General features: G+C 40.1%; 1 protein-coding gene across 1 annotated transcript; it reads right to left on the minus strand.

The window, feature by feature from the left end:
* Positions 1-3,963: 3,963 nt before the first annotated feature.
* Positions 3,964-57,184, minus strand: PTCHD1 (patched domain containing 1). The gene is made up of 3 exons (XM_041002035.1): positions 56,818-57,184; positions 18,382-19,042; positions 3,964-6,650 (listed from the first exon to the last, which is right to left on the minus strand). The coding sequence occupies exons 1-3, from the start codon at positions 57,166-57,168 to the stop codon at positions 4,996-4,998; spliced, it is 2,667 nt and encodes an 888-aa protein (XP_040857969.1). The 5' UTR covers positions 57,169-57,184; the 3' UTR covers positions 3,964-4,995.
* Between the last annotated feature and the right edge of the window lie 14,905 nt (positions 57,185-72,089).

Here is a 72,089-nt window from a genome sequence, read left to right on the forward strand (position 1 = left end):
AATTGTAGTGCTCTGTCTGCTTCTAACTAGCTCTGTGAATATAATCTCACTCTCCAGGTTTCAGTTTTCTCATGTGAAAAGTGAGAGGGTAGGCTTCTTTCCAAATACTCATCTGGTGTCAACATTCTGGAGGGAAAAGAAGCTGGCACATTCCACAGGACTGTCACTCCTTCCAGCAAGGCTCCTCTGTGGGTGGCCTCCTCAGTATACACTGTTTTCTTGGTACTTTTTTTTAAGACCTTTTTTTTTTTTACCATCAGGTAGGCTTCTTCAAATCCCTGTGGTACTACTTTCAATCTAACTAGAAAAGTCTACACAGAGGGAATAACTCTCTGGCTTCCTGACTTCTTCGTCACATGGGACCCTCATAGATAGCCAAGAGAATTTCAAACAGATCACCTGGGCAGAAGGGGGGCGGAGGAGAGGCAGGCTGTGGAGGATATCCTGACACTGTTTAATTAGGTGAACAGTTTCCAGCTCATTCACTATCCTCTTTGCATTCCCCTGAATTGGCACGAAATGGAAATAGACAGTTGTAACCACCACAGGGAGGAATGCTGCAATGTGCTAGCTGTATCCAATCTCAGTTCTTTGCCAACTAATCCAGTATAGCAATAATTTAATATTTTCCTTTGCACTGCAGGTTTACCACACTTAAAAACATAGGAATTTTATGTCTTAAATATGTGGTGCCTTTTATGTAGCCTAAACTTCAAAGATCAAATTATGCAAAGGAAATGTTCAAATGTCTTCAGACACACTGGGCATAATTATTAAATAATAAATGATGTCTTCTCCTCAACCTCAACACTCAAGGATCACAGTCCAACTTTAACCTCCAGGGCATATACCCCTTCAAGTTGTCCCACTAAGTGGTGATACGGCCCAATTTTTAATGTCCCAAGATGATAGGCTATTATCCTAAATTAATTATTTTCTGTGGCAACTCATTACATCTTTATATAGCCTAAATGTTCAGCCTCAATTCACTTCTTTGTAGCTTTATGTCCTGAGATCTAGTGCTACTATGCGCCTTTGACAACGATGATTTGAGTTCCTTCTCTTTGTCATGGCTTTTGATGAGATCCTTCTAAATGTCACCTCACTTTATCCTCATGGCAAATCGGAAGCATTGAACATGTGCTATAAGTAGGCAGATATTTAAAAAAATCATATTAGTCACTGCTGAATCCCCTGTTTCTAGACCAGTATCTGAGCAATATTCATGGATTATTTGCTGAATATAAATATATTTCCTATTATTAATTCCATATTACAAATGTTGAAAGAGATTCACAGAGGTCCAGCATTACCACCAGCTACAGAGGTACTTGAGCAGGCTCCAAAGAAGTAAAGCCATAATGAGGGTGACACTATTTGTATCCGCAATGCTCTGCTTACACCACACTCTCAAGGTGTGTTCCAAGCCTGTCCCACCTGGTCTTATGATGGACACAGTCAATCTCTGTCACTGGGGCTGGAGAAGAATAGTGTTATGGTCTTAGAATGCCACTTGCAGTGGGATGGTGGCTAGTTACTAAGGGCCTTGTTTTAAGTGATATATTTCATCAATAACTGTGGCCATAGACAGTGGCATCTGATGATCTGACTTCTGACTGAAAATGCAAAAGCTTAAAGTTGTTCAGAAAGGCAGAAGCAAAACAAATACAAAGAAATAAACAAATATACCAAACCAACCCAAACAACAAAAAAGCAACAACAGCAAACAAACAAACAAAAACCAACACAACCCAGCCCCCAAAAGCCAAAACAAGAATTATGAGCTGGAACACTGGAGAGGAATTTTCACGAGCATTTTTCTTATTTTTTCTCTGGAACAAGCTCTACTTATTTTTGCCCAAGGAGCCCTGATGTGACTTGTAACATTACTGTAGGACTAAACTGTGATGCCTTACTTTAAAGTATCATTTTCTTTCTTGCAAACTGCTAAGTTCCTTTTGAATTTATATCTTCTGCTGAATATAATTTCCCTTCCCTTGACTTTTCTTATGAATGGGCTAAAAAGCCCAGGTATCACAGTTTTTGAATTGAGCAGGAGAAATGATTTTATAAATGGGACATTTTCTTTGGTAAACAAATTGCAAACACCAATTCACAGTTAACTAAATATGTTTCTTTGGTAGAGTGGACATTAATGTCTAGGTTGGGATGAGTTGAAAGAAAAAAACACTTCTTCAAACATTTTCTGGAATCATTTCTTTCTCTTTTTGTAGCAATTCAAAAAGTAAAACATCAGGAAGTGAAGATGTAACTTTTTATGAGAATGTGATTCTGAGTTACTTCTAAAGTGTCATCTCCAGGGTAGGGATAGATCATTGTAGTCAGAGCAATAATCGATAATAAATATTAACAAATAAATAATAATTATCTAACAATAAATAATAAGTCTTTGCATGCATAGTTCCCCAATAGAAAAATTCATTTCACAGTCAGAATTCCATAAGCCTTGATTTCAAGTGCTGAAAAGAGAAGTTGACAAGTTTGAAAATGCCCTTCATTTAAAAACACAATATCCCAGGGTATACAGAAACTCAATCAAATTGGAAAACTACTATCTGTCATAAAACAAAGTTCCACAGTAAGTTATTCTGATTGACCACATCAAATGATTAAATTTTCAACAAAATCCATTTAATTGGTGTTCGTGTTATACCAGATATGTGGAGTCACTTTAAGCTGAGGTGCTCCACGTGGCTGACACTAAATCAATGGGTGATTTAGAACACACTGTTCAGAAAATGATTTATCAACATATGATTTAAGAATAAAACCAATCCTCTCTTCAGTTGTGTTTTATAAATAATAGCCTAGTTGCAGGCCCCTAGGAGAGAGAATTGATCAAAGATCTATTATGCAAACTTGCCCTTTGCGAGGACTGTACTTGTCCTCAGGTTAAAGCTCATTATCTTCCTGCTGAGTGCATAACATGTTGGTATGATCTCTTAGTGAGTCTGCAGGGAAAATTAAGCAAGTGTGTAATGTACTAGGTATGATCTCCTGCACATGTATTTAATACTGTGTGGACAACAGTACATGAAATAGAAAGCACAAGTTTGTTCTTGGTGTGATTACATCTGAATCACATGGGCTTTTCCGCTGCTTGGAAAGACAATGGCCAACCCAAATTCCAAACATTTGAATTCTAGACATTAAAAAAGTCTTCCTCCAGACACAAATGTGTTCCTTCCTTAGAAATGTATTTTAAGGGGAGCAATAACTGTCTTATGAGAAAACGTAAAATTGGCCTTCCTTGTATCAGGCATGCTAAAACGATAGAAATCCTCTAGTTGGTATGACCTGGGTGAGTAATGTCATTCTCTTATGTGTTAGTTTCCACTTCTGAGAAGGATGGGGAAATTGCACAGTACATTTGCTAAGGTCCAGAAAGGTAAGATGCTTTAGGGAAATGCTTACCACTATCAGTGTCTAAAGAGGCTACATCTCTAAAAGGGAAAAATACTGCAGACATTTACTTCAAATGGAACCAGGTTTCAGCTTCATTGTATAGATCTAAAGAAATGTATAGATCTAAAGAAATGCTGGAATCTGGGGCAGGTACATAGCCTCTTCAGAGCAATTCACTTCTGTTTAAAATTCATGAACTGTTTCCTCTGTGGATATTGCAAGTCAACAGTGCAAACATCTAGGCTTGCTAGGGTGCAGAAGGGCATTGCCATAAAGTAGAGCTATACTTGAAAAGGTGAATGGGAAGACAGGGAAAGTGAGGTACAACCAGATTAAAAGGAAAGTTTGACTATCACCATTGATATATTTGTATTGGTTAGTATTTTTCCCAAGTCATTGCCAGCTGTCTTCTTTTCAGGCCTTTGTCTACCCTACTCTCACAGTTTCTAGTATCAGGATATAGACTTACCAAAGATCTTTTCTCCCTGCCCTATGTGTCACAGCAAAGACAGGCTGGCCTTTACAAGTTGCAGGCTATGGCAAATAATCATTTCAGGGTTCATTGGCTTCATCAGCTGTGTGTGGGCAGATGTTGTTTCTGGGCATCCATGCAAAATGCATTTAGGGCCAAACCACAAACAGCTGTACCAGCTGGGTTTTTTTTTCTGTTAAAATGGAGATACTGTCTCTGTATTCAAGTAAATACCTACTTTTTCTTCATCATGCCAGGCATTTGGGTTTGGCTCTGTAGTTTTGGGTCTCAGTGCCTGCTGCCAAAAGTTGGATTACTTAAACATACCTATTCGGAAACAAGTGACAAGATATTTCAAAATAGAGTTGCCCTGATTTCTACAGTGCTAGAGCTGTCATTGGTTTCCAAGTGTATTAACCAAACTACATGAATGTTAAAAGAATATCAGTGGAGGAATAGGATAAATTCATTCTAAACAACAAAACTGCCTCACCCAGGTAAAGTTAGGGATAACTCAACCTCAGTCCATGGGTGATGGTCACTTTGTATGATGTCTCCTTCTGACCTGATTTTGTTGGTCAGAACTTTCAGAAGCATCTCCTAGGGTTTTGTGGAACTAGATGAGATGGCTAAGATCTCAAACCACAGACCTGGTTGGAGTTACTGCTCTGCAGAATATCTGGAACCCTTATTGTTTCAACAACACTTAGAGCTATTTCTGCCTTGGCAGCTGACATTTCAGTCAATAGGTTTGTCACAATACCAGCAACATCTACAATGTGGATAAAATAAGATCCTGCTTATAAATAAGCTTTCTCCTTTTTGATGTTGCTTTGAAAGACTGTGAATCTTTGTGTGTGTGTGTGTGTGTGTGTGTGTGTGTGTGTGTGTAGGTATATGAATTCTTTCTCATAACCCTTTTGTTTTGAAGACTGAAAATATATCATGCTCATTTCCACCCTTTTGTCTTTTACCTTGTTTTTCAATGCCTGTTTCTTATCCTTAAACAAGGAATACTTTCAAATGTAATTGTTTCATTAACATAATCTCTTTGCTGTAGATAAGACCTAGGGTGAAAATATACCAAACAGACACTATCACACGGTAGTAATTTGGTCAACCACTCGGGTGCTATCCATATCCACCATTTCTACACACTCAATTTCTTCCCGATTTTCGGGATTTTTCTTCTCTTTCCTTTTTTTCTTAGAGGGTGGTAGGAAAGTCAGTATCACAGGTAAAATGGCAAAGCAGTGAAAGAAGGTGACAAATGCTATTAAAAACAAGCACCTGAACAGTGTACAGGTCAGATTTGAAGGCACAGCTGCGAGAGGAATCAGACCAACAATGTAACAGAGGTAACTCTGTAAAATAGCTACCCCATGCACTTCCAGGGCATTTTTTACCCATTTAGTTCTTGTGAAATCCTTGCCCAGAACAAATGTAGATAACAGTGGAGCACAGTTATCAATTGTGTAGTTAATTCCATAAATTAAGCACAGCACAGAAATGCAATCCAGCTCTACTTTCCACAGTGTCATGAAACCTATCACTCCAAATTCCACGGACACAACTGTTAGCGTGATCCAGACGTTAATCAGAGAATCTGCCACCAGGAATGCCGAGAAGAAGAGCAGGAATAAAGCACTGATGCAGGAGTTGTGCAGGGGGGCTCCCAGAGAGGAGGCATAGCGATCCATGTACACAAAGGATGGATTGAAGACGATGAATTTCACCTTGGAGGTGACAGAAAGTCTCCTCAGCGTCTCCAAGAGATCATAAAGTTCTTCTCTGTTTGTTTCCATGGTCTTGGCCACCAAAAACATTCTGGAGGCCACTACATCAACCTCATCATTGTACTTTTTAGAGAAGATGATGTCCTCTTGAAAATGTGAAAATTGGGGGGCTTTCAAGAAGGAATTCCTCAATATGTCTGTGAAATTTTTCTTAGGTAAGCCAGTGGATATATTGAGTTTCCGAAGATAATTTAAATAACTCTCAAACCAGGATATCCGCACAAACCCCTTGGTATATTCTAGGACATCTTCTTGGACACTAGTGTTCCAGTATTCTATGGACTCATAGATGTAAAACCCAATCACAGGACTGTAGTTGCTAAAGTACTTTTGCTGGGCAGTAGTATACTCAATGGTTTGCGTCGCAGTTGCTACGATATTACTAAGGTCTGACCCTTCACTGACCTGCAGATAGCCCATTAAGGCAAAGGAAATATAAATAAGGTAAAAGAGAACTACAAAAGGCTTGACATAGGTGTTGGTTATCCAGTCACAGTAATAGCGTTTGAGGAAACATACCAATAGGTGACTCTCGTATGTGTTCGCTTCTTCTCCTTCAGTTGTGTCCTCACTGAATCTGGCTGTTAGGAGAAACCTGTACCATGCTGGCTTTTCCTGCAATACCTCAGGCTTTGGGACTTTTCTACAGAAGATACTATGCTGGTAATTGTTTTCTATGTAGCCAGTGAACACCAGACTGGAACCATAAAACGAGAGTACATAGAGGTAGTTGAAGAAGATTGCAATGCAGGAATTGCAGCAGAAAATCCTGGCTGCCTCAATGTTCGTGAAAGGGCTGGCCCCTATGCCAAAGGTGACCAGGTACATGGCAGTGGTGAGAGAAAAGGAGAGCATGGAGTCTGCATAGACTGCTGCAGTTCTCTCTTTAACATGTTGGTCTTCTCTAGTTTTCCTCCAGGAGGACAGCATTTCAAAAGTCCCATATAATCCATGACCTGAGGGGACAGAAGAGAAGATCAGAGCCAAAATTTAAAGAATTAATCACTTTAAAATTAAAAGAGGGAACCAAATTTATCATGGGGGCTAGCGAGTTAAGGGGGACATAACCAGCCCTAGTGGTGACAGGTTTGCACATGCCAATGATTTCTAGTATGTAGAGATAAGCTTATATTTTGGTGAATCATGAAATAGCAGCAAAGATCTTCATGTTCCCTTCTGGCTTAAGAAAGGTGGTTGAACTTATACCAATAGAAAGCTGAGTAGATTTGTGCTGGGATCTCTTGAGCATTCTCTACAGTAGTTGCTTAGGGTTGTTGGTGCAGTATGGTGGAACATTCCAGAAAGCCTGCCTGGACACCCATCATTTTGCTTTCCATGCTTTCAGATCTAGCTGGGTGTCATCAGAAGAAGACAGTGAACAGAGGGTTCTGAGTTAACATCCTATCATTGCATTTAAAATTGGCCAGGTAGATGTCTTTGGTGGGAAAGAAGCACTATATTTAATTTGAGCCTTGACAAGAAACTAAATCATAGCCTCTTTGTTTTTTTTTTCTTCTCCAAATATTAGGGCAGGAAGCAATAAATCTGAGAAACAAAGGGAAACAAAATAAGGAGGAAGATTTAAGGAAAGGGGAAAGATGATAAAAGTGAAGAAGGATCAAGATTCACATGAATTTTCCATGCTGTGGATAAAAATTAGAATTGGGTTGAAGGATTATGACTTGCATTTTCTCTTTAGGAATCTTTATGCTCTATTTTGTTTATTCATAGAAGACATATAATACAGGCAGGGACTCTGCCGGCTTCTTTACACTATTTGGCAATGGCCTGTGAGGGAGGGAGCCAGATCAGTAACCTGGCTTAACCGCAAATTTTTATTTAACTGCATATTGCTTTTGCCTGGCTCGTTAGTATTCTGACAGTACTGAAATAACAGACAGTAAGTGCCCATGTTTTGACTCCACTCTGCTGCCTGAAAAAACTAACATGACTTCTGCCACCCCTCTTTGTTGGAGCCAGATACTTCTGCATTCCCTGGGTTTCCAGGCCAAGGCAACACTGGGATGTCCACCAAAGTGACCCATCACAGCTTTTATAACCCCTGTGTGGCACTGGGACCAGCAGATCTCATTTTCTGCTTCCACACCTTGGCATATTCAATCCCATTATTGAGGATAATAAAATCTTTACCCTGTGGTAAAATGGTCTTGTTTTTAAAAAGGAATTTAAAATCTCCAGCCAAGCATAATGCTGAGTGAAGTGAGTCACTGTTATCCTGTGTGTACAGTAACTGAGCACATAGCTTCCCATGTGCCCAGGCCAGTATCCTTACTGTAAAGGCTGGGCCTCAAACCTAAATGCCCACTTCATGGTGATGATCAAGGCCTGTTTCCACAGAGGGACTTGGCATTTATCTCAGTTTATTAGGCATCACTTTAAAGCTGCTTTTAGAGATCAGATCAAGACTGTCAATTTGATAACTAAAACCTTAGTCCCTATTAAATTGAAGGCACCTAAACTCCCTGGACATGAAGTAAAAAGCGCACTCATTGGCTGGCATCCTGTTGTTAATTATGCTTTAGAAAGTCAGCCATCTAATCACTGGAGGAGAAACTAGTTTTTTTAAAAAAAAGATTTATTTACTTTTATTGGAAAGGTAAATTTACAGAGAAAAGGAGACAAAGAGAAATATCTCCTATCTTCTGGTTTATTCCCCCAAATGGCCACAGTAACCACACCTGAACCTATCTGAAGCCAGGAGCCAGGAGCTTCCTCAGAGTTCCCCACATATGTGCAGGATCCCTACTGGATGGGAAGTAGAGCACCCGGGACAAGAACCAACACCCACATGAGATCTTGGCACCTCCAAAGTGGAGGATTAGCCAATCCAACTATTGTGCCAGGCCTGGGACACTATTTTAAAAATCTATTTCCACCATGTTCTCAGGATGCAGCAAACAGCCTTTGATTAAAGTTATCTTGGCCTTTGACAAAGAAGGCAAAAATAAATAAATAAATAAATGCCTTTGAGGCATGAGTACCCTGCAGAAACAATGCTGACTCCTTGGTCCAGCTCTGGCCATTGCAGCCATTTGTTGAGTGAACCAGCAGATGTAAGATTTCTTATTCTCTGTATCTCTCCATCATTCTCTGTAATTCTGCCTCTCAAATAAGTGAATATATCTTTTAAAAACTAAACCAAAACAGGGCCCAGTGGCGTGGCCTAGCGGCTTAAGTCCTCTCCTTGAACGCACTGGAATCCCATATGGGCACCAGTTCTAATCCCAGCAGCTCCACTTCCCATCCAGCTCCCTGCATGTGGCCTGGGAAAGCAGTTGAGGACGGCCCAAAGCCTTGGGACCCTGCACCCATGTGGGAGACCCGGAAGAAGTTCCTGGATGCTGGCTTCGGATCAGCATAGCACCGGCCATTGAGCTCACTTGGGGAGTGAATCATCGGATGGAAGATCTTCCTCTCTGTCTCTCCTCCTCTCTGTATATCTGACTTTCCAATAAATAAATAAATCTTAAAAAAAAAAAAACTAAAGCAAAACAAAACCCTCACAAAAAAACCAGGGCTCTGTTAGGGAGTTATAAAGTATGGTATGAAATGTAGGTGCATACAGCAAAACCAGAATTATTCATAAGTAGAATTTAAATTAAATTTGTTTTGCAGTCCTTTTAAACACAGTGCATTGTCTTGTAATAATCTTGTAATTATAATAATAATAATATAATAATCTTGTAATTATCAGACTTGGACTCTTGTTGGAATATACAATATGAATCCATTTCTTACCTTGCTCTTGAATAATCATAGAAGTTAATTGAGAAAAGAAATTTGAATTAATAGAGCTATTAGGTGACTAATTGTGAGTGAGGCTTCAGTGACTAGAATGAAAAAAAAATCCAAATTAAGGAAAGATTGAAGTAGGCTATAAGCTTGTCCAATGAGTTCTATTGCTGTATTTTCAATGCCTGCCCTTGTATAATTTGACCTTTCCTATTGCATGAAAGTTGGGTTTTTTTAAAATCATATTTAGGTTTTTGGCTCTAGGAGCAGTTCCAAAGAGAATTTTAATTTCATTTATATGGGCCATGGGAAATTATGCCTATCATTTATCTCTTATTATGTGTGTGAATGCGCATGTGGGTGCATGCACATGTATGCATATGTATGCAGACACCCAGTGAGGCCACAAGAGGTCCTAAAAAAATCTGTTCTATTTGATCACTTAACATTGGTTGCCAGTGCTTATTAGCTATGCCTCTGAAGACTTCCATTCCCATTCCTGACAAGTCAGGCTCTTGTTTCTCCAGCCACACTTCTCCAGCACATGCCTTCAGCCTAAACCCCAAACTGGAGTTCTGCAGTGTCTTTGTAAAAGAGCACTTGGATTTCTGGGACAATTGCTCGTGCCACTAGACCTCCTTCCTGAAGCTCAGTCAAGGGAAAGATGAGTGCCAACATGGCTGCAGTCAGCTTTCAGTGATTAACAGCCTGGAGTGGCTTGTTGGCACTAGCCTTGCCCCACAGCTGGGTATTTATGCAGGAGAAATAGGAAAGCCTCACTGTGGTGACCCTGTTTTGTCATCTGGACATGAGGGAGATACATTTCAATCCTAGGACCTGAGAAAGACCATACGTCTCTTCCCTCACCCCAAACACTTGCTCTTTCCATAATCATAGATAATTTCCCTTTGTTCTGGCCTCCATTGGTGTCCTTGTAAATAGAGACTGCTCTGGGCTAGTAGCCTATTAAAGCAGCTTCCTTTAGTTTGTAGAATGAAACAGAAAATGGGAATGCAGAAGGACTGAGGAGGAAATAGCAGGCAGCAATATAAAGTTGTTTTCTCAGGGTTTTTTTTTTTCTGTAGTAACTCCTGGCCTTTTTATTTCTTACTACCACACCAGAAACTGGACCAATCAGAGTCAAGGCAAGGCAGAGAAGAAAGAGTGTGGTAGGGTTGTTGGACTCTCTCAATAGATGGCTTCCTTGTTTATCCATCACCCATCCATGCATCCATCCATCTTCCTCTGAAGAACTAGAACTCAGCATGCAAGATGTGAGGAAGCACACACTGCATATAGCTAGAAATCATTTTACAGAAGCTGAACTACTGTTTGTTCCATTTTACAAAGGAACTTGAAAAACAAAGGCATTGCTATTGGCACTCTTAAAAAATCCTTATAACGGAAGACACTTTCTAAATGTGTCTATGAAGTGTGACCAAGGGACCTACATAACTGGCACAAAATAGCAGTTAGGCAAGGAAAAATTTCCCGTTTCCGGTGTCCCAAGTCAGTCCTGGAGGGCTCTGTAGTAGCAGGAGCTCCCAGCAAGGCTGGAGGGTGGTGTTGCATAGCTTCCCAAATCCAAAGTTTCCAACAGATTTCGACCTTGTTAGGCAGGGGTCCTGTAGTAGTAGAGTGATGGCTCGTTATCAGCCTAAGTCTTGGGAGTAAAGGGATTATAATAGGGGTGACAGGAACTGACCAACCACTTGGGGCATTCCTTCTTGTACAATCATGTGTAAAGCCAAAAAACTGCCAACACATATTGAATGTATCAAATTCTAAAGCGAAATAAGCCTTTAAAGCATTTGTTTAAAAACACATTCAAGATGTTTGTTTCTGTTTTTGGCCAATTGCACATCTGTGTCATTACATGCATATATACTCATGCATGTCACCACACACACACATATGCACACATCACAGTTCCAAATCATGAGTGTGTGCTTTGAGGTGACATAGTCAGCCTTGGGTAAAGGTCAGTAGCAGAACTCTTCACTACTGTCTAGAAACAGTGATACCTAGAGTGTGCTTTGTAAAAGGAAACTGCTTTTGTTAATTCCGTTAATAGTAGACTGGGACTGGCATTGGGGAAAATAGAATACTAAAGGATTTAGGCTAATAATTCCTCTTCTTCTCCAAAGAATACTCTATTTCTTCATGCAGTTGGCTTTCAGGCTTTGGAGACAATGAAGAGAAAAAGCAACACAAATGATAAGTAACATTAATGGTGGAAAAACTCAAGCAGCTAATCCTAAATTTACTAAGGGTAACTCTTAGGCATACTCATAGATTAAGTCCCACTCTCACACAGACTCTTTTCTGGGTCCTGGCCAAGGCCTTCAGGGTTGTTTATAATCCACTAAGGCAGGAATCCATTAACAAATAGTTGAAAGTTAACCTAACTTTATCCAGTAGAGATGCTTCTGGAGAGTTGATTGTAAAATGAATCATATTTTTAATTTATTTAATGGTTTTGCTGTCAGAGTTCTCTGGGAGACTTTTTCCTTATCAATGAATATTCATGAGTAAATTGATCTGCCTTACACATCTGGGTTTACTACATCTGTTTTTTTTCTTCTTCTACCTTCCCCAGTTCACATGGACAAGTACACAGTCTAACTAATGCCCATGGGTGCCCCTTACATTTTAATCTTTTCCACACTAGCAGGATTTCCTCAGCCTGATTTCCTCAAAATGAGGAATGACTGAGAAGATGAGGATGTGAAATGGGATGGCTTGCTGATGGATGATCTTTCCGTTTCAGTCTCAAAATATTTAACATCATGAGACAGCGAAGCCATGTATACCATGTCTGGGCAGTGCCAAGTTTCAGGTACAGAAATAAAAAGACTACATTCTTCTTGAAAACCCATAATATAATGCATGAGAAAAATCTTCTTAAAACATACTTTGTTCTTAGATAAGATTTCCTAAGTTTATGTTTATATAATGCTTTTATTTTGAGGACATCCACATACATTTATGATTTTTGTTTCTTCCAGGTAAAATTAAAAGTATATATGTGTCTACATTGAATAACACCTATTTTCAGAGAGAAGTTCATTAATTGGGTTACATTTACACTTTGCCAGTTATAAACATTTACTTTATAAGCTGAATTGTTTGCTTTACCACAGCCTGTTTTGTCTCATGGTTAAGAGTAAGAGTAAAGGTGTACTCTGCTTAAGTAAAAACAGATACCCACATCAGGGAGAATAAACACATCTTATTCTTTGTACTAGAGACTTGTCACATTTTGATAATTGTAATCACAGCACTGCATTTTAGTCTGAGAAATGATTTCCTTCACTACTTAGATGCATATGAGAGTTCAAGATGTGAATTTTCTAATAGATCTTGCTTGTTTAAAAATGAGATATTTAGATACCATATGTGTATGTACTGTAGAAATAAGACCATTGTTTATATACAGAGCCCATAATATATGTTATGGTCATTGTGCAATATATTTTTATATAGTAGGCATGCATTATGTGTATATATATATATATATATATGGTAATATGCTACTTAAGCATAGTTCATATATTTTACATATAAAATGTTTGAATGCATACTATATAACATATAGAAAAATATAACACTTATATTTAAATAGTCAAACAATATATCCTATGTAAGAATTGAACATGATTATCTATATAAATATATAATGAGCTAATATGATATACATGGTATGCATAATAAATACGGCAAATAAGATATATGTTATATACATAGATAATATACACCTGCGTGCACACACACACACACACACACACACACACACACACAAGATAAATAGAAGTCTGATGGGAAATTTATTTTCTTGATGAAGCAGAGAGAGGTCATACTCCTATACCAATCAGTGTAAAGGATCTTTTCTCAGGATCTGTCTGTCTATATTTTTTCTCTTGTTTGCAAAAATAGTGATGGACAGGGTTTCCCTGATAATGAATATGAATACTTTGGGTTCTGAGTTCCTACAGATCCATCTGATCGAGGTGGCCTAGCTATGATTTTCTGACATTCTAGTTTTAATTTACATACTAGGAGTTTCTCCTTAGGATCTGTTTAAAATAGGCCAGTGTTCTGATGTTGCCTCAGGCTACCCAGCCGTCATGACAGGCATGGAGTCTGCTGTTCCCCCATTTTTTGAACAAGACTGGGTATATGATGTTTTGTTGGTGACTTGGGGATAAAGACATAGATCCCTTGCATTATTATACCTAAGTTCTGCCTCCATGGACTGGTGTTTCAGGTCCTGTTATTGTGATATTTTGTGATGAAGAATAGGACAGTAAAACTGGGTTTGTTCCATGTTACCAAACCTATCATATGGTTAGTGTAAGGACTAACTAGAAAACAGGGATATACAGTCTCCTGGTGAATTAGTCCTTTAATGGTCATAGGGCACTACAGAATAGATATTCAGGAGACAAACTTTCTAGAAAGTTCTGGATGTATTAATGATTTATAGTATATTTCCACAGCATGCTAATATGCTTCTATTCTACCTGGAAATTGTCACTGTGTTGCAGATAATGAATTTATATGGTAAGATACCAGGGGTACTAAAAATTCATGTAGTGTGTATATTATTTAAAAATTATGCATGTAAAACAATATTTTGCATCAAAATTAACTTATATTCTGATTTTATTTTTCTGTTAATTTTTTTCTTTTTAAATTTCAAAGGCAGAGCTACATGGTATGGCAGAGAGAGAGAGATTTTTCATCTGGTCAGCCCCCTAAATGGCCACACAAGGTATGGGTCAGGCTGAAGCCAAGAGCTCAAATTCTGCTATTATTCTCTGTCTAGCAATTAATCCATATCTTTCCTTTTTTGCCATATCTTTCAGTATGAGTTTTCTCAGAGCATAGTTCACAAGGAAGAGAGCAACCTGTATCTGATACTTGGCTTTCTCAAAACCTGAAACACTTGAAATGTAACTTGATGAGTATTTTTTTTACCTCATCTAATCTCTTTGGTTCCTTTATAAATTAGCATGCACATACAAATAACCAAATTATTGTCACTATACCTTCAGTTCTTCCTTTTTAGTTGTATAGAATATATACAATGCAGCATTTTTTCCTGATTCATGGAAGAGAAAAATTTTCTGTTCCTTTTTATATTTTGCAACATTCCATTCCTTTCCTGATTTGTGTCTGATCAGCAAAGCTTATATTACTATTAAACCTGCAAGGAGAGTTTATGCATACAAAACCAATGCCAATGTTTAAAATCATACCCAGCTGGTGAACAATGATGTGCAAACCTTCGTCCCTTAAAGGATACTCATAGCAGATTAAAATGATGAATATCCTATTTATAAATGGACATTTAAATACCTCAGTACCTGATATCTATATATTTGGGAAAGAAGGGCTATTATTTTTTATGCAGGACAGGGGTATAGACCAAACAAAATCTTCTCTAAATTATAGTAACTTAAAATTACAATGAGCATATATAATGCTGTAGAGCTTTTAGGATTTCAGCTCTAAATATACTAGTCTGACTCATCTGGACAGGGGTTTTGGCAGAAGTGGAATTATCTAATACATGATGCTGATTAAAAACATTCTAAATCATGAGGTAGCTGTGCTTACATCATTTCTAAAATGATTCATCTGTGCAGGATATATTCTTATTGCCAGAGATGTCACACATCATCTTGGCTAGAAACACAGAATCACATCCCGGTATGGCAAACTCAGAGTTTATTCAGATTCTTTCCTCTGCTGGAATTTTGTCAGGTTAATGCTGCTTGACACATGTGGTCTTAAAAGTTTCCAATCTAAATCTGCTGCCATTTTGGCATTTGGCTGTATCTGGCCTTATGTTCCTGACATTGCACTGAAAATGTTTAGTTTGTTGAATTTAAAAAATATGTTTATCACATTAGGCACCAATTGATGGCCAAGGATATGTCTGGCAAATTTAAGCACTGGACAAACAATTGACTAGTAGTGCAAAACCCTTAACACAGCATTTCTTCTTGGTGTTTTGAAATATTTATTAGCATGTTAAAACTGAATAAAAAATGCCAGAATTAAACAATGGCCGTGAATTCAGATGTTACAAATCGTATATTTCATTTTAGATAAAACTTAACAATGAAAAGTTTATCTGAGAAATACAGAAGAGCAACCCTCCTGGATCTGGGCGCTGTTAGCTTAACAGCATATTAATCACCCATTACATGGTGCCAAATATTTATTGCAAATGGGCTTAAGCAACTCAAATGTGTAGCTTCCTTTCCTGTTGTGACTAAGTAACTTGAGAACTGGTTGGGCTGAAAGTGCACAGAAACAGTATACACTGATTATCAGCAGGGAAAACTGCCATCAAATCAATGCACGTAGCATTCCTTCCAAATTGCAAACAAGAAAGTATTGGACACCTACAGTGCTTGGTCTCTTTCATAGCTAATGCTAGGTTTTTCTGAATTGATCTCTGTTTAAAGGTCAGTGATACTTGGTCTCTGTAGAGCTGTGGCACCATTTCTGACTTGATTTTTAAAGATACTCCTATGTCAATAGCACCTTTCTATCCTACCAGTTCTTTTAAAAAAAGATTTGTTTTATTTTTAATTTATTTATTGGAAAGGCAGATATACAGAGAGAAGGAGAGACATAGACAAAGATCTTCCAGCTGCTGGTTCATTCCCCAAGTGGCCATAATGGCCAGAGCTGAGCCGATTTGAAGCCAGGAGCCAAGAGCCTCCTCTGGGTCTCCCACGTGGGTGCAGGGTGCCAAGGCTTTTGGCCATCCTTGACTGCTTTCCCAGGCCACAGGCAGGGAGCTGGATGGGAAGTGGGGCAGCTAGGACATGAACTGGCATCCATATGGTATGCTGGGGCTTGTTAGGTGAGGATTAGCCACTAGGCTATCCCACCCTACAAGTTCGTATTGTTGTTCTTTGTGTCAAATACTTGTATTGTGTAGCATGTTGTTTCCTTTGTTGATTTTTACTTGATGCTTTTTTATAAATGCACAAAGATAAGGCTTAAGGGGGTACTAGTGTCATTTATTTAATGAAATTAATTTTTAGAAGTTTTGAAAAGCTTAAGTTCATTTGGAAGACTTAAATGTTGTAACATGCTTTGAACTCACTAGTATCATCCTGAAGTACTGTAAAATCAGCACCAGTAGTCCTTTTACTAGCTCTGACATCTTTCTCCTATCATCCTAAGAATCTATCTTACCATCTTCTTTCAGTTTCCAACTCTTATTTTTGTTTCTTGTCTACATACAAAAGCTTCAACAAGAATGCACTGTGTTTTAAAAATGAAAAGCTAATAAAAAAAAACCCCAAACACCCAAGTATGTGACTAAACATGAACGAAACATCTTAATTTAGATTTTTACTCAAATTTTCATGGAAGACACTCCTACTCAGTCCTACTCACTCTTCAAGGAACTACCCTGTATTTCTCAATTGACCCACATGATCCTGGGGTTGCTTTAAAAGAGGCAAGTTAAGCTGTCTTCGTAAATTTAAGAGGAAGGAGAGCAGCCTCCTTCTCTGTTGTTGTAGACAGTGATAAGCAAACAAATCTAGGAAATTCTAAGGCTGCTCAGTCTCTCCACAGTGCCCTACTTTTCACAAAATCTACTAGTACATGTTTATTGACTGGGTCTCAATTTTCCTTGAAGGAAGAATGTAATTTTGTGGCATTTCAACCTCACTAGCCTTGCTCATAATTTAACAGTGAGATTTCCTGAGGAAATTTTTCTCTTTTCTACTACTTCAAAATAGGGCATAAGGCATACTAAGGGAACTCAATCATGGCTATTTCTCTGCCAACAACAACAACAACAAATACTACTTCATTTGTCATGTTAGTATCTGATTCCAGGTGACAATTTTGCTGAAGCAAAGATGGAAAGCTAATTTCTTGACTTCTTGGCTTTCAGAAACCCAGCCTTCATACTTGCTAGGTATGGTATCTTTCATACTGGAGGGTCAGAACAACTGATGTCATGCCCACAATAACTTTTTACTATTACCTATATCAGGGAAATTCCTGTAGCTCCCCCGCCGTACCCCCTGCCAACCCCATTCCTGAATGAATGAATACACTGGGAACACATCATTGTTCGTTTCAAATGTTCTCCTGGGTTTGTAGCAAGAAAGGTCCCTTCATATCTGGTATCTCACATTTTTTCAAAGTTCTTCTATATTTACTAGGTCTTTGTATGTGATGCTTGCATTCACACTCTCTAGAAGGTGGCAGATATGAGTGCCCCGCTCTCTTGCCCTCCCCTTCACCTTAAGCTCACTAGAGCCTGCCAGAGGCTGCCAGAGTGTGCTCATTCTTCCTAAGGAGTGTTGAGGAGTTAACTACACTGGGAGAACAACCCTCATGAATTACACAGTGCCTTGGGATGAGTTGCCCAGCTCTCTGACTGCTCATGGAAGACCTCCCTAAGGTATGACCTACGTGGGTGTCTCATAGGGCCCCAGAACAGTGCAGTCACAGGCACAGGCAACCATAGCAATAATATTTCTGTCTTATTTCCTTACTCCCATACCGGTGCTTCCTGGGCTTACCTCCCCAATACACTACTTGTATCTGAATCCTTGTGTCATAGCCTGCTTCTTGGAAAGTCCAAGCTAAGACAGTAGGACACAGAGAAGATTGATTGCTGTTAAATACCACATAGGTTCTTAATGGAGAACCACAGCTGGAACCCAGGACTACTTCGGATGTCAGATTTATAGCACATTTAGGTTAGGCTGCTGCTTACTGATGACAGGCAATTTAAAGCATCAGTCCCAGGACTTCTGGGCAAAATGAAGATACTACAAATGTGAAAGAAAAAAGTTGTTAGATACTTACTCCTGGCCTTTTAGGAACCCAGTCACCACCACAAGCAGAAAAACAGAAACAGAAAAAATGAAGGGCAGTAATTACCTAGCATGACGAAAGGGACTCCCAGGAAGGTGGAATTGTATTTTCCACCAGTGAGATTGATGATCCCGGCTGCAGTAAGAGTGGCCAGGCTTATGGTCACCAAGCCAAGCAGGCCTAGCCAGGGTTTGCTGCGAACACAATCCTGCATGGAGCAACAGAGGATGGCCATGGTGACGACCAGGATCAGGCTGGTGACCAGATAACGCTCTGACACACGGCTGGTCTTCTGGAAATCTTCCCTCAATGATGAGGAAGTGTAAGGGTACATTTTGACTTTGCTGTTATATTTCTGGAACGTTTTGACAGTGTCACAGAAGCTGGACTCCCACCTCTCGGCCACCATGTCATTGAGACTGTTGATTGATTGCAGGTAGTAGGTGAGCTGGATTGCCTCTGCGGATTTCACCCGGTCCTTGCTGTGCACTGTGACACCCCCAAGCTGGTGCCCGTTGTACACGGCCCGTCCATCCTTTAAGTGCGTAATCGGGTATGTGATAGCAAAATTGGTCCGATTGGTGGCCCGAGCATTCTTTAGCTCTTCTAGGACGTGCACTATGTCATCCACGATGCAAGTCTTATCATTATTCAGGATACATATGTGAGCAAATGTGTAATTAAAACCAGGCCTTGGAACCTGGATCTTGGTCACAGCAGCATGCAACTAAGGGGGAAAAATGACATTAGACATTAGTAAGTGACACTAGATTTGTAAGATCAAATGTTTCTTTGCATGGGGGAATTACTCATTTAATCTCTACGCTAAAGAGAAAATAAAAAGGTTATTACCAACAACAAGAAATAGGTAGTTGAAGTACAAAACACACTGGACCAGTGGCTCTCACAGTGTGGCCTCTGGGCAATAGAACCAGTGCAGTCTGGAAGCCTGACAGGAGTGAAAACTCACACTCTCCAACCACCCCCTCCTCCTGCCAAGACCTGCTGAATCAGAATTTCTGGCTTTCAGCCTAAGAATTTGGGTTTTCGCAAGCTCACCAGGGGGTTCTGATGCAACTCAAACTTGAGAAGTACTGCATTAAAACATCAGCAAATTTCCACGCATTTTTCATTTGTAACTCCATTGATCCCTAATGTTTGATAATCCTATATAGGTCCTTTGTTCCATTTTTTAAATCTTAAAAACATAGTGTAAGAAGTATACTAAAGTATACTTCAAATGCAGCTAAATTATTTCATCCAGTACACTCACTGTACCATAAAAGACAAGAGCTATACCTGGGGGCCCTTTTATTATCTAACTTTCTTAATCTGCTTATATGGGAAGGGAGCTGTAACTGTTAAAGAGTCTTACTGGGATACACGGGAATCACACTAAAGAAATACAGTGGATTTCACACTATACACTTTGCCTAATGTAGAGTTTTACTGTGTTCAGGTTTTGTATGACTTCTACTAAAGTGTACATGAGAATACAAGCACTAATTTAACAGCCTCTATTACATGTCAGGCACAGTTATAGGCCATTTACACTGAGTAACTCATTTAGTCAAAGTATTAAATAGGTGTAAGTATTAGCCTCATTTTATAGATGAGGACATTGAGACAGAGAAGCCAAGACAATTGTCCAAGGTCACATGCGTAGTATGTAGCAGAGTTGTGCTATACTATATATATCGATCTAGCTTGGCAATGTCAATGACTAATTCTTGAATTTGTGCTTTTACTTCCCTGCACCTAAAGATCACAAGTGCTCAAGTTCAGGTATAGTTGAACTAACAGGTTCTTTTTGCATAGTATCATGCTAGTTGTTAAAGCTATAGCTACACTGGTCTCTAACTCAGCTCTTTCAAGTGGCCAACAATTTCTCCTTATGACAGTGGCAGATATGTAGTTTGCACATAGGTAAATGAGTGTATTTAGGACCATACCTAGCACTGAGTGGGCTCTCCCCAAAATGTCTCCAGAACTCTCATGCATTTTAAGTCTGTTTTTGATAGATTATTCAGGAAGACATTTTGCTGTTTCTGTGCCTAGGTATTTGCTTTGTTGAAACTGTCTGAGGGGTACTAGCTATCAGAGTCCTTTCACTGGCATAGCACATGAATTGTTCATCCTAATTTTCCATGCCCCTTTCTCACATCCCTTTATGTCTACCAACACTTAGGTTAAGCAAACACTTTGTTGTATTATGTTTACCATGTGCACACACAGACACACGTGTGCGTGTATACACACACACACTTTCCAGAGATACCTAGGAAGCTGTTTTTCAGAACCCCAACCATATGCTGAGTTTTCATTTTGGTGCTTTGGGATGAATGGTGAGCAAAATGTGTTTTAGTGATTTTAAGCTGTGAGAGCGTGTTGTTCACATCTACTCTTTCCCAAGCAGGGTTTAGCAAATTTTGATTAAAAGAATTCCTAAGAATTCCAAACTAAGTGTAAGAGATTATTTTGGAGGAAGGAAGATCCAGAAGGAATTTAAAGATGAAAATTTTGATACGAGTAAAAGACTTTGGGGGAAAGACTGAGACGAGGCTAGAAAAGGAGTGGTATTGAAAGCATGCATATGTGTAATATTTAGTGCATTGTTTGTTACCATGAGCAGTGTAATAAATCTCCCTTAGAGTGATTACTAAATATGTCAAGAGAAAAAGATTGCCAAATAAGATGGTGTTAAGCCACAGGGCTGTACCAATTATAGCAATGGGGATATTTTCCATCCATTCTCTAAGGCGACCATGCCCTGTTGGGTGGGGAGTTGTCAACTATTTAGTAATCTGCCAAGTTTGGAGATCTACTGTTCTGATCACTGGACCATAGAGTACTGCACTGCTATAATTCAGTGGGAGGGGGGGAACCTGGAAAATGGAAACTTAACTGAAATTTGAGAGAGAAACTTTCTCAATTTTCAGCACCAGACTTGGTGTGAGATGTAACTGCCTTGAATTTCTAGTGAAGTGGTGGGTAGAGCATGTGTCACTCTTGCTTCTGAAGTGGCAGGGTGATGCAGAGTGACAAAGCAGCCAGAGAGGGGGTGTTGGCTGAGGCCACCCACATAGTAGGCAGAGGCTGTGGGATTCTATTGTGAGATAAGAGGTGAAAGGATAATAAGATGCATGCAAAAGGAGAGTTGAAATATTCTGTTATGTATGAGTTCTGAAATGGCTCAGTTCTGATCTTTGATTCTAATGACTACACATCAGTATGCACACATCAACTCTGAAAGGTCTGTATAGTCTGAGGAAGAATCACTGCATGTGTTACTGGGGCAAATATCTGTACATGATTTTAGACTGCCCTGATTGAATATTCTGAAGGAGCCCCACTGAGGGCAGTAAGCACACATATTCAGGAAAAAGAAAGCCAGAAATGAAAGCTGTGTTTTAGCTAATCCACAACGATTTTATAATCACAATCACACAAACTTATTATCAAACCGAGAGACCTCCTTCTCAGACAAGTTTCACAAAATAGTCTTGACCTTGAATACAGTCTGAATCTGGCATACAGATCAACATATAATCAATGTTTAAATATGTAGATTCTAGGTTATTCCCTAAACAGACATTCCAAAAGCACTTGTCAAGTCCAGTGTGTTGTCAATAATAGGAACATCTTCCCTGAATTTACTGTGCTTATACTTACTCACGGAAAATCTTATGACATACAATATCCAAACAATGGGAAGATCATAAGAGTAAACACCCCAAGCAGTTTGTATTAGTAAAGCCCAATTAATCCAATGTTAATTCTGATCATGAAATGTTGGATTATTATTTTGCTTATTGCCAAAGAGGCCAGAACTGAATGTTAAATTGAGATTGATTCGAAGGCTCTGAGCGTGCTGTTTAAATTGTTAATATATTTGTTCTTATCACCTTTCAGGTTAAGAATGATGGTAATATTAAGTAGTCTGTTAAATATTTTCTGTGCAGTTTCCAAACTATATTCAAATCCAACTCCATGAATGTGGTTTAATTATTATCCTTCTTTTCCAGCTGTAGCAACTAATGCCTGAAGAATTTCAGAGCAGGCATTCTGTCAAACAGCTTAGAAGCCCATGTCCACCATGCATATGCCTGGGTTTGATTCCTGGCTCTGGCTCCTGCTTCTGTCTTCCTTCCAATGCAGACCCTGGGTTGTAGCATGTGACAGCTGAAGTAACTAGATTTCTGCCTCTGATGGAGGAGACCTCAATTGTATTTCTAGTTGCTAGTCTTGGCCCAGCTCAGGCCCAGTCATTTTATGTATTTGAGTAGCAAAATAGTAGATGAAAACTTTCCTTCTCCCACTCTGTCTCTTTTGCCTTTCAAATAAATAACAAAAATGCTTATAAAATTTCAGCAACTCACCTAAGGAAAAGGCTTCTAAAGTTGGGCTTTACTTTACATGAGTATACCTAACCCTAGACCAGTACAAATTCAACATTAGGAAGAAGAGAAGTGGGGGGAATAATGAGGACTTTTCAGCTTACCTGGTTCAATTGACCAATACTGAATATGAATGGGTTATGGGATTGCCACACTTGGAGATCTGCGATCCCGTAAGGGAGACCAAAAATAATCCAAAGAGCAAAACCTCATTTTCAGACAGCAATATGACATGTCAATATTAACTGCTAAGAAGGGATTGGGTTTTCAGTTTACTGACTTTTTGTCTTCCTTATCAAGTCTGTGAAGTTGGCAAGTAAAACTTTTCAAAGCCAAGTGCTCTAAGAAAGAAAAGACTATGGAACATAATGGAATCTAGAAGCTCCTACTATAGCTTCTACTGCTTAGCTTCTGGATGTCAGGAGCCCTTCTGAGACTTCATGTCTTAGACTGATAAGTAACAAGGGGCTTCATTTGGCTCATCTTCAAGGGCAAAGCCTTCTATTTTTGCTGCTACAGAATTCTATGATGAATGACATCCCAAACTACACAGATACTTGGTGAGAGTTAGCTTACTAAAAACCAGTTTGAGATGTATTACAGGTGCTTGAGGTATGCTTGTGCAACATATTCAAGTTCTTTTTAGCACAATGATAGATCCAGTAGTAGATGAAACCCAGAAAGAAAAGACAATAAAAAATAGGTTTACTGGAAAAAAATAAAGATTCCCTTCTTTGAATGATTTCTCATTTTGGGGAGGCACTGACTCTTATCCTCTTCTGCCAGAGCCTGGGACAAAGTTAGTGTGGGCCACTGGTCCCAACAGGCCATAGTCTCATTTCTTCTCTGTCTCTTCTTGGCACACTCAAATCTTCCTTAGAAGATAGCAGAACACCTTGTAAAGGAGAATACAGAAGGCATCTTGGAGGAAGAAAGTTACTATTTGTTAGTGGAGAGTAACATAGGAAAAATACCTGTGGGCTCACAGGATTTTATACCATATCTTTTGGCTCTTTAAAACTTAATTTCTTGGGGCACCATTGTGGCACAGAGAGTAAAGCTGCTGCCTGCATTGCTGGCATCCCCTATGGGTTCTAGTGCTGGTTTACATCCTAGCTGCTGCACCTATGATCCAGCTCCATGCTAATTACTTGGGAAAGCAACAGATGATGGCCCAAATACTTTGGTCCCTGCTAGCCACTTGGGTGACACAAAGGAAGCTCCTGGATCCTCAACCTGGCCCAGCACTGACTGTTGTGGCCATCTGGGGACTAAACCTATGTATGGAAAATCTGTCTCTCCCTCTCTTGCTCTGTAACTGACTTTAAAATGCACAAATAAGTCTTCAAAAACAAAAGAGATTGGCTTATTGAAGAGGGAGGGTAGGAAGACCAGTCTGCTCAAGCAGGGCAATTACCTGCTCATGCTATGGGTTAGGCCTCAGACAACCCCCAGCAAAGCTACATGAGAGGGAGGAGTTGGAGGATTGAGGTTCCCCAGGTCAGCAGTGGGATGTGGCCCAGTCACTGAGAGTAGGGGTTAGCTTGATGATGTCCCATGTAAAGGCTACTTTCCACTCCTTTTTTTTTTTTTACATTCTTCGTCTCTTTTTGCTACTCCCAAAGATTGCTGCATGTGTTTTTTTTAAAGGCAAAAAGACTTGTGAACCTCCAAGTATTATTTCCAAGTGATACCAGATAAAAATCCCTTTAAAATGCTTTCAAGGAATACCTAGTTTCACTCCTAAATGAAATGTGTTCTCATTGAATCCCTTCAGATTCCAGGTCTTGATCCAGGTCTATATTTTAAAAGTGTAAATGTGTAGGTACTAAGTGGCAAAGTATCTTCGCCCTGAAAACATCTTAAAGTAAAGGGATCTGGTCTCTGCAGTTCATATATTACGCTAGCTCTCTTGGTGCTCTTGGTGTTATGTTCTGTCTTTGCATGATCTCACTCTCACCCACTCTCTTTCCTCTTCTTTTAATAGAAATGCATTACATCAGAACACCAGAAGTTGCAAGTTGGGGATTGTTACCGTGATTCATTTGTAGTGCAGCCAAAAGCAAGTTAGTCATCTCCTTAATAAGTGAACAGAAATATCATTCTGTCTTTGAAACATTACATTTTCAGAAACTCTAGAATTGAGGCTGTGGATATGGCCAAAGAAGTGGCTATCCACATGCTTCCTCTGCACACATGTGCCTGCCATCATGCTGACATTCTTCAGTGACAGAGGCAACATTTACTTCTGTCGTTATTGCAATACCAGCACAGCTTTGAGGGTAATGGGATTCCTCTGTTTTGCTCTTCATTTGACAAAGGGCTTAACATTCTTATTGTGGGTATTGACAATAACAAGCAGCCAAAACAGCCCAACATTGTAATTTGCCAAATAGAGCAGCTTTAGATTTGAAGCAAATAATCTGAAATGTTAGAAGTAAAAAATATTAGCGGTGAAAGAAGAAAAGTTGCAATATCTCGTTGAAACTTTTGTCCAATTTTGTGATGACCTGGATGAGAAATACAATATTGTGCATGAGAGGTTAAATAATCTTATTTTCTTAGGTTGCAAAAAAATTTCCTTGGTCCTTATTCTACCCTTTTATCAAGGACCAAAAAATCGTTGATATCTTGAAGATTACTAGAAACCTGTAAAGTCAAACATTTTGATTATAGTAGTTATTCTTTTTTACTATTATTGTTGAACTGAATTTTTCTCTTTCTAATTTTTGAAATTTGGTTAATTTCTTTTCAAAACTTATTTGAAACGCAGAGAGAAAGGCACAGAGACAATTCATTTGCTGGTTAGTTTCCCACAGCATCCACAACATCCCAGGCTACACCAGGCAATAGCCAGGAACTTTGGAGTTCAATCCAGATTTCTGACATGGATGGGAGGGAGCCATGCCTCCGTGGTGTATTAGCAAGAAGCTGAGATTGGCAGCAGGTTGGAATGCAGAGATCCCAAGTGCCATCTTAAAATGCTGCCCCAAACATCTATTCCTAGAGTGACTTTTTAAAAATTTCTCTGAGTCCCCACTTGAGTTTCACTGTCAAGCTTAAACTCCAATCGAAAACTTTGTGGGTAGTAAGTTTTACTGGATAGCATTAAGAGGACAGGATATTCATAAGCTGATTGACAAAAGGGCAGAGGGAAGTTCAAATAAGCCAAATGCATGGGGAGTATGAAATAGTTGCTTTAAGATTTGGTGAGACCATATACCACCATGCAAGTGATAGGAAAAACAAGATGCTGTGGACATTCATGTCTGATAAATGATCATGTGTCTGAATGGGGGTATTGAATGAAGAGTCAGAAAACTTCTGTGTTAGTCCTGGATCTGGGTCTCACTGACACCTGGCTTGGTGAGACACAAAACTTGAACCTATGAAAACGTACCACTCTCCTGCTATAAATCCTCCAATGGCTCCTGTCACACCCAGACCTAAAACCCAAATGTTGACTGTGGCTGGTGATATGGGACATTGCCCACATTATGCTGTTATTATGCAGCAAGAGGCATGGACAATTTTTCCTCTGGTTAGTAACCTGACAGCTGTCCAGCTATAACCTAGAGTTGATTGATCCAGAGCTCCAGATCTTTCCTTATTCAACATATTTTTGTACTTTTTATGTGAGGGGTAAATTTATTTGAGAGATGGAGAGCACATGTCTGTCTGCACTCCCTAAATGTGTTCAGTGGCCTGGTAAAAACTGAGGTGAAGCTAAACTCAGTAGCTGAGAACACAATCCAGATGCCTCCATGTGTGAGAGAACCCATTGCTGCCTCCCAGGATTTACATTAGTGTGAAGTTTGGGTCAGGAGCCAGAACCAATACACCAAAACCACACTCAATTACTCTGATGTAGAATGTAGGCATTTTAACTTCTTGGCTAAACTGCTACTCTCTCTCCCTCTCTCCCTCTTCCTCCCTCTCTGATGGGGTTTTGAGGTCAGAAAAGTGGAAGTTCAACTTCCATTTCTGTTAATACTAAAGGAAGCATTGCAGTGGACACACTAGGCCCTTACTTGTTCCACCCTTTTCACTCAAGTGCACACCAAATATTCCTCTAGCCTAATGTGGAAATGCTGTAGGCTTAATAAACTATTTTAATCCCAATCATCTTTCATCTGTGACTAAAGAAAATCTGTAAATAAATACCCCCATCTCACTTGGGCCCAAGATGAATAACACTGTGGCATGTGTTCTTCATTGTTTCTCACCATTCCCCTGAAAAAATTAGGTTCCAACTGTCTTTAGGGGAACTGCTTTGATAATGTCCTCATAGCAGAATCTTTCCCTCCCATGTCCCCCATTACCAATCTCTTTCCAGTGCTTCATGGAATTGTTTTCAACATAAATCTGTAACCAAAATCCATCAAACTATTAGAGGAAGACATAGGAAGCACTCTACAATATACAGGAATTGAGGAAGACTTCTTAGAAGTCACTAAAAGCACAGGCAACCAAAGCCAAAATAAACAAATGGACTCTGTCAAACTAAGAAGCTTCTTTACAGTAAAGAAAATGATCAACAAAATGAAGAAGCAACGAAGAAAATGGGAGAAAATCTTTGCACACTACACAACAGATAGGGGACTAATATTGAGGATTTACCAAAGCTTCAGAAACTCAATGACAGCAAAACAAACAACCCTGTGAAGAAATGGATTAAGGAAATGAGCAGGTATTTTTCAAAAGAACACATTCAAGTGCTAACGGACATATGAAAATATTCTCAGGCTCCCTATGTATCAGGGAAATACAAATAAAAATCACATCGAAATTCCACCTAACCCCAATGAGACTGGCCTACATTTGGAAATCTAACAACACCTGCTGGCATGGATAAGTGTAACAACTATGGAAGTCAGTATGGAGTGTGCTCAGATCTACTGTTTGATCCAGCTATCCCACTCCCAGGAATGTATCCCACTCCCAGAATGTAAGTGAAGTAAAATCTGCATATGAGAAAGTGACCTGTGAACCAATATTTACAGCAGCATAATCTATAATTGCAAAGATATGGAAACAACCCAAATGCCTGTTGAAAGAAGAATGGATAAAAAATTGGCATATTTACTCTATGGAATACTATTTAGCCATTAAAAGGATGAAATTGTATGATTTGCAACAAGATAGTCCCAAGTAGAGAACATTATGCTCAGTGAAATAAACCAATTCCAAAGGAGAAATTTCATGTGTTTTCTCTGAAATAAGGTAACCTCCATACAAAATGTAAGATCAAAAGATATATAGGTGGGCCCAGTGGCATGGCCTAGTGGCTTAAGTCCTCGCCTTGAATGTGCCGGGATCTCATATGGGCGCCAGTTCTAATCCTGGCAGCTCCACTTCCCATCCAGCTCCCTGCTTGTAGCCTGGGAAAGCAGTGGAGGACGGCCCAAAGCCTTGGGACCCTGCACCCATATGAGAGACCCCGAAGAAGTTCCTGGCTCCTGGCTTTGGATCAGCATAGCATTGGCCATTGCGCTCACTTGGGGAGTGAATCATCGGATGGAAGATCTTTCTCTCTGTTTCTCCTCCTCTCTGTATATCTGACTTTCCAATAAATAAATACATCTTTAAAAAAAGATATATAGGTAAACATGCAGATACATATATTCTCACAGATGAAAGGTTTAATGTAGACTAGCATTCCAGAAAATATGTGTCACAGTATACACCTCTACTCCTGAATAAAAGGTGGACTCCCAATGAAACTGTTGAATATATCTTGACGATGGGATGCTGGCTTATCTATTCCTACCATGACATGATACACTTAAATAGCAGAATAATGGTCTTGTGAATATTGCTAAAGGACTAAACTCTTGTAATAATATGGGGAAAACAGTGGGGAGACAGGCGAATTGAAAGGGTAGATGGAGAAATCCATGAGCCTATGGAACCCTATCATGAAAAATGAAAAATTTAAAACAAGACAAAAAACTAACCAACCAAAAAAATGTATTATTATACATGGAGTCCTTGTCTTCATGTCAGTTTCTATCAGAACTCAAACTAAGACAAAAACTTCAGCATTCAATTCAGTTTCTTTATCTGTAAAATGGGGATAGTTGTTACTTTATAGAATTATTATGGTCACATATCAATATAAGAGTAAAACGTATCTGGGCTGGCCTTTAATATTAAGTTAAACTGAATGAAATTGCCCCTTTCTAAAGGCTAAAAAGTGGTTCAGTGGTGGCAGCGTTTTGTGATTCACCTAACTGACCTCCAGTGAGTTTTCTGCTTCATGTCCTTTCCTCCTCTCTGTGAGTACTGGGAGAGTTTGAGGTCTCCAGGGCATGTATCTTTTTTTTTTTTTTTGTCAGGAGATGGTTTGGTGGTATCAGAGAAAGATAGCATGAAACAATTCAGTGCTAGGAAAGACCTCACATATCCATCCGCTCATTCTCTTTTCTTTAAGTGAAACCAGAATTGCACACATTGTGCACATAAGCTTCTGCAGGCAACTGGAATGTATACTTTAGTAGTTTCTGTTTATGAATAAAAGAAAATGTCTATGTAATGCATGTCCCTAAAATGTCTAAAGTTATGAATATTTAATAATTATGTTAAATCTAAAAAAATATTAAAATGTGACTCTGGCAGATGTGCTCCTGGGATTGTTTTTATCTTTAAAAGAATTTGCTGTTTTTTTAATGGACACTAAGCATGAGAACTAATGAAAATTATAGCTAATGTAAGAAGACATGAGAAAATGATTCTACCTCATGACATGATAATGGCTGTCTTGAATGATGGACCATGACCCTTATAAGAGTGAGTTCTTGGCGGCGACTATGGAATCCAGTATGTGAGTGCTCAGACAGTTGAGAATTCAGCTACTATGTGACCCAGCTATCCCACTCCTGGAAATATATCCAAGTGAAGTGCAATCTGCATATGAGAAAGCAACCTTCATCCCTATATTTATAACAGCACAATCCTTAATAGTAACGTCACGAAACAGCTTAGATGCCCATTGAAAAAGAAACTATTGATAGAGAAACTATGGCACACTTTCTCTGTAGCCATAAAAGAATGAAATCCTACCATTTGCAACAAAATAATCCCAATAGGAAAACATTCTCAGTAAAATATGCCAATCCCCAAAGGACAAATATAATACATTCTCTCTGATATGAGTTAACAAAACAAAGAGATATATAGGTAAACAAGTATGTACATATATTCTCACAGATGAAATATAGAATGGAGGCTAGCATACTGGGAAGTGAAGATCTGTTACAGCAGGCATCTCTACTGCTGAATAAAAGGAGGACACCAATGAAACTGTTAAATATGTCTTGACAACATGATATTAAGTTTTCCACTTTTTTTTTTTTTAAAGATTTATTTTTATTATTTTTTCATTGGAAAGGCAGATATACAGAGAGGAGAGACAGAGAGGAAGATCTTCCGTCCGATGATTCACTCCCCAAGTGAGCGCAACGGGCCAATGCTATGCCGATCCGAAGCCAGGAGCCTCTTGCGGGTCTCCCACGCGGGTGCAGGTTCCCAAAGCTTTGGGCCGTCCTCGACTGCTTTCCCAGGCCACAGGCAGGGAGCTGGAAGGGAAGCGGGGCTGCTGGGATTAGAACCGGCGCCCATATGGGATCCCGGGCGTGCAAGGCGAGGACCTTTAGCCACTTGCGCCACCGCGCCGGGCCCAAGTTTTCCACTTTTGTCTATACCTATAATAGCATGATGCCCTTAAAAAGCAGAATGTTAACCTTGCACCTATTACTAAAGTGCTATACCAGTGTGGTATTATGGGGGAAATGGCAGGAGGGGAAAACAGGGAAGGAAGGAAGGGAGGAGGAGGAAGGAGGAATCTCCCTACTTATCAAAACTGTATCAAGGGGGCCATGTGTAGTAGCCTAGCGGGTGAAGTCCTCACCTTGCTTGCGCTGGAATTCCATATGGGCACCAGTTTGTGTCCTGGTGGCTCCACTTCCTATCCAGCTCCTTGCTTGTGGCCTGGGAAAGCAGTTGAGGATGGCCCAAAGCTTTGGGATCCTGCACCCACATGGGAAACCTGGAGGAAGTTCCTATCTCCTGGCTTCAGATTGGCTAAGCTCCGGCCATTTGTGGAGTGAATTAACTGATGGGAGATCCTCCTCTCTGTCTCTCCTCCTTTCTGTATATCTGACTTTCCAATAAAAATAAAATAAATCTTAAAACTGTATCAAGGAAAATAATAATAACAATAAAAAGAGTGAGTTCTTGATGTAATTCATACAATAGCACATTAGTGATAGCACATTTTTTCTTGGAAATATTTTTCTGTGTTCTGATAGTTTGCATACAGATTTACTTCTCTTAATCACAGGAGTATTTGAGCCATCACCTTCCCTTTCCTGATCTAAAACGTGGTCTCCCAGAGCAAACTGTCAAAGATACGATAATTTCTGTGGTTCAGCTTGTTAAGACTTCCAGCTTTCTGGGAGATGCTGATGCTGATGGAAGGATTTGGTGTGGAAAACCAGACTACTGAGATTCGTTGATGTGTGCCTACATTTTATTACTGTAACAATGGAAAATACCAGGACTTATCAGGACTATTGGAAGACGACAACTTGAATATAAACTCAATACAGTACTAAACGCAAGTGCTACCCAGTAAAAGTTTGATAGCAGAACCAAATGAACAATCACAAAACCTGCTTCCATCTTCTACTTTGCAGATACGGCCCCTAATTTTTTCACTTTAAATGAAGGGACCTATATTTTCCTGAAAAGTACATTTGGTGAATTGTAAAAGTGGATAGATTTTCCTCACATATTTGCTGGAAAGATTAAGGATTAATGAGGTTGATAGCATGCATCAGTAAATACTTGAAAAAAATGGCTGGATAGTGTTTTATCAACAACAATGACACTTCTTAACAACAAAATGGCATTTTATTAACAAATGATACTCCCTAATTCTATAAATTTCCTTTCTGAAAAATCGTCTCACCTTTTTCAGGTTAGCTCTCCGTTTAGATTATCATGTAGGAAAGATGGTGGACTAAAAAAAAGGAAAATAGGAGATACTATGTGACTACCACATGTAGGACCTTGTGTAAAGACTGCTACACCCATCATGTCAGTATCTCCAGGGAGGTAGACATTATACCCCATTTGCAGGCAAGGAAATTGAGTCTCAGGGAGCTCAAATAACTTCCAGCATCACAGATTTTCTAAGGTGATCATCCCAAATTTGATTGCTATGCTCAAATTTCCTCTTAATAAGAGGGCAAAATTAGCCTGTCTTCCATAATCTAGTCCATGGAATTTGGATGTTAATAAATTTAATTTTGATATTAGGTTTAAGAATAGTCAACCACAGTGTGATATGGTGATGGCATAGAAAGGCAAGGGTTCATATAGCCACCTAGAAAAATCAACAAGAGCTTGAGTGTTGAAATCCAGATATTTACAACAGAAATCTCAGAGAGAAGCTTCAACCCATTTATCAATGATAAGCATGCTAAAGCAGCTGGAGATGAAGAAAATGTAATAAGAGTAAGATTTTCATTAATCCAAAAAGTGTCCTTTTGTATCATGTTTGCTTCCCAGTTGACCCCTTCCCCTACGTTGGAGATGTACACAAGGAAAAAGAAAAAGCCTTTACAGAACATGTTAATAAAAGGGCTAGAAGTCTGGAGACTTATTCTAAAACTTCAAATTGAAGTTAGGGTTTTACAGAACTTTGGTGTCATCTCTCTACAATGACAGTTTAACACTAGAAATATATATATACACACACATACACACACACTTCACAAGGGTGGGAACTTTGTTATACTTAGGCTTGTATCCCAAATATGTTGAATAGTGCCTGGCACATAGAAGGAGCAGTACCATATGTATTGGTAAATCTTCAGTGTTTCTTCTTTCTTGCTAGTTTATATTTTCTCTAGTGACATTGAATGAAATTTGATTTGTACTGAGACTACTGTACAACATGCATATCATTTATATTTTAAGTAAACGGATGATATTGAATTTGGTCATGTTGCTTACATGCTGCAAATGGCTAGCCTCATTATAAAAATGGATATGGCTACATATAATGTAAAAGAAATCTAAGAGCAGAGAAATAGTTTAGGTGGGCAGTCGGGGAATGAATTGTGTACTGTGTTTCATTATAGGAGAGTTTGAATTTTTCATGTGTATAGGATCTTTTTGAGGAATTAAGTAGATATGTAAATCTAGAGACTAATGTAAAAATTCCTATGTATATATCACCACATCCTATGCTTATTTGAAGGTTCTACCTCTGTTGTGAATGCTATCTATGGGTAGTATGGCCATATACTTTATTATCCAAATGGTAATACGTTTGAGAGAACATGATGGCATTGTTAATTTCATAGGAACAACAGGCATAAAATGGGAGTATGATGGAAAAACCAGGATGTATGCTCTTCCTATCCATGAGTATCAAGAAGATGTGAGCACTGCGATAGCTTTCCTTATTTATGTGTCAGAGTGGACCTAAGATAGTGATACTTTGGCTAGCAGCCCAATTACTACTGATAGAACATTGAACATTGCACGTGACACTACCCAGCTATCAAAGGGCCCCTGGAAAAGAATGTGAAAAAACCCCTTCTGTTTCTAACTACTTCCAACAACACCAGCATTGCAACTTCCTTCCAGGTAAAAGCCCTGATGTTCACAGGATTCAGCTATCCTGAAACAGTTTTGCCTGCCACCGCAGAGGTAGCATGTATCTACAGGATCTTTTAGGTCATTTTTGTTACTTTTATTGAATGTACCAGCCCTGCTGAAATTGACAGATGGTTTCTACTCAGCTTTGCCCCTTCTCTCTTTCTCTCTGACATGTGGCTTGTGGAAGTGGTGTGCCCGGCTAGTATCAAAGATTGCTTTTAATGCCCAAAGATGTCACTTCTGAGTGATTCTACCTTGCTTTAGTGTTGGCAACAGCTCACTGACTTGGCTGATAAAAAAATTTGAAGGCTCACAGATGTGGTATCTGTGATGGATCTCTAATATTAGGCAGGTGGGAGGGTAGAGATTTTGTGCATTATTGAGAACTACAGGTCATGTAGAGAAAGCCTTCTGCACCATTGCCAAATTACACTGCTAATTCAATTACTCAGTGTGTATTAGATGTCTACACTATGCTGAACATTATGTAAACCTTGGAGAGATAAAAAAACACTAAGGATATAATAATGGAGGGACTTAGATCCTTAGAACTTGTTAGCACAGGTGAACCATGAGTGTGAAGTGTTAATGCTAGAACAGGAACAGCTAATGGGTACAGTGGAGTGCAGGAGGGCTAGTATTTTTGTGTGCCAGATGTGCAGTGTGTGTATGTATGTGTGTATAGAAGCATGTGTAGCAGAAGAATGAAGTGCAATGAAATAGAGTTAAAGAAGAGACATGGAGCAAATGAGTGAGGATCTCATTTGTCTATTGAACAGAACTTATTAGTAACTATTAGTAAATCTTACCTCAAGTCACGTGAACAAGACAGATGTGGCTCTGCCTTCACAGAACATTCAAACTACAGGGGGTGAAGGGATGCAACAAGCCAATTACCAACTTTGTGGAGCTCTGAAATGGGAGAAGTGTAGTGTAGTAAGGCAATGGCCCACATGTTGGCTGGGTAGACATCAAAGGAAGACTTCTTGGAGGAAATGAGTTTTAAATTAAGACCTAAGAGTGAGGAGTTAATTATGGGCAGAGGTTTAACTAGGGATGTGGAACCAAAGGAGAGAGTACATCAGATGAAAAGCATGGGTAGTTTCTCATAAACATAAAGAGGATGTCAGGGAAATGGACATAATTCAGGTTGGCTGGAAAATGAAGGAAAATTCAAAAAGGCAAATAAGTCCCACATCACACAGTTCCTTATCTGATTAATTTGCAAGACCAACTTTTGTCCTGTGGGTAATTTGGAATCAATGAAAGGTCTTAAACAGGAGACAAGATGATCAGAAATTTTTTTCCTAGGAAAGTCACTCTGCCTGCAGTGTAGTATAGCTGGGTTGGGAATCTAAATGAAACATTAATGCAAAGGTACTCTGTTGGCAAAATGAAGGTCAAAACCAAGGTATCCATATTGGCTTGAAGGAGGCAAAATGGTTATATCTCTTTTACAGTTCTGGCAAGCTAAACTTAAGGAGTAAGTCAGGTAGTAGAATCATGTGTCAATTTTCAGCTTCATGGCAATGACTGAACAAGCATTTGAATTCCATTCCCCAGGTTTACTTCTACGTATGCCGTCTATCAAATAATTTGACAGATGTGTAGATTTAGCTGCCACGTGGTCTTTAGCTTTTCTGTGTGTGCACTTGTAAAGTACAGTCATAGATCCTACAAGCACAGGATTTCTTGGCCAATTGCTTCAAATGATTCTGTAGCAGATGCAGTTGGCATCTTGTTCATATCCTCTTCCTTATCTCTTGAGAGCACACCTGCCTGACTTCAAATGCCAGCACCCACACTACTTTGTCAGAGAGTCCACTTTACCATCTGCTTGGCAGGGAAGAAGTGCTGGAGAATTAACACTCCTTGCAAGCAGTCCTCAACCAATGACAGATGGGAGTTGGCATGTAAGTATCTAGCTTCCTCTCCATGAGTGGAATCACATTAGGGTGAATGTATTTGAAATGACTTTGCAGAGCTTTCCCAGTGATATTGTATTCTAGTTGCCGACAACAGTGCCTGCTTAATTACACGGCCTTTTAGGCTCCTGTCCCTTTTTGTGTTATGCCTTTCACTTGGTTGTCCTTCACCTCCAAAATAAACTGCTTTTATGTGATTTCTTATTTCAGGATCAGATGTTGGAGGATCCCAAACTAAGGATGCCCAATAATCCCTAGACCCTTAGGAACAAGCATTCTCCAGAGTCCTAAAAGTCTAGCTATCCTTAAACCTACCCTTCAGTATTTTGCATATTCAAATATAGTCATGTCAAAATGAAACTCAACTCCTAGAGGGTACAATTAGCATTTTCTGAATTCTCTTCAATGTTTTCATAGTGGAAACAACACAATTTTCTTATTATATGTGTAATAGGTTTGCAATAAATATCTCTCAAACTGGCCTAGATAAGTGTATGGATATATATGTCTTGATGCTATCAACTATACATCTCCTGCATTTGAAGCATAGTTAAATCTTCCTGGTAAGGCTTACATCTAATCACTCTGTTGGTTCCAGGTTGTATTGCTAGCAAGAATGTACCCAAAGGTTTTGAAAATGTCTCATGCCTGTATCTTTCCAGAAGTGGAGAACTGTGAGATGACATGATTTCTAATTTTTCTTCTTGCTGATGATAAAGGAAACAGGCAATTTTATGGCTTTTACTTTTTTGACAGAAAGTTCAGAAATACAGTTAGAAGCTTCTTGGCATTTTGTGGGGGAATATCTCGGCAAGTATGATATTAGACTTCAGTGTTCCCTGTTGACAGAAAATGTTGGAATATTGCTCAAGTTGGATGACAGTCCCTATCTTTACATTTCTGAATTTCTACTGTTACAGCAGTGGGTATGTGGGAGAACAGGTGATGTGTTCACTAGATTCCTTTCCAGGCAAGCATGTACCCAGAGAGAGTATGTGATGGTGGAGACAAACTCTCCATACACTGGCACTGTTGCTAGTACAGGGTTTGATGGTAGCGTCAGATGTCAGTAAAACTGAGCTGATTTGTCTGCCAAAAATCAGACAGTCTTCCTTCTTGTTGGTACTCACTATTGGATGCTATGTGCTGCTAGAATGATGGTCTAACTCATTAGCTCTAATAGTAGCATTGAATAGAATGTATGTATGCATGTGCATGTGCAGACATGCCCATAAGTATCTCTACACTCCTCATTATGGAAGTATAACATACACAGTGTACAAATTTTAACTGTCCAATGTCATGACTTGTATATGCACACACCCCATGTAATCATTGTTCAGGTCAAGATATAGAATATGTACAGTACCTAGAAGGTCACCACATGGCTTTTCCATATCAATGGCTTCAGAGAAAAATTCTGATTTCTATTAGCATTGATTAATTTTGCTTGTTCTTGAAATTCCCTTTAATGGAACTCTACAGTATGCACTAATTTGTGCCTGTCTCACTTTATTCAACCCATAGCCTATGATATGCACCTATGTTATAAGTAATTTGGTGTTTTAATTTTATTTTTTCCAGTATGGAATTCCAGTTTGTAAAGGTACCACATTTGGTTTTTTCATTCTCCTGTTGGTGAACCTTTTGAGCTGTTTCCAGTTTGGAGTTCTCATAAATAAAACTGCTATGGACATTCCTGTATATAGTCTTTGGCTGGAATATATATTGATTTCTTAGATATACATAGTATATTGGTAAATGTTTGTTAATCAGTCCCTTTACAAACAGAGCTCTGGTTTCTGGGTGTTTGCTACTATCCTCACCATGAGCAGGTGTCAGTTTGCCAAGGCACTGTGACTTGGGAAGTGATGTGTCCAATGCCAGATTCAGGGGTGCAATTTCAGGATCCTACAGTAGGGATATATCTAGGTTTAAGTTCCATAAAGTGATTATACAATTTTACATTCCTAATAGCCATGTGTGAGGGTTCTTATTACTCATGTCCTAAGCAATACTTGCTCTTATAAGGTTTTCACATTTTTACCATTCTGCTTGGTGCTTAGTGATATTTCATTTTTGATTTGCATTTTCATAAACTTAAGCACCTTTTCACATGTGAATTAGCCATGTGGCTAGCTTCCTTTCTTAAGTGCTTATTCAAGCATTTTGCCCCTTTAATTTTTGGGTTATTTTCCCTTCTTGATCTGTAGATTGTTAAAAACCAATGTAAGTGATTATAAACACTATAAGAAGGAAGAACTCCAGAGACAGCCTGGAGTAGAAAAGAGGGCCTCACACTGGGACTGGACAGACTTGTATTTATCTAGTTTGCTGATGACCTTGAGCAAGCCAGCCTTCTAGAGCCTCAGTTTTCCTGTCATCAAACTGAGATTACTGTTTCATAATGCTGTTGATTCCTGACTGAGACCAGGGTGATCAAGATGCCTGGCAGAAAGTCCATCATCTGTGCTTGTTGGTCTTTTGTGTAATAAGAAATCTTTCCATTTCAATCAGAAAATATGCTGTCCCCTTCTTCAGGAATCACTGTTCATGAAGCATATGATGGCGTTAATTTAATGCCTAGAAATCCCACATTCTTCCAGGCTGTTTAGTCATGTTATTATCATATAGGAACCACCTCTCTCTTGATATGACAGTTGTCTTCTTTGTGGGAGACAGCGGTTTTCTTTCTGTGGGAGGTACAATGACAAAGTTTTCTAAACTCCGTACTGTATAGTGGTTGATTTGATGGGAGGCAGGGTACTTTGTCGAGCTCTGCCCTCTTTTGCTGCAGAAGCGGAGGAATCAGAACTGATAATTAACTAGGGCTGTTCCACAAAGGGTTATATAGTAAGCACTAAGTCATAGTCCACCTACCCCTGTTCTGGAAATCTGAACTTGTGAGGAGTAATGGGTTCAGTTTAGGTATCACCTCCTCCAGGAAGCCTGCCACAGAAATGCAGATAGTTTTCTCTGGTCTGGTATGAATAGAAAAATCTGTTTTGTCATCTGCCATATTATAACAGCATCTTATTGCAGCAATTTGAGAGGAGGAGTTGAGTCTTAGTCTTTGCTATAGTCCCACTTCCAGGACAGTGAATGGAGAGGAGGCATACAATACTCAAGACAGATGTGCTATGGACAAGCCAACATTTTCTTATACAATCTCCTTGGTATCACAAGCACACGTTAAACAGTTTGCCTTGCATGTCTTGAAACCCATTAAATATTAAGAAGTAATTAAGCAAAAGCATTAACTGGTTCTTAAAGACTCAGGGGGGAAGCAAAACCTAATAGCAATGAACAAACAAGAAAAACCAGAACACATAAGAATAAGTCACTGTGAAAATGACTATGTGCACTTTCATGTCTCTAAAAGTAAAGATACTGTGGCAATTAAAAAAAAACAAACAAAAACAGGATAGCAGTGTGTTTCCAGCTCAGCTCTCAAGGAAACACACAGGGCGATATTACTATGTGTGTTTCTGGAAAGAATGGAACCTAAGGATTAGGAATAAAGGAACTTTAAAATTCTGTCTTATCATTTTTTCTCTACTTTTTCAGGTTGAAATATGTTCATCCACATCACTATAAACTAGCAAATAGATCTAAGCTAAGTTTGAGTTCATTTAAGAAATGAATAAGCTTAGGGTTTCCTCTAATACCTTGTAAAATAACAGAGTAACAGGAAGCTGAGATATCATCTAATAGCAGAAGCTATAACATAGTAGCAAACCTGTGATTGCCATTTTAATGTTTTGTCTTACATTACATTACTTAAAATAATTGTGAAAATCTGTAATGCGCTTATTGTATGTTGAGTTGCTTATACATTGCTATATTGGGTACCATTGGATTTCCTACCTTTTCTTTTTAAGTTAAAAGTGAAGCAAAACTACCCCTGAAGGGCAAGACTGGAATGCTAAAAAGCAGATCATTTTGAAGCAGAAGCATTTTCATGGTGCTTTGCACACAATTTTATAAAGAGAGATCCCGACAGCTCGCCAGCAACTCTCGGTAGGGAAACCTCAGATTGTTTTTATGAGGTAGAGAATAATGGCTTTGGCAGATCACCTATAAAAGACAGTCCGTTTTCTGTTGGCTGCTTCCCACCTGCAAGTCTGAGGGCAGGGGCCAAGCTTTTAGAACACCTTCTGGGGAATCTGGATATCTGTTAGCAGTGCTAACAGTGCTGGGGAGTACTGGGGTGCCTTTGCGGTCTGTGCCTGCTGCCTTAGTGCCTATTGGGTAGGGAGAAGGAATACACTGTACCTGTTGTGACATTTGGCTGGACTTAAAAAAAAAAGCCTCACTGGTCTCACTGATGTAAAAATAAACCAACTCCAAATGGTATCTGAGAGGATGTTCCAGAGTGTGTAGAGGGCCTATCAGCAGTGAAAACAAATAATTTCATCTTGTTTCCCCAGTCCACTGGATCCCAGTCTCCTGAGGGTTTCTTTGTATATTTTTAAAATCGGGGGTTGATGAACAAGGGTGAAGGGTGTATATGTGTTTAGGAAGCTGGAGTAAAGTTTAATTGACACAAAAGAGCTGAACTTTTTTTTCTAGTGAAACTATAGGAAGATGGCTAGGTTTGCAAGGATTACGGCTTTACACAATTTAAATCCAAAGTTTTACCTTTTATTTTCAACATAAAATAAGTAGAAGAGTAAGGGCTGCTTCCCTAATTTTTCCTGGTGTACCTTTCCTCTCTGATACTGACACTGATGCCTCCTGCTGGCACACGAATTGAAAACCCCTGAAGCTGACTGTGCACTTTTCACTTCTTCAGCCTAACTCTCTGATGGGGCCCCTCCCAAACCTGCCCATTGAAACTACCTGTAGAACTTAACAAACTTAAATGCATAGGTTCACCTTCACACCATTAAATCAGAATGTCTTGGCAAGGATTTAAGCATCCATATTCTTAAAAGCTTTCAGGGGATCGTAAAACACAGCCAAGGCTTAGGACTCTTGCATCATCATTCTTCAGTTCTTGTTGATTTCAGCTCCAAAATCTATGAAACTCATCTTCTCGCACTCAATTTCCATCAGTCCTGATTTGGTAATAGTCCTTATAATCCATCTGAATGATAAACACAGTGTCTTAATTCATCTTTTTTTGCTTATGGTCTACTTTCTTTGCTGCTGCAAGATTTATTTTCTCCGACATACAAATCCAAGCCTATCTTGCCTTTGCTTTAAATTCTCCGATTGCTCCTCCCCCGAAAAAATGATGGAACCTGTTTCTTAGATGATAGTGGAGAACAGCTGCCTTAGGATGTTTTATTTTTAATTGTTATTCTTAAAAAATATCAGACTCAAGAAGTTTGAAATATAGTGTAGAGCTCTTTTGTATTCCTTATGGAGCTTCACTCAATGACAACCACTTCTACAAACACAGCACAGCATCAAAACCATGAAACTGACTTTGGTATAGTATTGTTAAGTATGGGCATTATTTGAATCTCACTAGTTTTACATGCACTCTTGTGCATGGAGGTAGAATGCTATGAAATTTTATCACATGGGCTTAATGTACTCAACATGATCTCTTTTTCTGTCTGGAAGTGATTTTCAACTCTGTACATTAAAATGTCCTATGGGATCTTCAAGACAGTATCCAGAGTTGGGCTTTACTCAAAGCCATGCTTTAGTCCAGCACTTCACAGATTTTAAAATGTACACAAATCAATTGAGAATGTTATTAAAATATTCTGGTTTAGTGGGTCTGGTTGGAACCTGTGAGTCTGCAGTTCTAACAAGATGTTGCTGTTGAAGCTCTCCTTTTGTGAGCCACGTTTAGAGTAGGACACCCTGCTTTTAAATGAATGTAGTGTATATTTGAATTATTTGGGAGATTCTCACATGTCATCAGAGTTGGCAACCATTAATTAATATAGGTGATGGAGTTCAGTGATCCTTGGAGGACACACCATTCTAATCTCTATTTAAAGTATTCTGTACCATTTAAGTCTCCACTAATAAGTTTTTCCAATTTCTAAAAATTCTTGGAATGAAGGAGTCCATTCTTCTATATAATTCATATTCTTTGGAATTATAAGTATATCTTGTGTTAACTCTCTCAATCTGCCTCACCTCAACTTTTTCTTTACATTTTTGCCTATGTTGAAACAGATGAGAGACAAGCTGTTTGTTTTTATATTCATTTTCCCATTACTTGCACATTACTACCTAGACACCTTTCATTAAGGTGCTGATTGGCTGAACCCTAGTTACCAGGATGTTCTCTTTAGCAATTGGCAACACTCACTTTGTGTTGCTTATCTTGTTTTCTATATTGCAGAAAAAAATTTCAAGCTATAAATGAGAACTACCCACAACTTGTTTTTGTCATATTCATAATTGCTCCCGTCTTCGCCTCCTGTGAAATCAAGGCTAAAGTCCCCTAAGGTCCATTGCTTTAACTGGATTGTGGTCTTTCTTTCCTTCCATTTAGTTCAGTTTACCCCTCTTCTCACATATCCTCAAAACTCTATTAATCCATCCATGAGTTTTAAAATATGCTTATGTCTCTCCCATATTTCAATCAAGACTCCATTAGTCACAGTGTCCCATCAAATTTCTCCCATAACTCATCCCTTTGAAGGAGCCCTTTAAGTTTGTTGTCTCCAACTGCATTTCAAAGGATAATTAGTGCTTACTGTCTTTATCACCTCACCCCGCTCCTAAGCCAGTTTACTCATTATTCAACCACAATTCAGTGACTTTCAAGATGAGTCTACTGACTAATTTTTAATCTTCATCTTCCTAAATTCTCAGCAGATATACATAGTTAAGTGAATCACAAAAGATTACGAATATAGAAATGTTCATGGAAATCCTTTCTGTTCAGCTGAGGTATGGGCATGGTTACTGCACTGCTGCATCCTCTGCTGTGTGACTGCAAGTAAATGTGCCCAGTAAATATCTGTAGAGCAAATGAAAACTCACCTGCTCTCCATGATGGATTCCATCACTCAACTCTTCTAGCTTTACTTAGTTTTCTTAAGATCCCTCTAACTAACCCCTTTACCTTTCCAATTTGTAAGTTTGTGCTTATTCAAGATATTCTAGGATTTCTGATCTATCCCAGTAGAATGAATTTTTCATGCACAATGAATTCCATTTCCATGGTCTGACTTGTCATCTTTGTGCTGACCAGTCAATGGTTTACATAAGTATCTCAATTCTCTTTCAAACTCCAGATCTGAATTTCCATCTGCCTCCTGAGGACTTGCAAATACAGGCTATGGCAGTATTTCAACTGGTATATATCCAAGAGCTGAATCTTTTCCTCCAAATTTGTTCTTCCACCTGTTTCCTGTTATGTGGTTAACAGCATCATCACCTTTCTACTCACCCAGGTGGGAAACTCCAGAATCCAATTATTTCAATCCCAGCTCCTTGTTTTGGCCTAGAACATTTTTAGTATATGTTCTGAAGTATGTTAGTTCCTTGGAATGTTGATAGGGATCACAAATAAACATATCAAATAAATCTGAGAACTGCTAAAGTGACCAATGTTAAATGAGTTTCTTTTAGATGCTTTAATATGTATAAAATATGAAGATACTGCATGTACTACTGTTTTTTCAACGTTACTTAGCCACAGGGTCTGATGTTTTTATAGCACTGCAGAAAACCTTCCCAGAACACATTTTTGAAAATGGCAGTCTAATCTATTTCCTTCATTTTTCTTTTGCAACTTAAAGCCACTTGTTTAGACTTAATGCCAGTTCCTTGGGTAGATAAAGGAATTGGTCTCCAATGGCCTACTTCTTCAATTTAACTTCGCTACTTCTATAAGCAGTATTCTTACAAAAGTTGGACTAGACCCTTCTCAGAGTAGTGCCTGACATCCTGCTCCTTGCTATGATCCGGTCGTTTACATCCTTACCTGATTTATTAGTTATTACAGAGGGATGTCTCGTTCTCTAACAGTGGGTTTGCCTATTTTGCCTTTCAGTTCTTGGCTTATATTTTGATGCTGTATTGTTAGAGGCATACATATTTAGGACTGTTATATCTTCTTGAATAATTGATCTCTTTATCATTATATAATCATAATGTGCCTTCTGAAAATTGTGCCATGTTCTAAAGTTAACTTTATCTGAAATTAATATAACTCCTCCAGTTTCCTTTTGATTAGTATCAACCTGGTATGTCTTTCTGTGTTCCTTTACCTTTTACCTATTTGGGTCTTCACTTTCAAAGTGGATTTCTTGTAGACAACAGAGTTGGGTCTTTTTTTTTTTTTCATAATCTGCTTTGACAATCAATGTCTTTTACTTGGTCTACTTATACCATTCACACTTATACTGATTATTCATATAGCTGTGTTAATAGCTGCTGTGCATGTAAATGTTTCCTTTATTTGTTCATTTCGTCTACCCTTTTTCTGACTTCTCTGGATTTGACTGAGCATTTAATGTTGTCTCTTACTATATCAATTGTAGGTTTTTTTTTTTTTTAAATTAGTGGTAACTCTAGCACTTTAAAGACACATTTATACTCAATCTAAATTCATGTTCATATACTACCATACTGCTTAGCATGCAGTATAGTTACATTAAAAAGACAATATGAGGGTACTGCCAAATTTTCATGAAAAATAAAATTAAAAGATAAGTTTATTTTGTTGCAAAAATATGAAATCCATGCCTATGAGAGGTCTTCAGAAAGACCAGGGGAAGTGCATATTATTAAAAAATTTGCATGGATTTCAGATTTTCTGTGTGAAAATAAATGTTACCTTTTAATTCCATCTTTCACTTTTAAAAACATTTGAAAGACAAAGAGAGGGAAAAAGATTTTTCCCATTCACTGGTTCCCTCTCCAAATACCTACAAAAGCACAACTAGGTCATACTGAAGCTGCAAGCATGGCAGGCTGCAGGAACTGCACTATTTGAGCCATGGTCTGCTACGTTTCAAGGTGTGCCCTAGCAGGAAGCTGGATCAACAGCAGAAGGCTTTATCCCAGGCGGTCCATATGAAATGTGGGCATCCCAAGTGGTAGCATAAGCAGCTGCACTACAATGTCTGCCCATTTCTGTGAACTCTTCAAAGTACCCTCATATTCCCATTTTCTTCCTCATATCCTTTGTTATATGGCTGATATTCTTTTCATTTACTTACAGGTTATAATTCAATCCATTGTAAATATTGTTTTAAATAATCTTTTAGATCAATTTATTTGCCTTCATTTAGCCTTTCTTTAATACTCTTTAGGTAGATCTGAGTTTCTAACATTGAAGATATTTTTCTTTCTCTAATTTCTTTCAAGATTTCCTGAATTGTGGTTTTCTCAAGCTTGAATATGATATATAAGGTTGATTTTCTGAGTACTTAACTTTCTGTCTGCTTTCTAAGGTACTTGGGTTTGTGTTTTGTGTCATTAATTTTGGGGAAATTGCTGGCCATTATCATTTCAGTTACATTTTGTACTTCATTTTCACTTTTCCTTCTAATGTTATAATTTTATGTAGGTTATACCTTTTGAAAGTGCCCCACAATTCTTGGGTATTCTGTTTGAGGCAGTATTTTTCTTCACTCTTTTTTTTAAAACTGTTTCAGTTTGTCAAGTTTCTGTTGCCCTATATAGTGTCACTGATTGTTTCCTTTGTGTGTTAAATCTACTGATGAGTTCATTAAATCCAGTCTTCATTTCTGTGACAGTGTTTTTGTCTCTAGTGTTTCCTTTTCAATCTGAGGGTTTCCATCTCTCTGCTTATATATTCCATTTACGACCTTAAGGTACTAATTTCTGTTATTTTGGATTCTTTGATAATCCTAACATCTGTGACATATCTGAATCTTGCTTCAATTTTTTTTTTTGTCTCTGCAGACTGATTTCTTGGCATGTTTTGCAATTTGTCTTTGCAAAGATAGATTTGTGTCCGTTAACATAAACTAAGGTAAGTAGGCCTTTGCAGTAGAGATTTATGCTATTCTAGGAGTTGGGATGTATTTCATATTTGTTGTAGCTATAGGTACTAGAAACTTCGCATTTCTGTTGTCCTTTTTTAAAAATTTTTTTGTCTCTGTGTAGTATACACAGAGGGCTTTTTGATGTGAAAGTAAAGTGTGGGAAGAGTGAATGCTATATAATCGTCCTATGAAGTCTGAATCTTTTAGGGAACCTGTGCCTTGGGTCTGTGACTTTCACACCATTTTTTCCCAGTGACACAATTTATGTACCCTGTCTACTCCCTTTCCTTGCCAAAATTTCCCAAATCTATTTTCTTGAATTCCTGGCCTATTGACTTCCCCACTTAGGTAAAGGAGGAAGGCTGATGGGGGTTGTAATCAGGAGGAACATAAGATACAGTTTAGAATTGTATTCTGGAAAGTATAACCTTCTGGAAAATATGCCTTTCTAATGGGGAACTCTGGGAGAATTTTGCAATGACAGTATTACTGATCCTATTTTATGGGTAAAGGAATAGAATGTCCCCCAAAAGGGTTAAACAACTTGGTTAAGTGCATACAAATGTTTACAGCTTCAAATGTGGAGTTCTGCAGCAGAGCTCATTCCACAAAGGCAAAACTGGTACTAACTGAACTTCAGTTGCAGTTCCACTTCACTCCTCTCTAATGGCACTAACAGCAAACAGGAGTTAGACTGTGTATCAGCTTCCAGGGATGTCCCTTGGAACACGTCACCTTTGAACCCCTTTCCAGGTAGATATCACCTCTTAGCCTGGCTTGTCTATTTTTGTATCATTCAATTTTAGCAAGAAGTATGGCAAGTCTATTTTCCCAGAATCTGCCATCCTCCATATCAGATTACTTTGGATATTCAATCAAACCCCTCATCTCCCAACATCCCCAAGGTGATATATGATCACTCTGGCTTGTCTTCAGCAAGACCCCTATAAGGTCAGTTTACCCAGAATCCCTCCCTTACCAGTGATGGTTCTGCTTAATAATTTTCCATCTTCTGACCCTGCCCCTTGGTTTAATTTCTCACTTTTTCTTGTATTCAGAGTTGAGCCTGATCTCTCTCCCTTACCACAATGCTGTATTGCAGTAGTTCCTATACCCATTTCAATGGTTCCTCTTGGATAAAGTCCACTTGACGATTTCTTTAATAAGTGTTATGAATAATTCTTTTTGAACATGGCCATAGAGTTAGGGCTTTGTGTCAACAACAGCATGGAGCTCCTATTTGTGTTTGCTGTACTTTTTGTTTGCTTAAGGACTTTGCAGAAAGATAAAGGGCAGACGACTCTGTGTAGGGGATCTTGGGTAGAAAGTAAAGCCTTGGCAATAAGTATGTGGTGATGGTGGCAACAACATCCACAGTGTGTGTGTATGTGCGTGTGCGCATGGTACCTATCTTCCTCCACTTCAGTGTGTTCTTTCCTCTACTCAAGCCCCTCTGTTCAATATGCTGTCCTGGCACTGCAAACTTCACACATTCAGATTTATGTATTATCCTTTGTATAATAGCTTCAACAGCATCATTCAGAGTTAAGTGCTGAACAAATAAATTCTGCACCCTGCTCCATCTATTGGAAAAATTCTGCAGGGAAAAACTGCATTTTTGAAGTTAGTCTTGGCAGGTAGTTACTAGGATGATTTTACAGCAGTACTCTCAAAGTGTGCTTCCTGGAGCAGGAGGCACAGCATCACCTTGGGAAACTGTTGGAAGTGAAAGTGCCTGGGCTCCCCCACCCACCCACCCAGCCACCCAGGCCTGCTCATGCAGAAGCCTCTGGGATTGGGGGGGGGGCACAATCTGTGTTTAGACATGTCCTCCAGGGGCTTTCTGCCCAAGTTAGGAAGTGAACTTGGCCTTCGAGGCAATTCAGTAGCACTCAGGGTATACAAAGTTTCACAAGATTTCTCAGAAACACTAATCCACTGCCCTCGTGCAAGCATGATGCCCAAGCAGCAGCGTCAGCACCCCTAGGAGCTTGTTCCAAGTACACAGTCTTTGGCCTGTTACCACAGACTTGTGACATCAGAATCTACATGTTCCTAGAAGTTTCCAGGAAATTCAGAAGCATGTTAGAAAAACTTGAGACACATTCTGTAATCTGCATGAAAAGAGTTATTTTTACTTGTTTCAATGGAGGAACCCATCACTATTAATGAGAATAATTATTATCAGGGACTTGGAGGAACCCATCACTATTAATGAGAATAATTATTATCAGGGAATTGACAAAATCCTTTCATTTTGGTACAAGAGTTGGGGGTATAACTTTTATACTAGAATCCACCTACCAAGTTTACATTTCTCAATTCCTTTTTGGAAGGTGCTATTTCTGTATTTAAATAACTTTTTAAATTGTAAAGCTGCTTCCTGCTTATCTTATTGCACTGCTAGTTTTATGTAGGTATTAATTTTATTGCTGCTCACTGTTTTTGGTTTCATATTATTTAGCTCTGCTCTTTCTCCTAAATGGCTGTATTATCCATGACTAATTGCTTACAACTTTACTACATGTAAACTGATTTTTACTCTTCTGCAAAAATATTAAGCTTTATTAAACAGCAGTAAAAGTTTATTCAAAAAAAAGCTTGAGACATGCTGGCACCCCCTACTTAGATGGAAGTGATTAGGCATCGAGCACAAAGCAGGCAGAGAAATCTTTAGTGGTTTTGAATTAGATACGAAATAATTATCAATTTATTCTAGATCCCCGTAAAAAGAAAGTTTGAAAAGGGGTTGGGAGAGGAGTGCATTGACCAAAATGCCCAGTCAGCAAAATTATACAACATGGTGGTTCCCACTGGACTTACAATGGTCAGTTTGCTTGATTTTCCTGAGCTCTGACAATTCTAACAACGCTTTTCCCTTTGAAGTACTTTGAAGTATTTGTAGATCTACTTATGTGGGCAAGATTGCCTAAAGAAACAGTGTACTCATATAAATTAAATGGGAGAGGAGAATTCTGAACTCTTTGCTAAATTGTTGGAGAATTCCTTTTCTCATGGTGGTCTAATAGTGACCGCAACCTTGAAACCAGAGCCCATAACCTCATAGAGCTTTTACTTCCAGAGGCACTGCCTTGGGCAGGAAGGAAAGTTTTCCTTTGTGTACACAGCCAGGTCAAGTACGAAGAAGCTGCTCTGAGACTGAGATGCCACCTTCATGAGGGGGACCACAGTGTGCCCATCCCAATCTGCTGCTCTGGCTGCTTAAGAACTTTCTGCAGCAGAGGAGCTGCAGGCTCAGCAGTAGGATGAATCCAATCATCTGTAATAACTCATTGAAGACCAGCAAATTGTCAATCTGAGTATTGAGAATATAGATTGAGCACCCATTATTGCCAGTTGTATCAAAGAAAAAAAATGCCTACATGTGTATTTACTCAACAGGCAATAATGGCTCTGAAAGAGCTGGCACGTGCGGGGAAATTCCAGTCATTTTCAAAACAAATAGTGGTAATGATGACATGCCTTACAGAAGGCTCACTCAGATCTTCTGGCATTTATTTCAGACATAGTTCCTGTCCTTGGAGAGTCCAAGATCTTGTACAAGAGAAACTATTACATGGCAATAAGACTAAGTATTTAATGGTCTACAGCTAAGCATTGAAGAATATGGACGTGAATGAAAGCCATATAGATTTAGAGGAAAGACTGCATGAACCTGAGGAAGCCTTATAAAGTAGGGAGCTGGAGTTGGATCTTAAAGGAAAGAACAAGAAAGGACATTTCTAGGGAGCATAACAACAAAAGTAGGTGTGCATACCTAGGGGCTATGAGTTGGAAGCCTGCAAACTTCTGCCTTTATAAATAAGAGTAGCTAGATGTGTGCTACTCAGATGTGTCTAAAACCACATGCCCTGTGGATGTCTAGACCAGTGTCTGGAATTATCTTTACCAGCTTCCTAATTAAATTCAGACTCAACTAAATGCTGGGATCATTCTTGACTGTAAGCTTCCTGAAGAAATGTTCACAGTCATCTTGTGGAGTAGAAGGGATGAGTATCTTTGAAGAGCCTAGGCCCCACAACTCTGGTGGCTTGAAAGACCCTTAAGGAAGATGCTCTCAGGGCCCCATATCCTCTCAGCTCACACTCACCCCTATATGCCAAGATTACTTACTGCAAATACCTATAATGCTCAGTGTGAAGCTTTTAAAGCAAAAGGGAGGAGGGACAGTGCAGTGGCATCCTCTACCTGCAGCTCCAGCATTGCATATGGACACCAGTTCGTGTCCTGGCTGTTGAACTTCTGATTCAGCTCCTTGTTGATGACCTGGGAAGGTAGTGGAGAATGGCTCAGGTCCCTGGGCTCTGAACCCATCTGGGAGATCCAGAAAGAAGCTCCTGGCTTCAGCTCAGCTCAGCTCTGGACATGGTAGTTGGGAAGTGAGCCATTAGATGAAAGTGCTCTCTCTGTGTCTCTCTCATGCTCTCTCCTGTAAAACCTGCCTTTTAAATAAAAATAAGTCTTTTTAAAGGCTGCCTGTGTAGACAAATATAGCATATGGACATGCCACCAATGTAATGCCCTCATGTGCAGCCTGATCAACCAGTTGCTATTGTTGAAGAAATGCGCAGCCTTTTCAATTGCTGTTAGGGTTTCTGACACCTGTTTTATAGTATCTCCCAGAGCTCCCTAGTGAGACTGAATCCTTGTTTCCCACAGCAGACACTTGCTTGATGATCTTGATTGGTTTCTACCTCTACTTACATTCCCCACTGCCTCGTCAACATTTTCTGGTAGCACTTCCCAAGATAACTGCTAACTGCTTGCTCTTAAACAAATCCTCATCTGAACTGGATCCCATACATGAAACCAAAAGTGGAAGAGCTAGCAATCGGGAGCTTTGAAAAATTACAATAATGATATTCTCAAGAGAAATTCTTAGACAGCAAGAAGATAAAAATGACTTCTCTATTTCATCATTGCCTCCTTTTGTTCAAAACACTAATTCTGAAGTTGAAGGCGCAACATAACATGACATATTACTCAGGGCTTCCCATATGAAATAACAACTGATTTTGATTTCCTTTTTTCCTTGTCTTTTAAAGGTTAGAGATTACTCACCTCCCCTGCTGGTCATTAAATCAGTCTGGCAGGATTCCTTGGTAGTTCTTTGGCCTTCCGGGTATGTGGCGGAGACACAGGCGGTGCTGCAGACAGGCCTGCTTGCTGTGATGTGCTACTAAGCAGGTGACTTCAAAGGTCTGCTTTATGCCGATCTCAGGGATCATTTGAGGCTCACACTGAGCCCCCAAAGTCAGGTACCAGATGGCACATCCCACAGAGTCAAAGTTGATCAGCTCACATTTTCCTAAATCCTATGCAAAGGGTGGGTGCAACCTCTCCTGTAGAAAACTACTCGCTTTGCTAGCCTACTTCTCCTTATCTTACTTATTCTAAGAAATGTTTAATTCTTCTGTGAGGAGTGTAGGACCAAGTGAATCTAGAGAGAATTGGCTTTTGTGTTCATTTCCTTTCCTAACTCTAACATGGCATTAAAAAGTTGTGCCTGCTCTTGTTGTGTGGATTTATATTTAAATTTCAGTTTCAGATTGCAGTTTTACCATGGTTTGTCTCACACATTTACTTGCATGGGAAAAGGAAAAGACTGCTACCTAAATCTAAATAAGACAAGTGAGGTGGCCATTAGGGCTGCCAGTTACACAAATGAAATGTCTTAAAAGGTCAGTGACCCTGGAATAAAGTTGTACTTTAATTATTTGGGTATGCTTCCTATGAAATGAAAGGAGAATGAAAAATTACCTCAGGCTCCTTAATTTTCTCCTAGTTCAAAGAAATTTAAAAGGCAATCAGTCTGGCAATTGGCTAAAAAGGCAATTGGCTAGTCCAGTAAGTGCACAAGGGTTGCCCTTTCTAGCCAGGACTCAATATTTTTTCTGAGTATCTGCCACTTGGGTAACTCAAAAAAAGAGACTGGATTGCTGAAGGCATCATTGCACCTGTCATCAGACAAAGCCCCCAGAGATGCTAAGAGCAGATTCTAGAATAAACTTTTGCAGAGATGAGCTTTCAGGTGGCTTTCAAACCCAAGATTCTTGGATTTCATGTTTTTTGGATGCAAGTTCTCCTTTTGACATTTTATGTTCAGCAAAACAGGGAAGATGGTATAGACAACTAAGTGCTGCCTCTTGCCTTTTCAACGGGTCATTGCTCACAGTGGGGTCTTACACACTGTCAGAAGAAGCCTGACCTCAGTAGGCAACTGTTATAGATTGAGGCTTAGGTATGTTGCTAATGGGCACCCTAGTATCCAACAAATCTCAAAGGGTGATGTCAGTTTAAGGGTTTTGCCATTCAAGCAGTTAGACTGCATTCAGTTTCTTGGGTTCCTTTTCAGTGGGTGGAATTGAGACCACAGGGGACAGAGCTAGGGTAGATAGCATGGGAACTGCATGTTAGAAAAAAATTACACTGGAAACTCTGGTCTTTGTTCTATTGCCCAAGAACGCATCAGCTCAGATATCATATTTGTTCCTGAAGTTCTATAAAATTTTGGGATATGCATTTCTCTTTGACATTTTTTTTTTTCCATTTTCCATTCTCATTATACAAACTCAGTATCACCAGTATACAAATGGTGTCACTATCGAGATTTGGGTCCAGATAATTCTTTGTTGTGAGGGCTGTTCAGTGGATTATAGGATATTTAGCAGCATTCTCAGCCTCTATTTATTAGCTGCCACTAGCAAACCCCCACCTCTGCAATCAGGCATTGCAGAATGGCCTTGGGGAGACAGAGTCACTCCAGGTTGAGAGCTACTGCCTTCTAGATGATTTTAACATTATTACCTGCCTAAAATTATTCCGGTAATACAATTTTAGAATTCAACGTGGGTTATTTTTTATGTATTTCAGGCTTTGGGAGCCACACAAATCTCTGCTGTACCATCTCTTTTATGCTTGTTTTGCTTACAATCTTTTTTAAGAAGTGGCAACTTGGTGTAAGAAAAACAAATAGACTTGAATTTGTCAATCCTTAGATTGTAGAGGAAGAAATTATGGCAACTCCCATAAAGGTTTGAAAGTACTGAAACAATATTTGGAGTAACTGAGATCTTGATCCAGCTACCTGGTCTTCCTGACCCTGAGCTAGCAGTTATGCTATCCTCCTTGTAGAACCTAAATTAAATAACTCCAACTTAAATTCTATTAATCTTGTTTCTAACTTAATTGCATTGAATATATTTAAACATAAAAGGTTTTAATAAAACAAACCCAATATTTGAACAGAATGCAATTCCCTAGTACATGGGAGAATGTCTGCTTATTGAGGATGTGTCCTTCCCTAGATTTGAAATAAAATATCCCGTGAGGTCCCTCTGAAGAAAAGGACATTGTTATATAGGAAATGTCCCTCCAAATTGCGACATGGAAGGGAGGAAGAGTGGTATCTTGGGAAAAGAGATACCAAGAAGCTGCCTATAAATTTAAAAATGTTATTTTCAAAGTATTTATTGAGTGGCTACTATCTTCCAGGGACTAGCTGATGCTTTAGAACTCAATCCACCTGGATTCTGACCATACCTAGCACTTAGACAGGAAACAGTTTTGTTCAATCATTCAGACTTTTATTCTAGGAATATTCTTCCTATACTTGTATATTGGTAATTACTTATCTTATACTTTACTTTGGGAATTTTCAGGTTTTTTTGAGTGGTGGGGGAAGTGGAGTTTTACTGATATCAGATATAATCAGTTAAAAACAAGTCCTTACTAATAGTATGAGATGAAATATAAGTCATTAGTCAGATGGAGTTTTTTTTTTCTAAAAAAAGGGATTAAAAAAAAAGATTATTCCATTTTTTAAATTGGAAAAGCAGATCTACATAGAGAAGGAGATGCAGATACCAAAATATTCCATCTGCTGGTTCACTTTCTAAGTGGCCACTATGGCCAGAGATGAGCTGATCTGAAGCTAGGAGCCAGGAGTTTCTTCAGAGTCTCCCACAAGGGTGCAGGGTCCCAGGGCGTTGGGCCATCCTCTACTGCTTTCCTAGGCCACAGGCAGGGAGCTGGATGGAAAGTAGAGCAGCCAAGACACGAACTGGCACCCAGATGGGATCCTGGTGCATGCAAGGAGAGGATTTTATCCACTGAGCCATTGAGCTGAGCCTAGTCAAATGCAGTTTAGTTGGGTAACAAAAATGTACGTTTTAAAACATTTCAAATACTTTATCATATGGAAGTGAAAAGAGCACTGGGCTTAGTGGTCAAAATCTGGATCTTGATTATCTGTGGACAAGTCTGTTAGCATCTAAGGAGTAGTTTTCAAATATGTAAAATGTGATAACAACATTCCATTTTCCAATTTATGGTATTTACACATATCATGTTTATAACCTATAAAGTGCTGTAAATGTGGCATTATTACAGCAAGGATGGTCTAAACTATTTTTTCTCTAGGTGTAATTCTGGAATAACTAAGTATTGGTCATAATGTGGTTCAATTATCTATGTTTCCTTTTTAATATTTCATTTAGTTGACAACAAGAAAAATTTATAAATCTTATGATGCACTACTTTGAAATTTGATCTAAGATGAGCATCATAGATTTTCTGTAAAATAAATACTTTTGAAGATAAGTACGTAAAGTGGTTCACAAATCAATGGGCGAGCCCTTTCAGGACCATCAGGTTCTAGAATCTTTTACCCTAAGTTACTTCTTTTTCCTGTGGCCCTCATTGCCAGGGACAGTCACCCCTTCATGGTTTGGGATCAGAGTCCATGCTGCCGTGTCAGATTATGGTAGTCATGCAATTTGAACAAGTTTTAGAATACTGTTCCCAACCAAATGAGTGTGATTTGCAAATGTAGATTTCTTTTTCTATGATACTCTGAAATATATTATTTTTTTAAAAGGGCAATGTGGCTTTTCATTTTTTTTTTTTATTATCGCACCCTTCCAGTCTATTTTTGGTGAGCAATAGGTTTAGTGTGTTCCAAGAAGGATATTCTTGATTGAATAGGTATAACTCCAAAGCATTATGAGGAGAGAAACATAATGCATTGAAGCAGCACCATCTACAAGCTTGCTACCTGCCTCCTCCAGTTTGGTGGTAGGCCCTCCACGAGCCTCCAACCCTGCTCCTGCTCTGCCCACTTCACTTGAAATGTGATGTGTGCAAACGGGCGCGGGGTGTTCTGTGATGTGTGCCGTCTTAACTGGTGGCACTATCCTGGATCTCAGCAACAGAGTAGCAGAATGACACTAGTAATGGCAGTAACAGCGACTTGTGCACTCTTAATACCTTTTGTAAGGGATAAGTCATCATGTGTCTAAATGGAGAAGAAGAAAAGAAATAAGCACTCACTCCCACACTTTACATTACCATGACTACTGAAGGGCCATTTCCCTGTCTCCTGGCTCCATACCTACCACAAATAAGGGTTGGATGAAGAAAGAAATAGGGAATATATGATTTTAAATCTGAGGCCATTCCCTGGGTTTCAAAAATCAGGGCTTTTCTAAGCTGTATGAAGTCATGCGACCAGAGAGCTGTCAGTTAGAAATGAGTTTTGACCACTAGTCAGCTTGATTTTGATTTTACCCACACATCCAACATGAGAACTATCCCATTTTTTAAAACAATCCACTTGACTCAACCATTGTCCTTTAAAGTTACCCTTTAGATGTGGAGCTTTTTTCTTACCAGTCCTAACCTTCTCTGACAATAATCAGTTTCTGTCCTAAACTGATCAGAATCAAATCAGGGAGAAAGAATCCAGTTGAAAAGAGATCCAATGTGCCTGTTGATGTTTCATTAACCTTGAGACTGAGTGTGACTGCTGACTGCCCATCAAGTGATGGCTTGGTAAGGGAGAAAAAGCTGAGGGAAACATTGCCTTGGAAATAAATAAAAAGAGCAACCTCTCTTGGTAAATCATCTGTCACAAATAGGGCATTTCCAACCATCCTAACTAACTGATAGTTCCCATAAGATTGTGATGAATGCATGTTTTCTTGAGAAGGCACTGGAAGCGGTATTATCTGTGTGTCAAAATATGTGCACTGGAATATTGAGAAAAATACTGATGTTGGAAGTACAATCATGACAAAAAAAAACATTTCAGGGTTAGCATGGATGCAGTTGTGTATTGTGTGGATGAATATATGTGTGACATTTGTGTGCCATTAACAATATCCACAAGCCAGTCAGTGTGGAAAGGTCCAAATTCCACTGATTCTCCAGGCAGATTCCCCTGGTTACTAATGTTGCTGGTTGATAATGTGTCAACAAAGGAAGGGAAATTAGCTAAGATCAAGTGTAATAGAGGGAAATTAGCTTGTCTCCAGGGATAAGCTGTTACTCATGGAGAAGAGTCATCCAGGTTTATTGGCAGACTCTTCTTAAGATAGGTAAACTAGAAACTGCACAGGAGTCTAGTGCCCCATCTGGACCAAAGACCCACAGAAAACCAACAGCCCTTATCTCTGTGCACCTGGATCCCAGCAGGGCCTGGTTCCCCTTGGCCCTCCCCAGTGGAGAACCATATGTAAACAAGCTCCACATTCCCACTGGGGATGCAGATGGAACATTCTCACTAGTTTTTTGCTTTTCCCTCCTGAGGTTTCCACTATTGCCCCTGTAGTCCTTACTCCTCTGCTTTTCTTAGGAACTTCTTAAATTTACGGCAATTAACCTCACTTTTCCTATCCAATTCCCACCTCGTGCTGATGGCACAAACGGTTTCTGAGAGTGAGTGAGCCAGATTTCTGTTCTCACTCTTGTGGTTCTGCCTCTCACTCCCAAGCTCCAATGCACCTAAATCAAAGTAGATGGCTTGCTTCCCTCTTTTCCCAAGGAAGTTTTTACATTTCTCAGGGAGGAGCTACTGTGAAGCAGGAAAGAACTGCACATTTCAAACATCATTTCCTACCCTAAAAGGTAGAGATGGCTATCTGGTTCTGGGGAAGACCGCAGCAGAACGGCCGGGACCTCTCCAGGCACCCTGCTCCTTTCTGAGTGGTCGGAAGGCAGTTTCCTTGCTATCCCGCCTCCCATTTTTCTGCCCCCACAACTGTTCTCCAAATGGAAGGGGGCATAGGAGGGAACAACCCCCCACCCAAACAACAACAACAACAACAACAATAAAACAGGACGGGGAGAGGTGTCTCAGAATGTCTCCCAAGTACCGTATTTTATTCTTAAGTAGCAAGACTTTCTAAAATGTCTTGTCTGTTTCTGCTCCTTCCTTGGCCCAGTTACCCCAAGGCTGCCCCACCCCCAAGCCCACTGCGACCAAAACAAGCGCACTGACCACAGCACCACGGCCGCCGCCGCCCCAACTGTTGCAGCAGCTGCGGGGTGGTGGCGGAGGCGGCGCGAGCAGGGCCAAGCTGGGACCCGGACGCTCCTTGCTCGGGAGCTTGGGAGGCTCAGAGTGGCCGCCCAGGGGCACGCAGTGCAGGGGAGCCCTTGCGGCAGTCGTCTGGGATAGGACAGGCGGCGCTCTTAGCCGGGACCCTCGCACTCAGGCAGCCTGGCTGTGGCAGGTACACGGGTGGAGGCTACCCGCCCCCGCCCCCCTCTCACCTTTAAGATCAGGTCTGTGTGATGCTGGTCCAGCATGTTGGCTTTCTGGAAGGAGGTGACGATGACCCGGCCGTAACGCCCGGGAGTCTGCAGGTCCGAATAGAGTCGGTGCTTGGAGCGGTTGACAGGGAAGAGGCTGTTGACAAGGTTGCGCTCGATCTTGGCCAGGCTGTGCTGGGGCGCCAGCAGGTGCTCCACGCTTTCCTCGACCTGGTAGCGGCTGAAGCTTGCGCCGAGCAGGATGGAGATGAGCACCGGCGCCGAGGCGAAGAAGACCGGGTGACTGGCAATGAAGTGGCCGAGCCGGGAGAAACACGTCCTCAAGCCCCTGTGCAGAACCTGCCGCAGCATCCTAGAGCAGAGCGGGTGCGGGAGGAGGGCGAGGCGCACGCTCGGCGCGGGCTCGGGCGGCGGCGGCGGCGGCGGCGGCGGTGGTGGTGGCGCCCGCGGTGGCGGCGGCGGCGGCGGCGGCGGAGAAGGCGAGACCCTGAGCTCTCCCGAAGCCGGGGCACCACCATCGGGGAGTCCCGCGCCTCGCTTCGGGAGGGTCCCCTCGGGATGGAGACACGCCCTCCTGCCCGCAGCCGCGCCCGCCTGGAGAGCCCCCCAGCTTGGCGGCCTCCGCGCCGCCTCTACCCCGCCCTAGCCCGTGCGCCCTCCCCCCCCACCCCCCGCCGCCTCTGGCCCGGGGGTCTTCTCGCGGCGCAGCCGCGTCCCTTCTTAGCGCGGGCGGGGCTGCGGGCCGCCCCCACGGCGCGTCATGACCCCACTCACCCGACCCCCAAGGCCAACAACCGGGTGGCGCGGGGAGCGGCGGCGCTATCGCCCGGGAACTCTGCGCGCCAGCCTAGGAACACGAGGACGGAGAATTCCAGGCTACACCCAGTCCCCCCCCTCCCCGCTCCCCTCCCCCGGCCCGGCCCGCGCCGCTCGCCCTCCTCTCCTCTGCCCTCCTCGGGGAGACCCAGAGATAAATAAAGAAATCGCCCCGATTTTCCAAAGAAAAAGTAAAGAGTTCCAACGGGGCGTGCGGCGAGGGACCGGGGTGGTGTGGCGTTGGGCAGAGGTGCTCCGAGCCGAGTATCCCTACAGGCAGAGAGGAGCCAGCTGAAGACTGCGTGCGCCCCGGCGCTCGCCAGGCTCAGGTGGTGGCGCGCAGTGGCTGCTGCCGAGAGGGGGTGGGGAGCGAAGACGCTCGAACGTGGAAATCACGCCTCCTCTCTCAAGTATGAGCCATTTAAGATAGCCCCAACACTGCAGCTTCAGCGGGACCGCGGGGTTGGGGGTGCGTCAGGAGCACGGCCACCCAAAATGTGCCCGTGGAGAATTGTTCTCTCGCGCCCGAATGCGAGCTCCTTCGAGTGGCTTAGTGCCGGGCAGTTTTGCCCCGCATCCCCCAACCTTCTTACAAGTCCCCCAGTAATAAAAGTGCTGATAATTGACGGACACTTGGTGGAACCAGCAGTAGCCAAGGCTCCTGGGCTCCCGACTCTCCGCCCAGCGTCCTCCTCCTCCACCTCCTCTTCTTCCTCCTCCTCTCTCTCTGTCGTCACTGGCAGGTCTGGGGGACCTGGTGCGGCGGGGCTGACGCGGGCGCCCCTGCGGGCGCAGAGTGTTTGAAAAAGGCTGTTCAGGGAGTCTGTAGCCTTAACCCCCTTCTCTCCGTCACTCCGCTCTCTCCTCTATCCGCAAGATTGTGAAAGTGGGGAAAACCTTATCTCAGACTCCGAGAGATACAGGTCTCCAAGAGGGTCGAGCCTCAGGGGGAGCGGGGAAGCACGGGCGCGGGGAGGGGGGTTGCCGACCGCCCGGCAAAGTTGGGCGTGTGCGCGCCAGCTGTGAGCTAGCAGGCAGCCACCGCGGTTCCCCTCGCACTCCCCCTCTGGAGAAATCCCCGAGAAGGCGGGCGCCGGCTTCGGGCCCGGGATAGACCTGCAGCGGCGGCGGGAACGGCCACGCACAGGTACAATTTGGCGCGGTTCATTGCGCGCTCTAAGTCTCTGGGTCAGTCCACTGCGTCGCAGAGCCAGCCAGATTTCACAGTCTGGGTCCTTAGGGCGTGGGGATGGGGTGGGCACCAGGAGGTAGTGAGGGGATCCTTAGGCTCCGGGTGCTTGGATTCCCCATCCTCAGCCTCTGGTCGCTCCAGCCCAGTCTCCCGGTGCTGAGGGTCCAGTCGGGAGGCGGAAGCGGCGGCAGCAGCAGCGGGAGGCAGGAGGCGCGGTCCCTGGAGTGTGGCCCGCACTACTGAGCATGGACATGCATATTAATCAAAGCCGAAAGAAGACGGAATAGGGACAAGAGGAGGAGGAAAAGAAGGAGGAGAATGAGGGAGAAGGAGAAGGGAAACGAAAGAGAAGGAGGGAGGGGAAAAGAGAGAGGGATGGATGGGAGAAAGCAACTCAGGGAAGCATTACCCTAACGTGCCCATCCCGGACTCCCCAAAGGCAATTGGCTCTCCACTTCTCAAACTGAACTTGGGAACTTACACCTTGAAAACAGGAAGTTGCAGGCTGGGGAATCCTTTCTTTGATCCTCTCCCCTCTTCCTTCATACTCGATGCTCATTCCTACATTCTCTCAGCAACACTTGCTACTGCTGCACCACCGACCACTTGCCTGGGCACGCGCTAGCTCCCTGATCCCACCTCTTTGCTGCTTTCTCTGCTCACCCTCGTCTACTCACCCAACTCAGTTTCCAAAGGTTCCTCCAGGATGCCTAAACCCAGCAGCTTCCAGCCAACCCCCCATTCTGCCAGTATTTCCATTCACAAGTAGAGGTTCACTGGAAGGGGCTAGAACCCACCCCACCCTCCACTTTTTGCCCTTCCCCCAGAATCTTAATTTCTGCTCAGGGAGACACCGCTGCTGTGCAGTGCTTTGCTGATTCACGATGATCGCTGAGGGAAAAGCCTCATTGACTTGTGCCCCTGCAAGCGCGAGGCGAGCTCCAGTGGCTGCCAGGGCATGAGCTTTGGGAAACCACCCATCATTGCGCAGCCAAGGTGCTAAATGACTAGTGGTTACCCTGCGTGACTCTTAGCCTGGGCAGATGAAAAGACGAAGGGGGGGGGGTGTGTGGGGGTGTAAGGGGTGAGAAGGTGTCAATGGGGGAAAATGGGGGGGGGGGCGGCTCCTTGTGACTGAGCCAGCAGCTAGTTAGTGGACCCCTCTCAAGAGGCCTAAATTGGGTCCCAGGCAAGCAGGATCAGGGAGGGCTGAGTCCTGTGTCCTGATACCAGAGCCGGGGCAAAAGTGAGAGAAGAGAAACCAGTCCCCAGGTCTCTTTGGGAACCTTTGCATTTGATGAAGCTTATTTCGTTCTATAAGCTTTGCCCCTCCACTGGTTCCTTTGCAACCTTGATTTTCTCAGAATTTATAGCCACTTCATGAGAGCTCTTATGCAGGCTGCAGATCAAGAGTGCCCTCTCTCAGTGCCTGGGCTGAGTCTTAGAGAGTCAGGGAGTCTGGGGGGGGGGGAGGGGGGGAGTGTTGCCTTATCACACTGAAAGGCCTTTCCTAGGAGACCAAAGCATTTGCTTCTGGTTCCCAACAGCCCCTATGTGCATTTCGGGGCACTTGCATTTGCTTGTGTTAGCAATAGAACCGTCTGAGAGTGGATTTTCAGCCACCTTTTATTGTGCACGATCCAGTTGGTGTTGTCTAAAGCAAATTAGAGCAAGAATGAGAAAGAGAGCTAGAAAGAATGAAAATCGACATGAATGGAGTTGCCTTCTCTCCAGATTTTTCTGCTCTTTTGATTTAGACATGCAAGGGAGTATTGTCACCACCAAAGACTTGGGTTTGCATTTGGGATGACGATCTTGGGAACAGAGTTTCCATGAATACTTTCATATATCAGGACTTTTTCCTGATTAAAATGAATGTATATTAATTTATAAAAAGAAAGCAAAACACCTGTATCCCTGTACTTCCAACATCTTTCATAAGTAACCTTTGTTGACAATTTATTATACATATAGGCAACATAATGCCAAGGTTAAGACTGTTAATTCAGTAGTGGCTGAGTTGAATCATTGCTCATTACTTAATGTATATCAGTTGAGTAGCTACCTTTTTGTGCCACAATTTTTTTCTGCTGGAAAATGAGAATAATAATGGAACTTATTGCACAGAGTAGCTGTGAGGGTTAAATCAAAGATAAAAAAAGTACTTAGAGCAGTCTCTGAAATATCCCAAACACCTTGTAAAAGGATACTTGTTTTAAGTCCGATGTTTTCTACTTATGTGAGTATGAAAAGAAAATCAGTGCCCAACATCCAGTTAGCTGTTGGGCTTCTGTGTTACTAGCAGCTGGGTTGGCACTCACACTCTTGAGAAATATAAATTAGTTTTGAAAGCACTAATGTCGGATGAGGATGTTCTGTAATTATGATAGATTAAGAGAAAATTAGGACCACTCCATAATGTTACCTCACTGCAGACAAAACAAGAATTGTATCCAAATATTGAATAATAATAATAATAAAATAACATTAATAAAGGCAAAGCTTGTGCTTACTCTGGCTGTTTTGGGTGATTAGTGTGGTCTTTTAAAAATAAGTCATGGTTTTGGCCTTCTTCTAGTCTTCTCTTTCTGCAGATAAAGATTTATAAAGACATCCAGTCATAAGACTGTCCCTGTTTTTTCATGATATCTGATGCAGTGCAAGGCCCAGTGACTTAAACTCTCCTTGACAATCACTTAGCATGAACCAAAATATTATGTGAAGTCTTTTCCAACAACCTCTTGTTGAGATGCCCCTTTGTTCTTCATGATGTATCTTCTTTTCCCTCCCACAAAAATTAGCTTGGCAACTGTTGGTGTGGTCCCAGGAATCCTTGGCAGGAGGGACTTGACAATGTATATGCAATATTTAGACACTTGGTCTTTTCTAAAATTGATTATTATAATAAGCTATCTGGTAAACATTTTCCCTGTTAAAGTTATTGGCATTTTACTATGCCAGTTAATATTGTTATAAAAGATTTTAGTGGCTGTCTATATAATTACATCATGTGGCTGAGCGTTAATTTTTTGTAACTTATGCCATATTGTTAAACATTTTTTAATCTATTGTATATAACACTGACATGAACATCTCAAACATAAATTTCTTACCGTATCTCTAGTTGTTTTCTTAGGGTAAAATATACAGAGCTATGTTTTAAGTAGACTGCTCTTACATATACCTTTCTAATTATTTAGTTGGAGTGGACAAGCACATTCATTTGTAGGGACTAAATTCTCTAATAACATACAGAATTAGTCCCACTTTATATGGGCTTCTGTCATCTGTTGCATTTGGAATTAGTCTCTTGGCTCAATCTTTCTCAAAGATGCCAGAGATTAATCTTGGTGTAGAGTTAAAGGATTTGAAAGAAAAGATACTTGATTTGATAAGGTTGGAAACAAAAGTTTACTTCTGTCTAGCAAATGTGTCAAATCATTAGCTTTCAAACACATTAATATTTCCTAACCAAGAAATAACAAAAATATTTTCACATGTAAATCTTAAATCTAAGCATCTATGTCAACTATGAGGTTACTGCATAGCAGGAATGTGCAGAAGGCATTTGGCAAGCTGAATTGAGTTTGACATGTTGTATAGTGTGTGTATCATTATACTACCCTAATCATTGCTGATAGATCATTAAGTGATGGATGATTCTGCTATTCTAAAGTGATTTAGGCAGCTTTTTTTTTTTTTTTTTTAATAATGGATAAACTTGCAGAGAAGGCCAAAGCTCCTTTGAGAAACATCCCAGTTACCTTGCGTGGAGTATTTCCATGGAATAACTACTGGATCTTACTCTGATTTGACTTAGAAACTTTGTGTAGGGAGCAACACTGTACTTCCTGATACAGTACAAAAAGCAAGACTTTAAAAGATTGCTAGCCTTGCAGTTGAATAAAGCAAGCATGTGTGGCAAACTGTAGCAGTCAGCTTAAGATGGGGAGACAATGCTGTATATAGCTTATCACTGCTTGAAAGTGTGCTTACTGGGGATCTGGGTTTTCCAATATACTCTGCCAACTTAGTAGCTTCTTCCTCTCGTGAGTCTTTTTGAAGAATGATCCCGGATTATGTAAGGGAAAAAATTGTCAAGACTTTTCCCCCAAATAAACAGGACTCTGAGCTAAAACAGCTATTTCATCCATTGGTTCAAGGCAAAACATTTTGACACACACTGACTAGATTGTGCTTACAGTGCCACTGGTAGATTAAGATGGCCAAATTAAAACTTTTGCTGTTTTTTTTTTCTCCCAATAGAAAGCATGGACTTACCTTTTTTTTTTTTTTCTGACTTTCAAAGTCCCTCCTTCAAAGTTCTTTTAAAATTCAAGTTCACATATCTGATAGCTTATCTACCATAATTGTTGGAAAACTTTGAGTTCCTTCAATGAATAAGTACCAGCTGTGGTCTGTGGTCAATGACTAGGGGAAATGTACAAAAGATTTCTGGCTTTCAGGAATTTCTATTATAATAAGATGGAATAAAATATACAGAAGATTAAAATATGAACTTGTCAGATTGCCAGGGAAGATGTCCTGTGTCAGCAGTGTGTAGGAGCTCATAAAAGGCATTATCTGGTTCATCTCTGATCTTAGAATGTTTTAACCTCAACCTATTTTGTTTGTTTTCTATTTTTTTGTTACATAATGTTTCTCATGTATACATAAATATATGTTACATAGTATATATACTATGCTATATATATTTTGCTATTCTTTTACCAAAATTTTAATTTCTTAAAGGCTCAGTACCTTATTTTGAACTTTTGATTTTTTGCATACTCATTGCTGGGACTTTGTGCAGAGAACGCTTAAATAAATACATGTGGGAACTTGTTTAAGGAAAATGTAAGTCACTGAAGGAAGATGAGGATGTTGCCATTTTTGAAAAAAATGTTTTTCAAAGCCATCTTATTGAAATTGGTGATCTGTAAAGCAAGGAATAAATTAACAATTCTAATTCCCCATAATCAAAATATGTATTAATCCACCTGAGAAATGTGCACTGAAAATAAGATGGATGTGGGGGGATGCTGATTTAAAAATAGTCCTCCAAAATGGATGAACACATTTTAATGTGTAAATTAATATTGTTGTTGTAAATGAACTTTTTTTTTCCTAATCTGGGCTAAAAGAGATGCTGGTTAAAACACAGTCCTAGTTAAACTACGAATAGTATGAGGCACTTGGAACAATGAAGGCAATAAAATGCATATTTGTTGAAAAACTAACCTATAATTCAAGTGGATGGGCAGGGGATTGTGATCCAATACACATTACCTTTTTTTTCTTTTTTTTGTTGAAAAATTTATTTTTATTGGAAAGGCAGCTATACAAAGAGGAGGAGAGACACAGAGGAAGATCTTCTTCAGATGATTCAAACCCCAAGTGGCTGCAATGGCTGGAGCTGAGCTGATCCAAAGCCAGGAGCAAGGGGCTTCCACTGGGTCTCCCACGCAGGTGCAGGGTCCTAAGTCTTTGGGCCACTCTCGACTGCTCTCCCAGACCACAAGCAGGGAGCTGGGAGGGAAGTGGAGCAGCTGTAACATGAACCAGCACCCTCATGGGATGCCTGTATGCAAGGTGAGGACTTTAGCTACTAGGCTCCCTTTTTGGCCCACACATCACCCTTTTCATAGCCTTTTGGCAATGGGGTAGGCTAGTGAGAATGTCCCATTGTTTTCTTTTCCTTGGGATGCTATTAAATTTTTGAACTAATAAAAATATGAGTAATTTTACTACTTAAATATCAAACAGTAATTCAGGTTGTTCATTAGGTGATATTAATGAAACTAGTTTTCCCTTCATTTCATCTAAATAAGTTTAGGTACGTGATTCATTCTCAGCACTAGGGACAGATTTTATTAAAACTTAATACCCCCTACCCTTCCCAACTCCATCACTTCTAAGTTGATTTTATAAAATTTCAGAGATTAACAAGTTCTTTTTTATATTTTTTATTTGAAAGGAGAGGGGGAGGAGGGAAACCAGGAACTTAACTCAGGTATCCTATATGGATGTTAGGAACCTAACCACTTGCTCCATCATCCACTGCCTCCCAAGTTGTGCATTAGTATGAAACTAGAATTACAAGCAGAGCTGATACTCAAACCTAGGCACTATAATATGCTATGTCAGTAAGCAGAGTCTTAATGGCTTTACTAAGTGCTTGTCTCTGAAGAGATTCTTTAATATAATCTGGGAGTTGATCACCTTTTGCTAAGCCAACCCCATTAAAACAGAAACAAATTTAGATTGTTGGACCACTAACCCAATATGATAGTACTTCAAATTGTGGCCAATGCTTTAATGCCTTTGTTATGTATTTGTATGGGGAAGTGAACATTTAAAAGGAAGTATTAGAAATTACTGAAATGTAAAGTCTTAAATTTTAGGATTAATTGTGCTAAAAATTTGCAAGAGTGATAGAAAATGGAGCAAAAGAATGTTCTTTACATTTTATATGCCAAGTTAACATCAGGTACTTTCAAGTATTTGAGCCTATGCAATTTACAAATTCACTTTGTTATCAAGTGAGTATTATTAAACTTATTTTAATGAGAAGAATTTGAGGATTAAGGAGACTAAATGTCTTATTCAGGATTATACTCTAATGAAAATATAAATAGAACACAGGACTATTTGATAACAAAATCCATGTTTTTTCTTCAATTATTCTACTTTTAGGGAGAAAATTACTTGAACTCTTTTCTAATACACTGACTGGATATCATAATGTGCAAAAACATCTCAATCAAATAACATAATGTGCCATTAATATCATAAACTATTTAGTACTATTTCTTTATTTGATATTCATTTAATAATGCTATAAAGTGGCAAAATTGTGACCGACACATTAGTCAGTTTTCTAGTGTTAGGATTCATTTCTAATGTTGGTATTCTTAGAGGAGTTCTGTGGTACAACAAAAATATGGTTATGGAACCAAAGTATTTGATGTACTACTTCATCCCACTCTTTTTGCAGATGGTAAAACTTCTGCAGTCCCTTTCTGCATTCTATCAACAACAAAAAAATCCCTTAAAATGTTAAAACAGAAAATTGTCAAGTGGTTCCAAAATATATAACAGAAGACACAACCAAATAGACTCTGACCTTATGTGTGTTGAAATAATTCTCCTCCTCCTCCTTCTTCTAGTAGCTCATCAGTAATCATGACAGTGCTAAGGAAAGTTTCTTTAATTCTCTTACTTTACTGTCTAAAGTGAACAGAGACTGTTCTAATAACCAGATTCATTATCTTATGTTTGAACAAAGGGGGTATAAGGAGGGAGGGGGTTTCCTGATGCTACTCTTGACTTCAAAGAAGTATTTCTTTGATGTTTATACATTTAGTCATTTAAAAAATGTACTCCAGAGCATAACTTGAGGAACAAAGCATTTCATCCCTTCTGTTACTAGAACTGTGTACTTCTTGTTTTGACTTTTAAAATGACAGAGCTACAAGGCATTCTGTTCCCCATGGCTGATCGCTTCTTTCCAATGAATGACATTGTTCTGGTGAATTAATTAGTAGTAAAATGTGATTTACATATTCACAAATATAAGAATTGTTGAAAAGTTAAATCAGGAGGCAGCTCTTAGAAGAGGATAAGTGGGGAAGAAAAAAACATTGAAAGGTTTTTTTTTTTTCAGATAAAGCACAGGATTTAGAATTTAGAATTTATAGGGCTGTTTTGGCTTCCAGCCTCAGGAATCTTCTGATTATGTACAAGGGGTTAGTCTAGGCATGAAAAACTCTGTTCTCTCATGACTTAAAAAGTAAAGCCTTTTGTGAATGTTATTACATTTCTTAGTGCACCAAACAACAGAAACTAGTTGTATATTGGCTGAGCCATCAGCATATATAATCTTCCATTTAACTCTGTTACGTCACTGTGTTTAAGATTTTTTTGGTTCACAAAATGAGAATAATAAAGATAATGATGATATTTCCTTGTTAGGGAGGGTTTTAGCTGTAAAATTGATTATGGATGTAAAGGGCTGTTAGACTCAAGATACTTTTGCTAAAGTGCAAAGCATCGGGAGATGTCTTACAGATCTTGCCTTAAGGTATTTAGAGTGAGGTCAACCAGTGAGACAGGAAAATTTGTGTGATGTGGCAACGATTGGAGTGCCATTGGGCCAGTGAGAGGGTTCCTTTAACTCAAACTCAAAAGCAGATGTGAGGGTTGGAAATATTCTAAAGAGATTAAGTGCAGATACTACCTGTTGCTCCTTTCTTATCTTTATGGGCCAACCTGGAAGCACACTCTAGTTAGATTTCATATATGAGCTCTAGTTTCTTGTTTCTCTGTGCTTGAGATATTATTTGTTATAGGATGTCCTTGAAGAGCTAGAGCTAATACCCCTGGGAGTGACCTCAATTAGGGAGGGATTGGAAAGATCGATAATTATGCAAGCTTCTTTGCCTCTCTGTGGGCTAACAACCCTTCATTTCCCACAGACTCTCAAATAATTCCCAGCGGAGTGGAGCCTTAGGCCACAGTAGTAATGTACCCATGCTTATCAAAACTCCCTTCATTTGCTTTCTGTTTTCTCTCTCTCCCTTCTCCCCTCTCCCATTCTTCTTTCTGGGAATCTCCTATCAAATAAACCACTGTCATCCAAAGCTTTCTTTTAGATTTTGTCTTTTGGGGAGCCCAAGCAAAAACAAGAGATGGCATCCAAATGGAATTTCAAAGCTTAGTAATTCATCAAGCATAGTGAATTTAATGGCATGTAAATTATTCCTCAGTGAAGCTTTTAGATAAAAAAAATGAGCCAGTCCATCATGAGGGAAAAGAATATCCTAAATGGAAAGAATAACATTGAAATTGTAAAGCTGGCTTGATGGCTCAGTTGGCTACTCCTCTGCCTGCAAGCACCAGTATTCCATATGGGTGATAGTTCATGTCCTGGCTACTCCACTTCCCATCTAGCTCTTTGTTTCTGTCTTTGGAAAGCAGCGGAGTACAGGCCAAGTCCCGGGCCCCTAAATCTGTGTGGGAGAACTGGAAGAAGCTTCTGACTCTGGCTTCAGATTAGCTCAGCTCCGGCTGTTGTGGCCATTTGGGGAGTGAACCAACAAATAGAAAACCTTTCTTTCGCTGTCTCTCTCCTTCACTCTATTAATATGCTTTTCCAGTAAAAATAAATCTTTTTTAAAAAGATAAAATGAACTTTAAAAAAGGAACTGGTAGGATGGGATAGAGAGCTTAGTTTGGCGAACTTACAAGTAGTTTGGTCATATATGGCAGTAGTTTGGAAAGGTAGAAGGGAGCTGGGTTAAAAGGAAGTTACCAAACTTAGATAAATAGCTGGGTATTTATTCTGTAGATGATGACGAGCCATTTCAGGTCTTTAAATATGGGAGTTCAGGCACTGTTTCTATTTCTGTTTTTTAAATCTGGTGGCCACATAGAAATTGAATAAATTCAAGAAGGATGCAGAGAAATAGATAGAATTATATGTTTTTAGAAATAAAATAGGACTAATATGATTGAAAAATGGAGCTGAGATACTGTTTCTGTGGTCTCTAAAGATGTGGTATCATTCCAAACACCCACGTCACACCATACCATACCCAACTCCATAATTATTAGTTTATTCTTACCAACTTCTACTGGAGAACAGAGTCAGTGTGAGGAAGTTAGAAAGGTAATCTGTGTTAAACTCTGAACTCTTCCAAATGGGTGCTGAGTGTAATGGTTTGGACATGAGAACTGGACAAGAGGAACCATGTGAAGGCTATGATCTGTTAGGCCAATTTCATGATGTAGAGATTCATGTGGACTGAAAAAATGTCCTTGCCCTCAAGGAGACTGAGTTATGTTTTTTACCCTAATGCTCAAATTGAGACAATTTAATTCAGAGAAGGAGAAAAGATAAATGAGGAGGGGAGAAGAAGGTGAAGGAAATGTTCGGCTCTCACATGTGAGATTCTGTAGAAGAGCTCCTCTCATTGGTACTTGGCACTTTTCATCTTTGGAATGTACACTTGGAGATTTTTCCTACTATGACCTGTTAGGAATTGTCCTGAAAGCTCACTAAAGACCATACCCTCTCTGTATAAGGCCCCCATTCCCTTCTATAGTTAGTTCTCTGTGTGTTGTCAATTCACAGATTTAACCAAAAGTGGATTGAAAATGTTAGAAAAAATTGCACGTGTACTGAACATATACAGATTTTTTTCTTTTTTTTAAAGATTTATTAATTTCTATTACAAAGTCAGATATACAGAGAGGAGAGACAGAGAGGAAGATCTTCCGGCCGATGATTCACTCCCCAAGTGAGCGCAACGACCGGTGCTGTGTGGATCCAGAGCCAGGAGCCAGGAACCTCTTCCGGGTCTCCCACATGGGTACAGGGTCCCAAGGCTTTGGGCCGTCCTCGACTGCTTTCCCAGGCCACAGGCAGGGAGCTGGATGGGAAGTGGAGCAGCCGGGATTCGAAGTGGAGCAGCCAGGATTAGAAATGGCTCCCTGGGCCCGGCGTGGTGGCGCAAGTGGTTAAAGGTCCTCGCCTTGCACGCCCGGGATCCCATATGGGCGCCGGTTCTAATCCCAGCAGCCCCGCTTCCCTTCCAGCTCCCTGCCTGTGGCCTGGGAAAGCAGTCGAGGACGGCCCAAAGCCTTGGGACCCTGCACCCGCGTGGGAGACCCAGAAGAGGCTCCTGGCTTCGGATCGGCATAGTATCGGCCCGTTGCGCTCACTTGGGGAGTGAATCATCGGACGGAAGATCTTCCTCTCTGTCTCTCCTCTCTGTATATCCGCCTTTCCAATAAAAAAATAATAAAAATAAATCTTTAAAAAAAAAAAAAGAAATGGCTCCCATATGGGATCCCAGAGCGTTCAAGGTGAGGACTTTAGCTGCTAGGCCACGCCGCCAGGCCCCATATACATATTTTTTTCTTGCCAGTGTTCTTAAACAGTTCAGTATAAGCAGCAATTACATAGAATTTACATTGTATTAGGTATTATAAGCAACCTTAAGATGGCTTAACATATGCAGTGAGATTGCATAGGTTGTATGCAAGCACTGCTTTATTTTATATAAGGTATACTTGAGCATTCAAAGACTTTGATATCTGTTTGGATCCTGGAACCATTCCCCCTTTGGCACTAAGGGATGACTACACTTCTTTTAGGACTCACACATACATACATAAATTTGCTTTGATTTACCCAGATAAGAATTACATTTAAGAAAATAGAACCAGCATTTTATATATTAGACATTCATTATTTCAACACGTATGGACAAGCTCTGTAATTATGAGAACATTTTAATGAAAATTTTTAACCCTTTTATGAATAATGCTAGTATGAGCTTCCTTATAGAACTTACTGTGTGCACATAAATTTAAATTTATGTTGCGTACATATTTAGGTGTAGAATTGCCAGGGTGTATGGTAACGCAATTCTCAATTTTTTGAGAAACTGTTAAAGTGGTTTCTAAAGTGTCTTAACTATTTCACATTTTCACTATCATTTTTTTGTTTTTACATCAATATATATTAAGTTTAATCTACTTATTGCAAGATATTAATTTCACAAAACGTTTGTAATATCACTCTTTTTTCAGTTCTTTTTATACCAGGGCTTTGGCATAACAGCTAAGTTGTCACTTAGGGTGCCCTCATGCTGTATCATGGTGCCTGAGTTTGCCTTCTGGTTCTACTCTGATTTCCAGCTTCTTGCTAATGTACATCCTAAGAGGCAGCAGGTGATTTCTCAAGTAGTTGAATCTCTTCAACTCCCATGGGGAGACTTTGATTGAGCTGCTGGATCATGGCTTGGCCTGACCCAGCCATAGCTGTTGTGGGCATTTGGGGAATAAACTAAGAGGTGGGGGACTTTTCTTTACTCTTCTACTCTTCAAATACATGAAATTGTTCTTCTTAGGAGGAAAGACTTTCCTTTAAAAAATACTTTATAGTGAAAATCCCCATATTACTTACGTAAGGGTAAGTGAGGTTGTCTAGAGCGTATACTAGATTCGGCCAATCTATAACTTACATAGATGTAGGGGTCTTTATTTACGGATACTGAATTTCTTTCTGCTGTGGCACCCAAACTTTCCACAAAACCTCCAGTTGGTGGAGGGCAGAGACTGGGAATGAGTTAGCCTCCTCCATGCTGCCATGGTAACAAGCTGCCCTGTAGACCAATAAAGGTGAAAGAAGGTGATGACACAAGTCTCACAGGAAGGTCTGTTAGTACTATTAAGCAATGCTTTCCAAGTGAAACATTCTCTCCATGGTGATATTTCATTGCTGATAGGCCTTGAGAGCTTCAAGAAAAGAGAGGCATTTTGTTTCTCTGGCTTGGGTCTCCTGGTATTCATAAAGGAATTTAGGCTACACCACATGATGCCAAAAACTGATGGTCTACCCAGTCAATCCAGTAACTGAATGACATTATTTGGCAATAGGTAGGCAAAATAGCTAAATGTTTGGCTGAAATATTGATACAGATCAGTTATTTTGACAACATATGGGCATAGTGTAAGTCAATATTTAAATAGTAATTAAAATAATTAATTGAAACCATATTGTTGATTATCTCATATATACAGGAATATTTCTTTTTTAAACAGATGGCTTTGCATCAATCCAGTCTTAGAAATCAGCAAACACAGATTTCTCTAACTGAAATTGAAATAAATATATAAGAAGGAATGAAACAGAAAGGCAACTTAAAGTTAACTCCGCAAATTGAGACAGTGGTAATTCTTTAGTGGTAATTAATATGATCTCTAGAAGAGATAGCACCTGGAAATTCAAACAGCAGAGGTCTTGGTTATTAATTTGGTCTTTTAGTTTCATAGGGTGCAATTGGCAAAAGAGCAAAACAGTGAGTGACTTAAATAACTGAAATGTATTTCTCCCAGTTCTGGATTGAGGTGCAAGGCAGGGTTGGTTCCTTTCAGAGGGCTGTAAGGGAGAATTGCTTTATGCCTCACTCCAAGCTTTTGGTGGATTGCTTGAAATCTTTAGTTTTCCTTGGCTTGTAGATGTATTACCCTGCTCTCTCTGTTGAGGCTCACATGGCATTCTCCCCCTGTGTTTGTGTGTTCTCAGATGCCCCCTTTTTGTAGAAACATCAGTCATACTGGAGTATGCCCCTCTACTCCAGAAGCACATCTTCTTAACTAATTACATCGACAGTGGTCCTGTTTCCAAATGTCATATCCTGAGACACTTTAACATAAACATTTTGGGAGCATGTAATTTAGCCTATGGTATGCA

Source organism: Ochotona curzoniae, unplaced genomic scaffold (assembly GCF_017591425.1).
Source record: "Ochotona curzoniae isolate NIBS_2020 unplaced genomic scaffold, NIBS_Ocur_1.0 contig_1274, whole genome shotgun sequence".
NCBI classification, from domain to species: domain Eukaryota; kingdom Metazoa; phylum Chordata; class Mammalia; order Lagomorpha; family Ochotonidae; genus Ochotona; species Ochotona curzoniae.

What these genes read in the sequence shown, in the direction of transcription:
- PTCHD1 (XM_041002035.1), bottom strand. Translation starts at nt 57,168, where the DNA reads ATGCTGCGGCAGGTTCTGCACAGGGGCTTGAGGACGTGTTTCTCCCGG. An exon ending in ACACAGACCTGATCTTAAAG is followed by an intron (nt 19,043 to 56,817) that starts GTGAGAGGGGGG and finishes TTTCCCCCTTAG; the next exon opens with TTGCATGCTGCTGTGACCAA. An exon ending in AGTCCCTTTCGTCATGCTAG is followed by an intron (nt 6,651 to 18,381) that starts GTAATTACTGCC and finishes CTGTCCCCTCAG; the next exon opens with GTCATGGATTATATGGGACT.